This window comes from Phragmites australis, chromosome 14 (assembly GCF_958298935.1).
Source record: "Phragmites australis chromosome 14, lpPhrAust1.1, whole genome shotgun sequence".
In the NCBI taxonomy this organism is placed as follows: Eukaryota; Viridiplantae; Streptophyta; class Magnoliopsida; order Poales; family Poaceae; genus Phragmites; species Phragmites australis.
Window position 1 is genome coordinate 11,115,990 of NC_084934.1, and position 72,089 is coordinate 11,188,078.

Genomic DNA, 72,089 nt, shown 5'->3' on the forward strand with positions numbered 1-72,089 from the left:
CAAATCATCACCGACAATGGCACTCAGTTCACAAGTGCCCTGTTCGGGGACTACTGCGAAGACCTCAGCATCAAGCTCTGCTTCGCCTCCATCGCTCATCCTCGGAGCAATGGGCAGGTCGAGCGCGCCAACGCGGAGATACTGAAGGGGCTCAAAACCCGGACCTACAACATGCTCGCAAAGCACGGGAAAGGGTGGATCGACGAGCTGCCTACCGTGCTATGGGCCAATCAGACCACACCAAGTCGCGCTACCGGGGAGACTCCTTTCTTCCTTGTATACGGCGCTGAGGCGGTCCTCCCCTCCGAGCTCACTTTAGGCTCCCCTCGGGTGCATGCCTACTCTGAAGGCGAACAGGAGCAGCAAAGGTGCGACGACGTCGACTATTTGGAAGAGCGCCGGCGGCGTGGCGCCGTCCGGGCAGCCCGCTACCAACAAAGCCTGCGGCGCTACCACCAGCGTCACATCCGGGCCCGGTCTCTCGAGGTGGGGGATCTAGTTCATCGACGCATCCAATCGCGCGAAGGAAGGAATAAACTGTCCCCTATGTGGGAAGGACCCTTTACCGTGATCGGTGTCCCGCGAGAAGGCTCCTTTCGGTTGGCTGCAGAAGATAGGCAGCCGCTCCCCAACCCGTGGAACATCGAGCACCTGCGCAAGTTCTTCCTGTAGATGGCCATGTTTGTAGGCTCAGGTCAACCAGGCCGGGGGCTTCCCCCCGCCCAAATTGACTGGGGGCTACCACTAACTGGGTAAGTCACCCAACCTTGTAAAAAAAAAAATTTGTCAATACAATACATATATCAATGTGCCGTTCTTATGTCAAAATTTCATTTTTCTGGATTCCGTATGTTTAATTTGTCTGGTGAGATGCTCGATTGTGCGAGAAAAGTTTGCTCTCTCATTTCCCCGTTGATAAAAGAATCCTGATCGGTATGCACGCAGGTAGTTGCCGCTGACTTACGTCTGTCATGGTAGACTGTGGTGTTCGGTGTCGTGGCAGGATCCCGGGCACTACCGAGTCCCTGGGGTTCTCGGGTAATCCTATCGCTCGAGCCGCTCGAGTAGTCCGGAGCCTACGCCCCAGGGGCGGGCTGTCGATGCTCGGTCTGGTCTGTCATACCTGGGCGCCACCGAACCATAGGACCTCTGAGTTACACCTCTGCCTGCTTTTGTCCGCCAGTCTGGGCATTCGAGAGGTCTCGGGTCAAAAACGAGAGCAGTCTATAATGAGTACCGCACTAACAGAGCGCACCAAGCAAAGAATTTCTCTATTTTTCTCAAGTCACAGATCGACGATCAAAAGCAAAGGCAGCTCGACCGTGAGGGCCTCAGTGCCCCGGTCGCTGCTCGGCCCTAACAGTCCTCGGGTGGTCCTGCTGCTCAGGCATGAGTGGTCGGGATCGCCTGATCCCGGGCCCCCCTTGCGCCCCCAGTGCTCGAGCGCCCCAGCTATGGGAACCAAGTTCCCAGGCACCATGAGCTCGGAGCGCATGCCTCTCCTGGATCGGTTGGCCGAAAAGCTGACAGCTGTCCGGTGAGTGGTTAAATTCATACGAATTTACATTCAGTAATATATTGTTCCTGAGTTGTCCTCGGGGGCCCTCGTACTCTAACCTGTTCGGCGAGATGGTCTCCTCGTGCACAAAACCCTGCCACGTGTCCACTTTTTCCTGGAATGATAGAACGGTCAGTAGAAAGGTGTACCGTACGTACAGCAATGTCTGACCGAAATCTTTCATGGTGGTCGTGGTGTTCGGTCCGCTTAAAAGGCCTCGGGTACTACCGAGCCCCTGGGGTTCTCGGGTTATCTCACGGCTCGAGCTGCTCGAGCGGTCGGGAGCCTACACCCTGGGGGCGGGCTGTCGGTGCTCGGTCGGGTCCGTCCTAGCCCGGGCACCACCAAATCGTGGGGACTCTTGGTCGCATTCCCGCCCGCACGTGTCTCCAGTCTACTTGCTGAATGGTCGCATAGTGGGAATGTGTTCACTGGTCATGGCATGCTCCGTGCTGGATCGATCTATCTTCCGAGCAAGGAAGTTCGTGCCTTTGTCTTTTGACTTAGCCATTGCGGACTCGCGAGGGCTCGGGGGCTGAACGCGCCGAGAAGGCTTCACTGCTAGGGCGACGAGTGGTCGGAGCGACTTCGTTCTCGGGGAGGGAAAGGTCGGGCCTAGTCTGACTAAGTACTCCTCGGGGCATCAAGTGAAAAAAACAGAAACTTCATCAAGCACTCAGAAGAATACTGGAGTTGCGACCCCAAAGGAAGGCTTCCATTATATTCACAAAAAAGGACAGCTATTCTGAGGGATCACTCCCATATCTACATCAAGACAAAGAAAAAGAAAAAATTACAAAAGCCTAATCTAAGTCGGAGCCCTCGGAGGATAGCGGGGCCTCCTCGTCGCTGCTCCCCGGGTCTGGAATCGGTGGCGCCTCTCGCGTGAAGCAGGCCGCCACCTCAGCGGTAGCACCCCAAACTGTCTCCCGGGCGGCCTCCACTTCGGCTTCGACCACCCCTTCCCGAGCTGGTCCAAGCGGGAAGTTCAGGTCCCAGCTTCGGTAGCAGGCCAGGACGTGCTCGGCCACCACCTGGGCCAAGCCTCGTCCCTCCCGGGCGGCTAGCTCTTGGATGGCCTGGGGGAGCGCCTCGAGGTGCTGGCTGATATCTTTGAAGCCAAGGGCAAGGCAGCCGATCGCGTCCCCTTCGCCTCCACCTGGACTCGCCCGAGCCCGGCCACCCTTACAAACCTCCGTGCTTGCCGAAGGATGTCTTCCATCATCAGCCTCACGTTGGCCTGTTCGGTCTTGGTGGCCTCGAGCTCCTCCGTCATGCTGCGCAGCCACTCCTCGAGGCTCTGTTCCCCGGTCGCGCCTGCCGAGGCAGCGCCGGGCGCTTGGGCTTTAGCCTGCTTCACTCGCTCTGCAACGGCAGAGAGGGCCCGCTCACGGGTGGTCAGCTCTGACTCCCACTTGGCGGCCCACTCCTCCCGAGCAGCTGAGGCCTCCAACGCCTTGGCGACCTCCGTCTCCCGGCGGACCAGCAGCTCCTCCCGGGCGTCCAGGTCCACCGCCGTAATGCTGACGTCGGTCTCACGGATCGCGATGTCCTCCTCCCGGCGCCGGAGCTCCTCCTCCTGCCGTTGGAGTTCGCCGTGGCTCTGCTCAACCTCGCCCTTCTGATGGGCCAAGTCAGCCACGGAGACCTCCGCCATCCTCTCGCGGGCCAGGACCGCCTCCTCCCGCGCCTGCACCTACCTCTCCCTGGCAAGCGCCTCGGCAGCCTGCTGCTGCGATGCCTCGGCCAGGTGGGCGGCTTCTTCCTGCTCCCGCACAGCCTCCGTGCGAATGCCCTATAGGGCCTCCCGCTCCTCCTCCAGCGCGCGCTGCTCGTTCTCGTTGACAGCGCGCGCCGCGGTGACGCGGGCCTCAAAAAGGCGCCTACCCTCAGCGAGCTGCTCCCTCTCTGCGGCAAGGGCAGCGCGGCTCGCCTCAAGCTACGTCATCTCCCCCACCACGGCCGCCTCCAGCCGCCCGATTACCTCCCGGGCGCTCCTTAGCACGACTGGCACGATTGAGAAGAAGAGCAGCGGTAAGTTGCGAATTTGTATTGATTTTAGAGATTTGAATAAAGCTACTCCTAAAGATGAATATGATGAATATCCTATGTCTATAGCCAATATGTTAGTTAATGATACTTCAGGACATAGAATAATTATTTTTCTTAATGGTAATGCTGGTTATAATCAATTTTTTATGGCCAAAGAGGATATGTCTAAAATGGCTTTTCGTTGTCCTAGTTTTGTTGGTTTATTTAAGTGGGTGGTTATGACATTTGGATTGAAAAATGATGGTGCTTCTTATCAAAGGGCTATGAATTTAATCTTTCATTATTTTCTTGGAGTTATATTAGAAGTATACATTGATGACATAATCATTATATCAGATGATAGTGATTGTCATTTAGCCGATTGGAGATTAGCCTTTGAAAGAATGCATCAATATGGTTTAAAAATGAATCCACTCAAATGTGTTTTTAGTGTGTCAGCTGGAAAGTTTTTATGTTTTGTAATACATGAGAAGGGTATAGAGGTAGATCCTACTAAAATAGAGGCTATACAAAAAGTTCATGCACCTACATGTAAAAGAGATATGCAGAGATTTATAGATAAGGTAAATACTTAAGAAGGTTTATATCAAACCTATCTGGGAAGTTAATGCGTTTACACCCATACTTCAGTTGAAAAATGAGATAGAATTTACTTGGGGAGGGGGGGGGGCAGAACAGCTACTGGCATTTGATGAGATTAATAAGTATTTGTCTACTCCTCTGGTGCTTTGGACACTTAAAGTCGGATTACCTTTTCGGCTGTACATTGCTACAGGAGAGAATGTGGTCGGTGCTATTTTGACAAGTGAAATTGATGGCAAGGAATATGCACTCACCTACTTGTGCTGATGTCTTTTGGAAGCAGAGATGAGGTATATCTTTATTGAAAAATTATGCTTATTGTTGTATTATGCTTGCACAAAGTTGAGGCATTACTTGCTCTCTAGTAATTGCATTGTAGCATGTCAAGCCGATGCGGTCAAATACATGTTGCAAATGCCAATTTTAAGTGGTAGAATTGACAAATGAGCTTATGCACTTATAGAGTACAATTTGGCTTATGAGTCTTTGAAATCTACGAAAGGCCAGATTGTGGCTAATTTCATTGTTGACCATCAGATTGATGATAAGCATGATTTAGAAGTCGACTATGTATCTATTAAACCATGGAAACTTTACTTTAATGGTTTGGCTTGCGAGGTAGGACAAAGTGTTGGTCTTGTTTTTATTTGACCTAGAGGTGCTGTTATTGAAACATCTTGTTGTTTGGAGTATTTTTTTATTAATAACAAAACTGGATATGAAGCTCTCTTGTTAGGATTAGAAGTTTTGAGTTTCATGGGTGTAAAGAATATAGAAGCTTTTGGTGATTCGTTTCTAGTTGTACAACAAGTTTTCGGTAATTATCAATGTTTCGATGAATCATAAATAGTTATCTTGACAAATATCTAGACATCATTGCTATCTTACATGATTTTCTATCAGTCGTGTGTCTAAAGATGATAAATTTAGAGCTAATGACTTGGCACAACAAGCATTTGGTTATTAAGTTGATAGCAGCAAATTCTTTGTGACTGAAAGACCGATACTTGAAAATGTTAGTCATTGTATAGTTGGACATGAGTTTGGGTTTGATTATTTCTTCTTAAATGAGAGAAAAGGTTGAAGTGGTTTCATCTAAGGATTGAAGAAGGCCTTTAATGATTCCTTGAAGGATCCAAGCAAAAGTGTTGATAGAAAGATTCAGTGACAAGCCTTCAAATATGTATTGTTGAATGATGATTTATATCGCCGAGTTATAGATGGTTTGCTTCTCAAATGCTTGGATTCAGATCAAGTAAGAATTTCTATGGGAGAAGTACATGAAAGCATATGTGGCACACATTAATCAGCACATAAGATGAAGTGGTTATTGAAAAGAGCTGGATTCTATTGGCCTACTATGCTTAATGATTGCTTCATGTATTATAAGGGATACAAGACATGCCAAAAGTTTGGTGATATTCAATTAGTTTCTATTGCTATGATGGATCCTATTATTAAACCATGACCGTTTTGAGGATGGGGCTTGGATTTCATTGGTCAAATACATCCTCCATCATCTAAAGGTCATCACTTTATTTTGGTGGCTACTGGTTATTTCACCAAGTGGGTTGAAGTTGTTCCTCTTAAGAACATGACACATAAGGAGGTGATTGATTTTATTTTGGAGCATATTGTTCATAGATTCGGCATTCTGCAAACTTTAACTACGGATTAAGGTACTTCATTCATGTCACATCAGGTATGTGAATTTGCTGAGTTATTAAAAGTTAAGCTTCTCAATTTATCTCCATATTATGCTCAGGCCAATGGTTAGACTGAGTCCAGTAATAAAATTTTGATTAAGCTTATTAAGAAGAAAATAGAGGAACACTCCAAAAGATGACATGAGGTTCTATCGGAGACTTTATGGGCACACTGCATTTCTAAACATGGTGCCACTAAAGTAACACCATATGAACTTGTTTATGGATAAGATGTTGTACTACCTGTTGAAGTAAACCTTGGTTCTTTGAGGTTGGCCAAGCAAAATAATTTGTTGGCTATGGATTATTATGATCTAATGATAGACATGATTGATGAAGTGACGGATGGAAGATTACATGCTTTAAGGAAATTGAGAAGGACAAATTAAAGTAGACAAAGCCTACAACAAGAAGGTAAGAACAAAATTATTTCAAATTAGAGATTATGGATGGAAAATTATCCTGCCAGTTTGGAACTTGAGAATGAAGATTCAAAAATCAAAGATAAGGTCACCGGTTGAAGAAATTCTCCAAGTTGATGATCTAGAGGCAGGGGAGTTCAAGACCCATGAGTATACACTCATATGTGATTTATATGCCTCTAGCAACAAGAAAAATGACTTCACAAGGTGCTAGAAATTTAGCCCAAAAACCAAAACAAAAATCACAATGAAACACTAAAAACTTGTAAACATGCAAGAGAACCAATAGAGGGAGACTAGAAGGAGGAGAATTTAAGCATATGAAAAAATATAAACTTCATTACTTAAGGAAGTCAACCCTATTTTAGGCGGATTACAAAGATTTTTCACTCAAAACTTTCACCTATTACATAGACTAAATACTCATCATTCCTCTCATCTAAAACCCTAGCACTATGTTCTCAAATGAGTAGCACAATAGTCTCAAGTGGCTGGTTCAAACTCTCTTATAGCCCTACTCCTCTATTTATAGGCCTAGAAAACTTGACCCCTAAGTTTCCTAGCTTTTTCCTAAAATACCCCTTTCTTGTAGTACACTCCTACCTACCTCGAGGGTATTTTAGTCCATTTTCTTTTCCATTCATCAGACAGCCACGATGTCTTTACGACTTAGCTTCGTCTCAACGCAAGCTTCACGATGGTGCCACGTACTCCTCCAATCCTCCCACGGTTTTAAGGCCAAATCGCGAAACCCTCTACACGCTTCTAAAAGCATGACTTGCCACTTGCTTAAACCTTAAGCAAGCACTCTAATATTGACACGTGTACTCTGTCTTGCGATCCTGACCACCGGTAAGTCTCTCCCGCTCCTGATCCCTCGGACCACCTTGTCACTTACACCAGCATCCCTTTCGCTTGACTTTGTCAACACGTCATCTTCATCCCCTTTTCATGTTTTGCTTGACCTCCATGTGTACAGCTAGGATCACCTTTGACTCCGTCCAGCCTCCTTGATCATCCGGCGCCAAGCACCCACTTAGCCCCAATCACTCAGCGTCGACCGCTAAGTTGCATTCGTTATCTGCACACCATGAGACAAGCAAACACATTTCTCTAACTCTAACTCCATTTAGTTCATAATCAAAATGCTCAAATCAAGCTCAAACAATCCAAAACTCGACAAAATAAATCGACAACATTGTCAATCACTCATCACATATAAACCAAGGCGCATTTCAACTTGGTCTCTCAAACTCTTTATTATAAAAGATTAAAGTGCATCAGCAATTATACTGCAGATCCTATTATTCACTAATTCAGTTTACTTGTTACGTACTTCATATTATACTTGCTCCTTTGTTTCATGCTTTCTGAATAGTTTTGTTTTCATGTTCTGGAAATTAGATCTCGTTGTCTTAAAATACAATATTGAAGAGATGTCGCAAGATAAGACTTGGATGAGCAAAGATAAGGGTACAAAGGAGTGGCAAAATGGCATGAAGGCATTTCTAGATTTTGCATTTTGGGGTGCTCCTAGTGGAGCTACTGTCCCTTTCCCTTGCACCACATGCTACAATGTTTGTCATAAAACACGCAAGGAAGTTCACCATGACTTACTACATAAAGGGGTATTGATTGATTACACTTGCTGGACACACCATGGGGAAAAGACAGTTCCAGATAATGTTGTAGAACAATCAAACAGTGAAGGGGCCACTCCTGATGATTATGCAATTCACAATATGTTGTCTAGTCTAATTAGAGGCACTGACCTCATAGATAACACAACCAATGATGATGGTGGTGGTAGCGGCAGCAGGGATGCCCATATTCTTGATGTCGACGAAGAAGTCGGAGCTAACTAGGAGCCAATTGGGTGTGCTAAGGCATTCTTTGATTTATTAAAGGATGCTCAAAAGGAGTTGTATCCAGGTTGTAAGGAGGTGACCCAACTTTGCTTTATTGTTAGGCTCTACCAAATTAAGTGCTTGTATGGTTTGAGCAACAAAGCATGTGAAGCCATACTTGAGTTGTTCTCATTTGTGCTTCCAAAAGGTCTAATGCACCATGTGCTATGTCTAATGCACAACAAGAACGAACTCTGGCAATCCTGATAGAAGATGTTGATACTATGCCATCCCCTAATCATTGGTCATGCTTGTATTTGCCGCACTTGGCCAAAAGATGGTATCCATACCTTAACTTCACTGCCTAATTTACCTGACCAATTATGTGAGTCTTCATATTTATGCATTATGGATGCTACACTCAAGCAAGAAATTTTAGATTACACTCAATGCTGTACTTTTTCCTGGAACTTATCCAAAAACAATTGTCCTTTCAACTGAAAACAATTTTGACATATGAAAGAGAAGTTACATGCAGTAACTATTTTGTGCAGTATATCACGTCATATAAGAAAACTCAAACCTTTTTCCCCTTATGGCTGTAAAAATTCGTTCCAAACTTTGAGGTATATATTTTCAAACTGTTAAAAAGTTGTCTGGAAGGCTCTATTATCAGACAAGCAAGGGCATAATTAATCTCAAAACCAGCGTTAAAAGATACAAAACACTTAGTTATTTACATACCCTATCAGTTCATGGTCGCCACCGGAATCAAAATCATAACACTCAACTAGCAGTGGGTTATCCTGAAATATAGTGCTGAATTGCACATAGTGCTAAGCAATGCTAACACAAATATCCTTATATCAGTAACATTGTACTTGCCTTGCTTCCATACTGTTGTGACGTTACAGTAATTGACCTCCAAACTGGGTTTAAGTTATCAGTTACGATTAGTCTCTACCAGTTCTGATATTATCAAGAAGGGGTCCTGCGTAATCAATATAAAGTCAGACTTTTGAGAACTGTAACTTATTTATCTGCTAATAACATTCTACACGCTATACTAGTGAAGGAAGTTATCCATACACTTTGGAGAACACATCTTTTTGTTTTCCAAGTTCAGGCAATGTAGTGTCATCTCATCTGCCATTCTAGAGGAATATCTTTCTTCAGCATGTATTGTCATTATAATGAAGTTGTCACTGTAACGAAGTTCTAGAGGAATAGCAACTGATTTGTTTCATATGTCTCCACAATGATCAATGTCTACCATTCTGTTCTGCAATGTAGTTGTTAGAACCTCTTGCATCTCATGCAGTTTCATGTGTAAATAGGCTATCTCTGCACACTTTTGCATTAGAACATCACTTGTCTTAGATTTAATACCATGTTAATTGACTTACCATATTAGAGAAGTTTGATTCAACAAAGCTAGAGTTTCAATATGATGGTGTTTATTTTTTTATGAATAGTTGGTAAGAAGTTCAGAAGCGGAATTCTAAAAGGACTGAAAGCTGCTAGGAAGCACTATGATAATGGCTATGAGAAGCTGTGTATAGTTCTGTACTAGGTTGGGTGGTACGATCAGAGTTAATTATTGAGGATGAGGTAGGTTTGATATAGATAAAAGTATTAAGAGAGACATAGTGGTTGACACTCTTATTAGTATCACCTTTTGCGCAACTTTTATATTTGTCCATGGCTGTCCATCATGTAAATCCTTATAATTTACTTGCCAATGTATAGAAGCTTTGGGGGATTTGGTGGACACATCTAAAAGTTCAAAGAAAATTCTTGACATTTCCAATGAACGCTACAGAGGATGGCGGTCAACATTGCATTCTACTTATAAGTGTTACAATACAGATGCTTGCGTAGGTGGAACAAGCCTGACAATATTGGGGTGGAAGAATGGGACTATCTAATAGAGTATTTTGGGATTGATGCATAATTTCAGGTTATCTAACTTGCTAATGTAACTTGGTTTTATAGTGAAAGATTAGAGTTTTTATCTACTGTTCATTTTTTCTTTTGCACACTCTCTAGTCCTGATTATACATTGTTTCAAGTGACTGATTGTTTCAGGGAATAGAGATTAAGTTATTTAACTTTCCCTTTGTTTGTTAAGAGTGATTTTGTTTTCATCATACGTACATGAATATTGTGACTTCATAAATTTCCTTAATTTGCTCCTGTCTTATCTACTTTGAGTATTGATATATAGGACTAAAATAGAATTACAATGAGAGTATGAGACAAATGATAAAGAAGTACATCAGTGTGCGAATAAACTTTTTTCGGTGTTTATTAAGGCTAATGCAGGGATGCACACTTCTAATAGGCTTACTGTGCATGGTATTTACTTGTATCAATTCATGTGTATTAGTGACTGGAACTAATTTTTTGTCATCTATTTAAAAGAATCATGCCCTTGTGATCTACATATTTAATTTTTTATAAATTTATTGAGTATTTATGTCCTTCCCTTACACTAAGGTCATCTTGGATTATCACATCACCCTGCTAGGTGTTGATTCTTTTAAATTTCAATTTGCGTAAATCTGTTAACATGCATTGCAGGAACTGAGTAGGATTAACTCTAAAAATCGCAAAAAGCAAAAGACGAAACACTTTATGGGTTCCAAGTCATAACCATAGCTTAGTTACGAGAAGGTATTGTATAAGAATGCATGTTTTCGTTGCAGAACTAGATATGTATATGTTTATACTTGTTTTCTAACTTTTACTTGAAGTCCTTGTAGCAAGACTTGGAGACTGGACAAGAGCCTGATGATATTGAGCTTTGAGAGATAAGTCATCTGAAAGATGGTGTATGGTCAAACAATGAATCACAAACTGTCCATGTGGGTAAAGATTCAAAAAAAAACATAAAGAGCAATATATTTGTTTTCACACTATTGCTAAATGATATTGTTTCAATTGTATAGGCGGATACTTGCACACACGTTAGACAGAAGGAAACAGAAGAGGGAGGTCCTATTTCAAATGAAGAGAGAAATGTTATATTCTAGAATAGTTGTAGGTCCTCATTGGGATGTAAATCATCACATGCTTATGGGCGTGGTTGTATGGCTAAATCTCTTAGTGTTTCTCAAAGCCTACATACCCAGATGAATAAACATGCTCGCGTGACATCAAAAACCCAAAGATAAAATGAAGAGCTTAACTACCATGTTCAGAACTTGGAAGATAAAAATGAAGAGCTCAACCTACATATCCAGGACTTGGAAGAACAAAATAAAGGGCTCAAAGTCCAAGTGCAGAGCTTGGAAAACAAAAATGATGAGTTGAGCCTCCATGTTGAGAACTTAGAAGGTCAGTTAGCAACAGACTGTGCAGAACGAGCTAAGGAAATGGAAAATCTTAAGCAATCTATGAGAGATGAAATGTTGAAATTGATTGGGAATCAACCGGTAGCTATATAACAGGTAACTCAACTGACTATTCAATTTGCTTAGTCATTTTACGCATTTTAAAATATCAGATTGTGATAAAAAATAAGTCATGAGATATTTTGTGATTAGCCATACTCATTTCTATTCTGAGATCGAGCTTAGAAAACTCTATAATTGTCACAGCCTTCTCAACAAATGAGACCTACTAGAAGTTCAAATGGAAATAGCGTCAAATGCACTCTTTTTCAAGGCCAAAGCTTTAGCCAGATTCATGGCACCCGTATCATCAGTTCTCATCATCTTAGGTAAACAACTAAAACAAATTGTCATTATCGGCTTAATATGGTAAATAATTCCTAGCCTTACATGCTATGGTAATTAATTCAACAGTTTCTAGCCCATATCATCAGTTTCTTGCTAGATATTATTGATACATAGATTGGGGTGTGACAGTTTTTGATACATGTATTATGTTTATTGATTATAAATATTTTGTGATTCCTTTGCAGGATGAGACTAGATAACTATGTGGTGCATAGAGTGGACTAAAGCAAGGAGATTCGGATTCGCACTTGAAGATAGCTTTCAAATTAGGATGCACCAAATATTTTTTTTATATATTTGTTTCTGTTCCATTATCCAGTTATGTGTATCAAGACTTAACTCTTTCTCATTGTGTGAATCTTGTAGCACACTTGCTATGGATATTTGTCATATTTGGAATATAAAACTTCCTACTTATGTGAGGTTTTATTTATTTGTAAATGTTATTTCAAATCCAAAACTATCTATTCAAATATACAACTTTAATGCTAATAGTTATATTTTATTGCAATATAATATTGCAACAATGACGTGGTTGTGGAAAAAGTTATCACCACGGATGAGCGATTGTTGCGTTAGCGTTCTATCGCCACGGATGGGCAACCATTGCGTTAGTACTCTATCACCACGGATCATCAACCTTTGCGTTAGTATTCTATCACCACAGATCTCCAACTATTGCGTTAGTATTCTATTGCTATGGATCTACAACCGTTGCATTAAGATTCTATCACCATAAATCTATAGTTGTTGCGTTAAGATTCCATCACCACGAATCACCAATCATGGAGTTAGGATGTTGTCCCCACAAACTTCAGCCATAGCAGTAATATCATAATGCAATAGTAGATACATATTTATTACAACCGAATTAGATGTTGCAGAAGCATCATAAAATTGTTGCAATATTGTGTCATATTACCAATGTTTTTAACTTGTTGCAATTACTTATTGCCCCACCATTTAGTGCAACAATCAGCTCGAACTTCACCATGATTTATTTCATTGCAAAGGTTGCTTTTTGCAACGATTTTAGGACTATCGTAACAATTTAGACCGTTACAAAAGGTTGTTTCCCTTGTAATGAATGTCCAAACCCCACATTGCAAAAGGCTAAGATAATGGAATTTTTTGCACCACCTGAGTGGGTCGATGAATCTATCAGCCATGAAACTAATAGGTCAATAGAAACCTTGTCTAAAAACCTTTGTGACTAGAGCTCAAAAGGAAGCATAAGCTCTGCAAATCCCTCCATGGATTTAAATGAGTAATCTCTTACCCTATGATAGGGAGATGCACTACATCAAGACTCTGGTGGCTCCTCTCTGTAGAGGGTGCCATTGACTAGAGTATATGTTATAGCCATTCAGGCAATTCTTTCTGATTCGACAATATCGTCAGGTGTGACTCGATCTTGAAGGTATCCACAGATGGTATTTCTTCACACTTGAATAGTGCAATGATTCTTTGTGTTACCCCGAGTGAGATGGTAGCTCTTTGCGACATCTCAGGTGAAGTATTGACTATTTGCAATACCTCAAGTGCTATGTGATGAATAATGTTAGCCTGATCTTCCGATAGGTAGTGATAAGTCGGTGGGTGGAGAACTCGACGTTGATAATCCAAAGGCTTCGACCCGAACAGATCGTCTCCCTTGCAATCACTACACCACAGCTCCGATGGTTATCAACCGTGTCGCGCGGTTGACCTCGCCAAGAAGGCTCAATCCCTGCAAGCGTACCGAGAACACAAGCAAGAACGTAGAAGATGCAATCTAAAATATTGCGAATTGAATTCAAGCACTCGAAGTCGGGGTTCCACAAACACTTGCGGCGGCCTAGTCGGTCCGGAACAAGAGCGAAAATCTCACAACTGTGTGTAGATCAATGTCTAAGCAAAACCCAACCCTAATTAGGGCGGCGGCTACTGTATATAAAAGACTAGGGTCGGCCAAGGACCCCTGGACGTGTCCCTAATGGACTCCAACACGTTACACGGCCCAACGGCCCAAAAGATGGTGGCGCAGCACCCTGATAGATTCTGGATGTCCACTTGTTTCGACGATTCCCGTTGACTCAGAACGAATTTGGATATGGGACCAGTACCGTTGGAAAGCTTATCTCCTTAGCTTTCCAACCATGTGTAGAACGTCAAAAACGGAGTCCGTATGCGTCCTGGGCAACTATTTTAGTGCGTACTGGTCCTAGACTCCGAAACGGACTCGAACTGGATTGGGCCTCCACCTTGGCTTGGGCGCCCTTGCTGTTCTTCTCCCGTGTTCCTAAGTAATAATACATCACAATTATTCAGTAGCATCCCATCCTCATCAAAATATAAAGGAACACTAAGGAACGAGCTCACCTCATGATTTAGTTGACGTGCACGAGCTCGTGTCAATGGACCTATTGTTGGAGGAATACTTGGTGTGTGTGTATCCGAAAGAGTGATGTCCTCATCACTATGTCCTTATTAGGGACAACACTCCCTCCTCTGTCTCAACTTTTTGCGATACATATGACATCGAGAGTTTTTCCATGAAAACTCCACAAGGTACTCGAGATCATGAGGAAGCTAACCTGGCTAGCCTATTAGATAGGAAATTATCCCTTCTCGGGATGTATTGTACTTCTAATCTGATGAAGTGCCACTCAACCTTCTGGACCTCCGAAAAGTATGCGGCCATGGTCGGTCAGAATATTTACATTCCTTTTTCATGTGATTCATGACTAGCTATGAATCTCCCTTCATGAGAAGTCATCAAATTGCGAGTAAAATAGCTACTCAGACACCATTCAGTAATCCTTCATATTCTACCACGTTGTTCATGATAGGAAAAATAATTTGAAGGACATACCTCAGGGTTTCCCCTGTTAGTGATATTAGAATTGCCCCAGTCCCCGAGACTTGAAGTGTCACCAAGCCATCAAAATACATTGTCACATTTCCTAGACTTTATGCTCGTGTTCACTATTAGGCACATGGTTTAACCATTCAATAACAAAGTCAACTAGTACATAGGATTTCACAACTATTTGGGGAACAAAGCGGATGTCGAGCTCCCTAAGTTCTACGGACCACTTGGCTAGCTATTCCCCTTACTAGTTCCCAATTTTGGAGAATGTCTCCTAGTGGAAAGATATATGCAACAGTAGTCTTATACAATTGAAAATAACATCAAAGCTTACAGGAAGTCATAAGGACATCATAGAGAAGTTTCTACACCTGAGGATAACATACCTTGGGTCCGTGCAAAACTTTACTCACGTAGTATACCAGCCATTGGACGAGCTCCCGCTTCTCGATCGTACTTCATTCAACCACGAGAACTATACTAACGGATAATGGCATAGCTACGATGTATGGGAACATATCTTCCCTGCATCAGGTGAGGTTAAAATAGGAGGATGCGAAAGATACCTCTTGAAGTCTTGGAATGTTGAATCTGCTTGCTCGGTTCATATGAAACCTTCATGATTCATTAGAAACTTGAAGAAAGGTAGTCATTTTCTTTTGCCTAATCAGGAAATAAAATGATTGAGCAATGTCATGTATTCGGTTAGTCTTTGGACTTCCTTTATTGTGCTTGGAGATCACATGTTCTCGATAACTTTTATTTTCTTGGGGTTTGCCTCGATTAGACAATAAGAATACAAGTAGCTTTCCTAAAGAAACTTCGAGACACACATCTCGAGATTTTACATCATTCGATGTTTCCTAAGGTTATTGAAGGTTTCTTGTAAATCAATGAGTAGATCATCTATGATCTTGCTCTTAACAACTATGTCATCAATGTATGCCTTGAGATCTTTTCCCATTTGATCATCAAAAGTAATCTCAACAAACCGTTGGTAAATAGCACTAGAAATGTTTAAACCAAAAGGCATATTTGCATAGCAATAAACAACAAAAGGCACGATGATGGAAGTTTTCTCCTTATCTTGCGTATACATTATAAAATCATGATAACCCAGGTATACATCTAGGAAACTAAGAATTCACATCCGGAAGTTAAGTCAACTAACTGATCAATCATCGGGAGTGGAAAAGGATCATTTGGGTAGCCTTGTTTAAGTTGGTGAAATCCACGCACATTCTCCACTTGTCATTGGTATTTTCACCATCACAGGTTTGGCCAACGACTTGAGGTAAATGACTTTTTGTATAAAGCCTGCCTTCAAGAGCTTGCTTATCTTTTCGTGAATTGCTTCTTAACGATCGCTAGAGAAATGATAGAGTTTCTACTCAACATGTTTTGATTCAGGCTGAATAGCTGGCCTATGCTCAATCACTTCCCTAGTGATTCCAGGCATATCCACGTGAAACACATATGTGTTTGTGCAGAGAAAGGTGATGAGATCAAGTTCCTATTTAAGATCCAACATGGAGTCTATCTGGACACACTTGTCGGGTCCAACACAATAGTCTTGATGTCATCATGAGGATTAGGAGTTTGCTTAGGCTTGGAGTACTTGTGTTGCTTCTGTACAGAATTAACATCATACAATGACAATTGATTAACTAGCTCAAGACTTTTCTTGTCGCACTTGAGATCCATGCGCTTATCTCCGCGCAATGTAATAACTCTTTTTGGCTCTGACAACTTCAAGCACTAGTACATGTAGTGGGCACCAGCCATGAACTTAGCCAGAGTTGGCCCACTAAGAATATTATTGTATGTCATCTCAATCCACCATGTAAAATAGAATTTTCTCTATTTGAAAATTCTCGAGCGCCCCGAAAGTGACCAGTGACCACTAGAACGGTTTTGAGTATTTTACTACTCATATTTAATATATGAACGAACCTATACTGGCAACTTTATGCTTAGGCAACAATGCGATGATTCCATAGTTTCAAATCTTAATGAGCAGGCCTTTGCGGAAGCATCCTTCAAATCCCATTAGACAACATCCCAAAACCGTTCATACAATGGGAAATCCATCTGTTCCAGCGCCTCTGTTGTGCTCCATACAAAAGTCTGCTTCTTTTGTCTCTTCTATAGTAAACTCCTTGGTTGTGCTTATCTTGCTAGTTAACTAATTTTCTTTTCCTAACAATAAAAAAAATCGGATTCAAACAAAACCTGTCGATGGAATCTGAGCTGGCCAGCTTCTCCTTTGGCTATAATGATACTGTTTTCTGTCTCTAATTAATTCGGCAATTAGCCGGCCAGCAATTTTCAGCGTCTGTCCAACAAATTCTACTAGAGGATCTGTTAGACGAGCTGATCAAGGAATCATTTGCAAGATTCTAGTAACATGGGAACTAAACGCTTCTTTGATGTTGCGTTGAAACCAACAAATTAACTTCTTTTCGTATTCGATAGGAATCATTCGCATCTTTCGTGTGGTAACATTGCAATTTAACACTTCTTCAATGTTGCATCGAAACCAACAAACTTATTTTTATAGCAAGTTGTGACACAAATAGTTTTTTGCAGCCATATATATAGTGGTTATCAAGGATCCCATGAACATATATGCAGGTAAAGTAATTCACTTGGGCGGTGTGAGAATTTTCTTGCGGGTCCTGAACTTCTGATGGAGATGGAAGAGCCAAGCGGCGGCGAAAGCAGATGGTCACGGTTGGCTCCGTCCCTCCCCGTCAGGAATGTACAGGCTCTCGCAGCATGCGCTGAAGAGCTGACAGCCGCAACTCTTGAAAGGTACATCCGGCTGGACATTCACAACGACGAAGTCCTCGACGAGCAGTCTGGCGAGGTTCCCGTGATCGACCTTGCTAGGCTCTTACACCCTGACTCCGTGGAAGAGGAGGCTGCTCGCCTCAGGTTAGCTTGCGAGGATTGGGGTTTTTTTCAGGTACGGTCAATTAAACTCACAACAAGGCGATATGATGCAACCATAACTTGTATGTTTTGACTAGAAAAGGAAGTCCCTGAATGATTTTTATTATCAATGATAAATGATACTTAAGTCAAACTTGTTGTGATATGATCGTGTATTCGTGTATGTAGAAAGGTCAAATTAGTAGTTAACACTTCACCAAGTTGCTAATGTTATCGCCCTTACATATATCGTGTCACCTCTGTTTAGAGGTTGATTTCTTCAATTTTCACCGTCTATTAATATCCTAAACTCGTAAAATGTTGTAGGCTATTGACTCAGCAGTGACTAAGACAAATCACAAACGAATTTATTACTGTTCCAACTTATATGTGCCATCTTTTGCGAGGACATATCATGCTTTTGACCTTATCAATGTCATAACTTACATTCTATCACTTATAATAAGTATGATATTTGAAAATACCCAACTATTTGATCCAACATTTTTTTATTAAGCACGGATTCAAACTTTTGCAATTGACAGCTTGTAAACCATGGAATCCAAGAGGATATCATCACAAATATAAGAAGTGACATTCAGAAGTTTTTTCATCTTCCACTCGAGATGAAGAATGCCTATTCACAGCGTCCAGGAGATATTCAAGGTTATGGCCAATCGTTTGTTGTGTCAGAGAGTCAAACACTTGACTGGGCTGACATGTTTGCCATCTTAGCTCAACCACCTCAGGCTCGTGATATGAGATACTGGCCTACTCAACCTCATACTTTCAGGTCAGCGCGTCTAGATTGGACCAAATACGTGCAAAGTTGGGACACCTAGTTTACATAATAGAAGTGGAAAATGAACACAAAATTAATCTTTATGTTTTAGACAAGTTTAATGATCAACCAGATATATTTGGTCAAGATCTATTGACAACGAGTTTCTAGAAAGGTTCGTTGACACCGTCTTTATAGTTTAGCGTGCAACTATTGCATCATGTCGGTTCTTGGAATGAGGCCTTCAGACCTGCTTCTGAACCCCTAAGCTCCTACACTATTTAATTATAGCATGATGTCAGTTATTGTAATTTTACATAATGATATTGCCTGTGTGTCTCCTTTAATATATGGCACAAAAACTAAACTAGAATATTGGACATCGATCAAAATTTTCATTTAACCGGCCACTATTTTAAATACTTTTGGGTTTACCATCGGGATCTTTTATATGGAAGGTATTTTTATTCATTCTGGAAGTTGTATATCTCCTCAATTAGACAACAGTACAAAAACTATAGAAGACCATGAATGGACATTTCATTTTTTTCCCCTTAATTTAGGAGGTAGTTTACCTTATTACTCTTTTTTTGTTTGACATTGTAGAATCTGTTCCATCAAATTACTATAGTTTGTCCATTAATATGTTCAAAATTATCAAGATTGATTCTATGAAAATTATACGACTAGATATGCCTTTAAAAAAATGTTTTCACACAAGTATAAATTGTTTACTATTTCTTGATATAAAGAAATAAAAGTAGTGGTTAAATTCGCATATAGGTGACCGTGGAAAGTAAAAAAAAAAAATGTCAAACAGAAAAGAAGGAAAGGCGTATCAAGTACTTGTTTCTTATTTCTACATTATGTCCAGCACTCTATGAAAACAACTGTGAAATTTTCTTACTTCATTTTATAAACTGATATAGTGAACACTCTCAACCAAATAATTTGAAATCTTCATCATTACAACATATACATAATTCATTAATTGTGTTTCTTATTAATGAACTAGCTAGCTAGTTCAAGCGTGGCAGTTTCAGTTTGAAACACAACAACTGTACCACAAGATTCTGATAAATAAACTTACATGTTGAATAGAAACAGAATATTATATAATGCAAAGAATTATCTATCATGGAAAATAGTATGGTCACTGACTGCCCAATGGACTGGATTAAACACGACTAGAATTCTGGTTTGAGTGAATAAGTGATGAAATGTTTGAACTACTTATCGTTACTCAATAGTCGTTGTCTTAAGAGTGCAATGCACTTCAATGCATCATTACCTCTAACACTAACAGGCATTTATTATTTTGTGATACCAGGAAATATATTGAAGACTACTCTTCTGAGTTGATGAAAGTTGCTCATTTTGTTGTAACCTTCATTGCAAAAACACTAAATGTTGATCTCGAACTGATGCGAGACAAATATGTGTCTCAAGTTTTTAGGATGAATTACTACCCTCCGTGCATGTCAATGCCTGAAAAGGTATTGGGTTTCTCGCCGCATTCCGATGCATCTTTTCTGACTCTCCTTCTAGAAGTTAACTCAGTTGCAGGCCTTCAAATTAAAAGGCACAACAAGTGGATCCCCGTGAAACCAAATCCTAAAGCGTTGTTGGTGAATGTGGGTGACTTTCTTGAGGTATCAAATCTTTCTAGACAAATTATGCTTATCATAGACACTCCCAAAATTGATACTAGCTATATGAAAAATCCATGATACACATGTATGATTATCAAAAAATGATCCATCAAGATTTTTTAAAACAAATCACAACTTAAAATATTATATTCTTTTTTGTGAGAACAAAAAGTATTGTTTTCAATATACCCTCTGAGAAATTTATGCAAGTGTACTATGCATATAGGTTGATGCATCGTGCAGAAATCACCTTAATTTTTAGGCTCACATTCTGACTGTGCCTTCTGGTTACATGATAATGGTTCTTTTTTTGTTGAATTTTATCTTGAAATGTTGTGTGTACTAGCTAGTGGTGATGAGCTAGTGATAACGCTTCCATCATCTCTTCAGGAAGCATGGCACATAAATTCGCAACATCCATTGATAGAGATAATCCTAGCAATGAGGAATTAATAGAGAATTTCCATGATAATTAACATGGGGAAGGGAGTAAAGTCTTGTGCGGTTGTATTAGTTTGATGTAACGATGAGAGTTAATAAAGTTTTCTTTTAAAAAAATAACATAGGGAAGGGTTTTGCACTTTATGTGTATATTCATCCATTCTAGTACACCCTATTTCTTTTGAGGAATGTCTATTTGTTTAGGTCAAGGACCAGCTTCATGTTCTATTTTTCTTATTACAATTATTTGATGTTTGCAGATTATGTCGAATGGAAAGTATAAGAGTATTGAGCACAGGGTTACAATAAATCCCAATCAGGAACGGTTAACTATATCTGCGTTTCACATCCCATCACTTGATGGAATAATTTCACCAGTCACGGGCAGTACAGAAGAGATGATCCTGTACAAGACAGTGGCTGTAGAAGAGTATGCAAAACTTTATATGTCAAACAAATTGGATGGAAAGAGAGCATTTGGATCATGCGAAGTTGTTCTAATATAATGGAGATGAACTCTACTCTTGTACTTCTAAAAGGTCATCGGGAACACATATTATTCATGTTCGGTGTATTAATGGTGCTTGGTTATCATCAAAACCAACCTCTAAGATTATTGTTGCATGTTGTCTAATGCTTGATTACTCGGAAACTCGGAAAAAGCCATGACTCTCGAAGGAGGATAACGTGACTTTGTGCCGGGGGGGGGGGGGGGGGGGGCGGTTGACTAAGATCACCTAAGCACCCAAGAATAAGGCAAACACAACCTCAAAAAACATCATAGGAACAGAAAGCTCAAACGAAAACAAAGGAAAATAAACCGTAACACAGCAGCTCTGAGTTGTTTGTCAACTAGCCCAGCCGAATTACCCGCACAATCACACGGCTAGATTTGAAAACACTGTTCAATTCCCTTTGTAAGGGTTATGCTCATGATTAAGAATATAGGTTCGATTTTATACAATTATAACTTGTTCAAACGAAAATGATAACTATCGTAAAAAAATATGTAGACACTATGTTTTTTTACTAGTTATAATATAACTAACATTATTGGGTTATATAAAATGAATCTTTCACTAGTTTTTTTAATAACTGACATTAATGTCTTATAACTGAAACTGTCATTAAACTTCAACTTTTTATCGGACTACACATTCAAATATGTGATTAAAGCTCATACTTAGTCTTAATTAACTGTAAATAAATCAAACTGAACAATATTATAGTTGACGTGTTCCCAAGCTTGCAGTCATGCAGCTTACAATGCCTAAACTATCAGCACCACATCTAATAGCTTCGCTAGCTGATCGATAATCCTCAACGAAAATAGCTATGCCAGCACCTCTATCCAGCATGGAATGTGCAAATTGAGGATATGTATGCTATGATTCCATCCGCATACTCAATGGGCATGTGAAAGACTAAGAGCAAGGTAGGGCAGCAGCGATATCTGCTAACATGTGAAAGACAGAATAGGGCGGTAACAGCGCGCATACCGTTGGGGGGCTCTCTCGTGAGGTTCAAGCCAGGATAATCATTAGATAACTAACAACTGCACAATCATCCCCTCTGATCTTGGCCTAAATATAAATTGACCTGTGGACCTTCTTCCCTTCCTTTTTGTGACCCCATGGGCCAGCCATGGCTGCCCTCTCGCAGAGCTGTCATCGGAGTTGCCCGGAACGACAGCCGCGCTATCGTGTTCTGATCTACTCCTCAGAGTTGAACCTGAATCTTGCCGTCAACAGCACGGTCTCCTCCCCGAATTGTTTGCATGCTTTGATATTATTTGTCTGAAATCCCTAATGAGTTCCGTTTTGCATGGCTCGGCTGGTTCTCGCCATGCATGACGTGGATAACGTGGAAGCAAGCTTCAAAGAACCCGAGCAGTATAGAAAGAAGAAATGAGAGCGGCTTGTATTTTCTTGTGCAGATACATAGGAGGATAGAGGATCGGGAGGACAGGGGCGAACCGACGGCCAGTGCTAGGGGGGCTCTAGCACAGGGTCAGCCCAGAGTACCCATGTATAGCCCCCCTCCCCGACCCCCAAAGCCCAGTGCAACTACTCGTTACTCGTCAGCCTAGTGTGTCAGTGACCGTGCGTCCATGAAACAGTGAAAGCCCAGTGCTCCTGGCCTCCTGCTCCAGACCGGTGGCGGAGTGCGGATAGTCCCCTGGCGGCGGATCCTGCTCGCCTGCTTGGCGCCTCGGCCTCCCCTGCAGCGCTCAACGGTGCTACGCAAGTAGAGGATTCTCCCCCAGTACCCCACCCACTCCTGCAACCCACATGGTACTCCCGGCCACTGCCACAGCAGCAGTGCTGGTTCCCCATCCAATTGAAACAAGTGATAACAGGATCCCCTATCTCGGTACCCCTCCACTCTTTCTCCCGACCGATTAATTTCAGCAAAGCGCGTCTGATTTCATTACGTTCGCCTGGTCTACTCACAGGCTGCCAGCCATCGCGGCCAGCAAGGCCATCATCCCAGAGGACCCGGATGACGAGTTCTCCCTCGCCAAGGTGAGTCGTGAGCGGCCAGACTATTTCATGGTTCTTGAAATCATTTCCTCTGTCATTGAATCACTCGCCCTTTGCAGGTGTCCTTTGGCGACGCGAATGAAAACTTCTTCCCTTTTATGTTTGAGGTGATTAAGTGTGCTACACTACTGCTCAAACAATACGCGGTACTTCTATGTGTGGTCATCTGATGCCTACTGCTGATTCTCACAGGTGTCCTGCATTTGTTTGTGTTCTTGTCGGATTGGTGAGCATTGAGCATTGAAGAAGGACCGAGGACCAGATTGGTGAGCACTGATCAGCCCTCGCCCCTCGTCTCCCTCTCGCGCAAATCAATTCTATTATAATTTGATAGTTTGATTACTCGGATATTTGGCAATGCTGTAGAGATCTAGAGATGGAGAGATATTTTTCAAAAGATGTCCTAAAAAGTTTAGAAACTAAAGAAAGTGGCGTTGAGCAAAAGAGAGCACGTGTTGAGCTAAATTAATATGGATGATATTGTTGTTGATCTGAGACTATGAAAGCCAATTGAAGCGTTTGATTCGATATTAGGGATGAAGATAGAAGAATATATTTGTCTATGTGTCCATGTCAACCAATTAGCCATAATTTTCTAAGGAAGGATAATGGGGGACAAATAATGGCATTTGCAAAAAGATGGTTCAAAAGATTTGATTGGTTAGAGTATAGTGTGCATAAAGATGTCGTTTATTACTTTTATTGTTATCTCTTCAAACCATTACAATTAGTGGTTGTTTCAGTTGCTAAGTATTTTAGTTTAGTGCTCGATTTCTTCAACTATGTTACTTTGATTGTGAATATTGTTAGTGCTTCTTGTAAAAGGAAAGAACAACTTCTTCAAGATCAACATGAAAAATGGTTGAGCAATTGGGAGATTCTTTCAGGAAGAGGGAAAAACCAAGAAATTAGTCTTGCAAGGTCCGGTGATACACGGTGGGGCACCCATGATAAAACATTGCCTCATCTTCAGCTAATGTGGACCTCTATATGGAGGTATTGGAGAATGTTAGTGAAGATGCAGAAAATGTAGAGAAGAGAACTCAAGCATCAGGTTTCATAGAAAAAATGGAAAACTTTGAGTTTGTTCTTATATTGCATCTTATGATCAGAGTATTGGGAAAACACAAGATTTATCACAGTGCTTGCAACAAAAAATTCAGAATATTGTTCCTTCTATAGGATTGATCAGGTCAGTGATGAAGAATATGAATGACATGAGGACATATGGTTGGGATGGGCTCTTTGAAGAAGTAAAAACCTTTTGCATTAAAAGGAATATAATTATGAAAAATATGGAAGATACTGTTGGTAATATGCCCTAGAGGCGATCGAGTTTGCGGATTGGATCTGCTAATGGGCTTTAATGTTGATTAAAGGATCATTAGGGTTTAGAGTCATAATGGACTTTAATGTTGATTAAAGGCCCATTAGCGTGCTCTATATAAGAATAGGCAGGGGCCAAGGCGCATTGAGTTTTTTCAGAAAAACAAATCTTGCCACCAAAAACCCTGGCCGCCTCCTATTCCCGAACTCCCTTCGAAACCCTAGCCGGGCGCGCGGTGCTAGCACACCGGCGCACGGCGATTCCATCCTTGTACGTGTGGATACCGTAGAGGCGCTGCTACTATTGCAGTGCTGATCTGCTCGGGACGTGCTCGGGACGAGGTTGACGATCGACTACTTGACGCGCACGACGTTGGATTGGTCTGCTCCAACTCTTCTTCCGCTGCACTGCTCGTCAAGTGATAACGATTCATGATCCCCTACTCGCATGGCTTCCTGGTTGAATGCGGTAGAGAAAATTTATTTTGTGCTAGCGTAGCCTACCCGCAACCCTTCAGTGGTATCAGAGCCATCCTGCGTAGTTTTCGATCTGGATCAGTCACATATAGAAGATATGTGATAGAAATAGATTAGATCTATTGTTTTTGATCAGTTCATATGATGGATTGATCAATGCACGGTTGGTTAGGTGAATTAGAGATCGGATAAGATGCCAGTCGATGAAACCACATAGCCAAAAAGATTAGCTTGATCTCCCACCTGGTTTTGCGTGCAACTTGCCCCTACCGGCTGGAATCACCATCGGGGCTAACTGCATGCATCGCGACATGGTCGAGAGAACAGCAGATCGAGGTCGTGTGTGCTGTCATCGTTTCTAAAAAAACCTCACGCGATGATCAATGGGATTGATCTAATGGAAATTGAGGCATTATGAATGACTCGGAATTGGCTTGATACGATCGATCCGATGAGATTTTCATAGCGATTTCATAGATGCGATCTATGTATTTCCGAGAGGCATTATGCTCCCCTCGACCCCCCGCCCGCTGACCGGCCAGCGGGACCACCGTCGCGTATACGCATAGATTGTTGTAATAACATGATCCCATCACGACATTAGAATTCGATTCTACGCTTAATTAGTTTTTGCAGAGAATGTTGTGACTGGTATGACCTTGTGATATGTGATGCATGTGTGTAATTTTTTATGGCCTGCGTGTCATGGTTAATTGCAGCCCAAGGCTGTCATGTTATTGTATAACGACCTGCGTGTCGACTTGTGATGCTTCTTCTCATGTAATTTATCTAGTGCTATTAGGTGTAATAGACTAGAACAAGATCATGGAGATTTGAAGCATGATGACCCGGAGGACAGGAACCGTGGCGATGAAGATCACCATGTGAAGGGGCCATACTATGTCACAGTTAATATGATTGCCTGTGATGTTTTTATGTTCCTGTCATACTATTCTTTCATGTTTTATATGTGGTGGATATGATTTTCATGATAGAGTAGTTTCCCTCAGAAAAATCAAGAGTAATTGATGCCCTTCCAATAGCTACACCTACAAAGGTTTTGATCATTGTGTGGTAGGTCTGCCAAAGCAGGGTGCCATCATTTATCTTAACCAGTTAGAGTGGATGTCGGACATCCACACGCACAGTATTGGTTTACTTGATAAAGCTATCAAAACGGTTTTGGGCTTTGGGGCATGGTGTTGGGCGCCGGGGCATTCGATGTCACCCAACAAACAAGAGTCACATAGGGATGTGATTAGCAAGGCGTTGCTTACCTATGTCACTAAGTTTCTAGCAGTGATGCCAAAGCTCACTAGAACTTAGTTGAATATGGATCTTGATCCTCTATATGTTGTTAGAGGGAAAACACATATAGTGGAGTATCTTTTGTTAAATTGTTTAATAGAAGATTCACATAGGCATAGTGCTGAACCTCCATTTTCTGTTGTAGATTATGGCACCGGTCGCTAGTAACACTTCCAGTTTTAATTTGCGATCGATTCTTGAAAAAGAGAAGCTTTCTGGAACAAACTTTATTGATTGGTATAGAAATCTAAGAATTGTTCTCAAACAAGAGAAAAAGGAATATGTTCTAGAGGTCCCCTATCCTGATGAACCAGCTGATAATGCTCCTGCCGCGGATCGGAGGGCTTATGAGAAGCACACCAACGATTCACTGGATGTTAGCTGCCTCATGCTTGCCTGTATGTCCTCTAAGCTTCAGAAGCAATATGAGAACAGGGATGCCCATGATATGATTGTGGGACTCCGAGGCATGTTTGAGAACCAAGCTCGGGCCGAGAGGTACAACACCTCAAAGTCCTTGTTTGCGTGTAGGTTAACAGAAGGCAGTCCAGTCAGTCCTCATGTGATCAAAATGATTGGTTACATTGAGAGCTTGGAAAAACTTGGTTTTCCCCTTAGCCCTGAGTTGGCTACGGATGTAATTCTCCAGTCGCTCCCTGGGAGCTTCGAGCTGTTCATTTTGAACTTTCATATGAACAGCATGGCTGAATTGCATGGGATGCTAAAAACTGCTAAGGAAAACATTAAGAAGAGCTCTAGTCATGTGATGATGGTTCAAAAGTATAGCAAGAAGAGAAAGCACAAGGGCAAGGCTAAAACTTCGGATGAGATCTCGAGTTCTAAGCCTAAACCTGTTGGAAAGCCCAAGGCTAGCCCTGCCGCTTCTGACACTTGCCACCACTGCCATAAGACTGGTCATTGGCGGAGGAACTGCAAATTGTACTTGGAAGAACTCAAAAAGAAGAAGGGAAGTAAGACTTCCTCTTCAGGTATAAATGTTATTGAAATTAATCTTGCTACTCGTCCTGATGATTCATGGGTATTTGATACCGGATCAATGATTCATACTTGCAAATCGTTGCAGGGACTGAAAAGGACTAGGAAGTGTGCAAGAGGCGAATTGGATGCTCGCGTCGGTAATGGTGCAAAAGTTGCTGCGTTGGCCGTTGGCGTTTACTCCTTATCGCTACCCTCAGGATTAGTTTTGGAATTAAATAATTGTTATTATATTCCTGCCTTGGGCAAAAACATTATCTCTTCTTCATGTTTGGAAGAAGATGGTTATGAATTCATAATAAAGAACAAGTGTTGTTCAATATTTTTGAATGGTATGCTCTATGGTAATTGTCCATTAGTAAATGGATTATATATATTGGATCTTGAGGATATAACTATCTATAACATTGATACAAAGAAGCCTCGGCTTAATGATTTGAATCCCACTTTTGTTTGGCATTGTCGATTAGGTCATATAAATGAGAAGCGTATGCAGAAGCTCCATAAAGATGGTCTTCTACATTCATTTGATTTTGAATCATTTGATACATGCGAGTCTTGTTTACTTGGCAAGATGACTAAGACGCCTTTCACTGATCGAAGTGAGAGGACAAATGAATTATTGGCCCTAGTACATACAGATGTATGTGGATCGATGAGTTCTACAGCTAGAGGTGGTTTTCAGTATTTCATTACTTTCACCGATGACTTTAGTAGATATGGTTACATCTACCTAATGAGGCACAAGTCTGAATCCTTTGAAAAGTTCAAGGAGTTCCAGAATGAAGTACAAAATCATATAGGCGAGACAATTAAATTTCTGCGATCAGATCGTGGAGGTGAATATTTGAGCCATGAATTTGGTGATCATCTAAGGCAATGTGGAATTGTTCCACAATTGACTCCACCGGGTACGCCACAATGGAATGGGGTGTCCGAGCAGAGGAACCGAACTTTGTTAGACATGGTCCGGTCGATGATGAGCCAATCTGATCTTCCATTGTCCTTCTGGGGATACGCTCTAGAAACTGCTGCTTTCACGTTAAATAGGGTTCCATCTAAGACTGTAAAGAGGACACCATATAAGATATGGACCAGGAAGCGTCCCGGATTGTCTTTCCTTAAGATATGGGGTTGTGAGGCTTATGTAAAACGTTTGTCGTCTGATAAGCTCACTCCCAAATCTGATAAATGCTTCTTTGTGGGGTATCCTAGGGAAACCAAAGGATATTATTTCTATAACCGGGAAGAAGGCAAAGTGTTTGTCGCCCGGAATGGTGTCTTTCTTGAGAAAGAGTTTCTCACGAAGAGAGTTAGTGGGAGCACGGTGCAACTCGAAGAAATTCGGGAACCACTTGAAAGTGTTTCAGCTCCTATTGAACCACAACTCGGTATGCAAGATGCTGCAGAACCTGTTGTCGAGACACCAGCCCCATGTCGGTCGGAAAGGTTCAGTCGTGCACCCGAGCAGTTTATGTTCCTAACCATGGGGCAGCACGACATATTATTGTTGGATAATGATGAACCTAAGACTTACTCGGAAGGAATGGTGGGATCAGACTCCGAAAAATGGCTTGGAGCCATGAGATCCGAGTTAGAATCCATGCGAGAAAACCAAGTTTGGAACTTGGTCGATCCACCTGATGGTGTGAAAACTATCGAGTGTAAATGGGTTTTTAAGAAAAAGATAAACGTTGATGGAAATGTTCACATCTATAAGGCACGATTGGTGGCAAAAGGTTTCAGGCAAATTCAAGGTGTTGATTATGATGAAACGTTTTCGCCCGTCGCAATGCTAAAGTCTATTCGGATTCTCCTAGCAATTGCTGCATATTTCGACTATGAGATATGGCAAATGGATGTCAAAACGGCTTTCCTTAATGGAAACCTAAGTGAGGATGTATACATGACACAGCCTGAAGGTTTTGTCAATCCAAAAAAATGCTGGGAAGATTTGCAAGCTGCAAAAGTCCATCTATGGACTAAAGCAATCTTCTCGGAGTTGGAATCTTCGTTTTGATGAAGTGATCAAAGGGTTTGGTTTCATCAAGAATGAAGAAGAGCCTTATTTTTACAAAAGGACTAGTGGGAGCGCACTTGTGTTTCTAGTCTTATATGTGGATGACATATTATTGATCGGAAATAATATTCCAATGCTCGATGCTGTTAAATCTTCATTGCAAAAGAGTTTTTCAATGAAAGATTTAGGAGAGGCAGCATACATATTAGGCATAAAGATCTATAGAGATAGGTCGAAAAGACTAATCGGATTAAGCCAGAGCACGTACATTGACAAGGTATTGAATCGGTTCAATATGCAGGATTCCAAGAAAGGTTTCTTGCCAATGTCACATGGCATCACTCTCAGCAAGAATCAATGTCCTAAGACATCTGATGAGCTCGAGAGGATGAGTGCGATCCTGTATGCTTCTGCTATCGGGTCAATCATATATGCTATGTTTTGTACACGCCCAGATGTTTCCTATGCTCTAAGTGTTACGAGCAGATATCAATCGAACCTAGGTGAATGTCACTGGGCTATAGTAAAGAGTATCCTCAAGTACATGAGAAGAACTAAGGATATGTTCCTAGTCTATGGAGGTGAGGAGGAGCTCGTTGTAAATGGTTACACCGATGCTAGCTTCCAAACCGACAAGGACGACTCGAGATCGCAGTCTGGTTTTGTGTTTTGCCTTAATGGAGGTGCGGTGAGTTGGAAGAGTTCCAAGCAAGAAACGGTTGCTGATTCCACGACGGAGGCCGAGTATATCGCACCTCTATTGTGACAATAGTGGTGCCATTGCACAAGCCAAGGAGCCTAGGTCGCACCAGAAGTCCAAGCATATACTTCGGCGCTATCACCTCATTCGAGAGATTATTGATAGAGGTGATGTAAAAATATGCAAGGTGCACACGGATTCGAATATTACTGATCCGTTGACGAAGCCTCTCTCACAGCCCAAGCATGAGGCACACTTGAGCTCTATGGGTATTAGATACTTGCGGGATAGACTCTAGTGCATGTGAGAGAATGTGTTCTGTCTATGCTAATGTACTTTTGGATAATTGTTATCTGGTTCCATGAATAATTATCATTTATATTGATCACCAAGTATGTGACTTGTTTGTGAAACTCTTTGTTTTTATGATGTTATTCTAAATAGTCCCTAATCTCATATCATTGTGTGGGACAATAATGATTTATAGATTAGCACATTTGACTGAATGATGATCATGTTTCACAGATCATAGATATGGAGATATCAAATCAGTAATGTGGACACATGTTAGAGAACATGATGTTGGATAGACCCACCCTGAGATACTGCTGGGATTGTTATTTTTAATGTGCCATCAGTTGTTATCTCAAATGGTGTACCTACAGAATCCTTTGACCTGAGATCATCATTGATTCCAGAATGTGTAGTAACACACTTAGGGGCTTCCAAACGCTATTCCGTAACTGGGTAGTTATAAAGGTTGCTTTCGGGTATGTTATGAAACATGTCGTGGGATGTGAGTGATCAAGATGGAATTTACCCCTCCTAAATAACGGGAGAGATATGTCTGGACCCCTCGAGGTAGTTGGATTGGAAAGTGCATGGCCATGCCAATGTGATTAAAGAGTTAATCATGGTGAATCCACTACTTGATCGAGTGAATGGTCGAGCTATCACAAGGGTGGCACGAATCTCGCCTTGAGCTTGACTGGTGTCGTGTGGTAAAGGGATTGGTGCATGAGTATATCAAGGTTCAGCCGATATGATCTTTGTGTGCATTCGGGAGTCAATATGTCCTGCTAGGTACCGCTATTGACTTGCAATTCGGAAAAGGGTTTCCGGATAGCGGCCGTTTACACATGAACCTAACGGGTCACACACTTAAGGGGATGGAATATAAAACTTGTGCTGACTCTAGTGCAAGTGGGAGATTGTTGGTAATATGCCCTAGAGGCGATCGAGTTTGCAGATTGGATCTGCTAATGGGCTTTAATGTTGATTAAAGGACCATTAGGGTTTAGAGTCATAATGGGCTTTAATGTTGATTAAAGGCCCATCAGCGTGCTCTATATAAGAATAGGCAGGGGCCAAGGCGCATTGAGTTTTTTTTCAGAAAAACAGATCTTGCCACCAAAAACCCTGGCCGCCTCCTATTCCCGAACTCCCTTCGAAACCCTAGCCGGGCGCGCGGTGCTAGCACACCGGCGCACGGCGATTCCATCCTTGTACGTGTGGATACCGTAGAGGCGCTGCTACTATTGCGGTGTTGATCTGCTCGGGACGTGCTCGGGACGAGGTTGATGATCGACTACTTGACGCGCACGACGTTGGATTGGTCTGTTCCAACTCTTCTTCCGCTGCACTGCTCATCAAGTGGTAACGATTCATGATCCCCTACTCACATGGCTTCCTGGTTGAATGCGGTAGAGAAAATTTATTTTGTGCTAGCGTAGCCTACCCGCAACCCTTCAGATACAATACAAATTTGTGGTCGTTCAAGGAGTCGTTGTGCAAAATTAGTAAGTTACTACCATCATTTCCATCATGGTATTTTCATTGTTGTGCTTGACCAAATTCTAGTTGAGTTAAACAATCGTTTTTCTGAGAGGTCAACTCAGTTATTGAGGTGTCTTGCTTGTCTTGATCCTAAGAATTCTTTTGCCAACTTTGATCAAGACAAATTAATAGAACTTGCTTAGATTTATGTTGCTAACTTTATTGAGTATGATAGAGTAGTCCTAAGGGACCAACTTGCCACATTCATTGTTGATGTGAGAGATGATGAGGATTTCTCTAGTTACAATGGTCTTGACAATCTTGCAGTGAAATTAGTTCAAAGTGATAGGCATACATGTTACCTATTAGTATATCGTCTCATTGAACTAGCCTTGATTTTGCTCATGGCAATAGCAATGGAAAGAGACTTCTCAGCTATGAATATTATCAAAACTGAGTTGAGAAATAAAATGAATGATGAGTGCATGAATGACAACATGCTATGATATATAAGCGAGACATATTTGCAGAAATTCAAGATGATGCCATATTTAAGCGTTTTCAAGCTTACAAGAATCACATGACCCAATTACCCAAACCCATTATTATAACATAGTGGTATGTTTTGTATTTTTGAATTTACCATTTATATTTTTATCAATTGTCATGCAATTATTATTTATACATGGTATTTTGCATATGCATGCATGATATTGCTGCTGATCCGGGCTACGAAGGCTAATTGAGTGAAAGAGCACATGGTATGTTTTGTATTTTTGAATTTATCATTTATATTTTTATCAATTGTCCAAGTACTTTACCTAGGTACGATACAATTTTTTATGTATTTTATCTATTTTTATTGGTGACATTGTACATTTTGTAGTATATCTTTAAATTGAGAACTGGTAAAAAAAATTGTGCTTAAGAATTAGCCCCTTGATTTGAATCCTGGGTTCACCACTAAGGAGGACGATCGGTCATGACATGCATCGTGTAAAAGTGGTAGAGGTGGGTAATTTGAAAGCAATTGTGAGGGCGAAACATCAAACGTTGAGGATTACAACTCATGTTGTCAACCATGATTAGGATCTGACAAATCGATTGTCCAGATTTTTTTTTTGTGAGAATTTCTTGATTTTTGCTTTTTTTTTTATCAAATTCTTGATTTTACGATTTTTTGTGGTGCACGCCTTGGTATAGGGTCCAACAATTCAGTGGTCCTCTGTTTTGCATTTTTGTGAAAAATTCTTGATTTTTTCTTTTTCTTAGATTTTCTTAATTTAGGGTTTTTGTGGTGCACGCCTTGAATATAGGGTCCAACAAATCGATGGTGCTTTTTTAGGAATTTCTTTATTTTTGCTTTATTTTTCTCGTATTTTTTTGATTTTTAGGATTTGTGTGGTGCACGCCTTGAATACCACTATGTTGTTTTTATATATTAGGAACAAAGAGTTTAGAGCGGCATGTTTTTTCTTCATGCCGTAGGAGGAGAGGATTGGGAGGAAGATCCGTCATGAGTTGTGCAGGTCTGTGGAAGCATAATGGCAGAAGTAGGTAATTTCGAAGTAATTATAAAGGCGAAACATCCAAGCGTTAGGATTATAACGGATGTTGTTAACGATGATTAGGGTCAACAAATTGATGGTCAGATATTTTGCTTTTTTTATGAGAATTTTTTGAAGTTTGTTTTTTTTTTCCATAGATTTTTTTGATTTATGATTCTTTGTGGTACACACCTTAATACAGGATCTAACGAATCGATGGTTGAATATTTTATTTTTTATATATAAAAACAACATAGTGGTATTCAATGCGCGCACCACAAAAATCATAAAATCAAGAAAATCTAAGAAAAAACACAAAATCCAAGAAATAGCTAGAAATTTTCAGAAAAAAAAGCAAAATATGTGACCATTGATTCGTTGACGCACGTCCTTAATCATTGTAAATAACATCAAATAAAATCCTCCCCGTCACATGCTCCACCTCGAAATTGCTGCCAAATTACTGACCTCTGCCATTAAGACCGAAAACTTGACCAATTAATCCCCTCAATGGATCGCCAAGAAAAAGGACAAATCCTGTCAGCTCGCTGTATCACGTGGAACCCTAGCATGTATGAGATAAAGCAGAAGGCCAAAGGAACATAGGGAGTGGGAGAATATGATCAAGCATACGTGCATACGGCCATTCAAACGATATGATGGAGCAGCGACGACAAAGCGGCGCATTCGGGAACAAACAGCTCGTGAAAGAGGGTACGTAACTCAGCGACATGTGTGCGCCAAACGAAGACGCACACGATCGATCATGAAAGCTCACAGTTAATTAGACATGCAAGCATGGATGAACTGCAACATGAGGGAGGCCATGGGCACCGGCCTGGGGTGACTAGGGTGTGACCAGGGGAGGGGTATGAGGACAGCACGGTCTAAGACTGTGTCTAACGGTTTTCTTTCAGGGGCTAAAATCCCTTCACGACGGGATTTTCGTTCCCTTCAGCGCTCCAACGGATTCCCTTTACGGTTCCTGTCGCGAAGGGATTCCCAGAGTCATTCCCTCCAGCTTGGGATTATCTCTCCTTTCCCTCCGCGATTCCCCTCGAAAGGAAGCTGTTGGAGATGAGAGGAAATAAAACGAATGAAAATGGGAAAGGAAATCAGAAAGGGAGCGAAATGAAGAGAATATTGTTGAGGACAGTCTAACGGGCCGGCGGAATGAACAAACAACAGGCCACCAGGCCGCACGCAAAATCCAGGTTCGAGCAGAGAATGTAAGCAATCCTAACATATATATTTGCCTCAGTCTCAGTTTTCCTCTTAGATGCTTAGTCAATTTTGCTCCGATTCTTCAAATTGCTGTTCTTGCTCAGCCAACAGTAACATCGGAGCAGCTTAATGATGGCAGTCTGATTTAATACTAATCACTAGAATGATTTGTAGTAGCAATTACTCGTGGATTTTACTATAATCCATCCCATGTTGACCATGTTCTCGGGTGAGCCATCACTGCATTAGGGGCGACGCAGGGCATACACTGCGACATCGCATGGCTGGTGATATGATTTTCCAATACTTACTGTATTGAAAAAATTCCTTATTTGTTATTGAAAGATAAACTAATTTTCTATTTGTCATTCTACAAAATAAACTTCATTATTTATCATTGCTTTTAATTTCCATTCATTTCTCGCTAGTACCGTCCATTTAACCTATAGAAAAGATATATTTATCTTTTGAGAGGAGGACGATAGCCTCAAGTGTGTCTATTAGTAGCTAATCAAAGTTCAGTGCTTTTTAGAGGTTGAATGTGATGTACTAGAAAGTTGTAAATAATTTCTTTATGCTTCAGCAGAGTTTTTTAATACTGAATTTGGATGAATAAATCAAGATATATGAATTTTTGAAGTTGTGTTGTTTGCAGACCATTATGAGAGCGGTATAGTAACATTGTGACTATGATTAGACATAGCAAAAATCAGAATTAATTTTTGGTGAATACTAAAGTTGTAGAAAATTTTGTATGCATAATTTTTGTATGCGCATTTATTGTGTTTACTATTGTAGATAAATAGATATGAAGATAACAAGGTGACTAGGCTACATTGGATGTATTAGTGCCGTGGTTATTTTTAAATATGATTTAGTTTAATATTCATAATACTTTTCAACTAGAAAGTGTGATATATTAAATATGGTTTATGTATATAAGTTATCACCTATGAATTACTTCTTGGTTGCTAGTTTTATATTTTTATACCATGTAGATAACAAGTCATTTAAGGTGTATGACTGGGAAATAATGTATTTAACATATGTGCCCGAGGTCGCTGTCCTCCTCCTCAGATATAAATGTATCTTTTCTATAGATCAAATAGACAGTAGTGATGAGGAAGGAATAAAAATTAAAAATAAATAGAGAATTATCTTATCTTCTAGTGAAAAATAAGGAACTTTCTCTACTGTATCCTACAACACAGCAGTCACCAATGCGAGGAAGCGGTGGTAAGGTGACAAAGTGCGCCGTCAGCAACCTAGGTTCATCTCAGGTGTGGAAAAAGGGTGAGCACCCATATGAAAAAAAAAATTACAACACAGCGAAGCCTTGAAACAGAAGACGACAATTTTTCTGATCACTAAGATTAATGATACATGGCACTGTTGAAGTCCAACATAGACATGCATGTTTAATTTATGCGCCATTATATATAACACAGACCATGTTCATGAATGACATGACAATGCAATTCAAAGGAATACTGGTGCGAGAAGAAGCCATGCTAAATCCATGTCAAGCTATATTACTTTCTTTTTTCTCAAGCGAAAAAATGCTTGAGATTCTTGACATGTTCTGAGACAAAAGGATATAATTTGAAACAGAAACAATACCCTTGAATCAGATATATATTGGACCGGAATAATTAGAGCAAGGGGATTACTTTATGCTGATATTTAAAGAAATTCAATAAGATTTAATAAGATTAAAAAACTAGCAGCGCAAATTGCGCAGGCCATTTTGCTAGTTAAATCCACACGGCAAAGTCCGACCACACAACTCGTGTGAACTAACCGCCAATTGATGCTCCCACACGCAACGGAAGACAGGTCGAAGCTTGTGCACTATAACTTCAGATTCATAAAGACAGACAGACCCACTGTCTACGAAGAACCATCAGTCGAGAAAACAAAATAGCAAAACACATAGAACAATGAGCTCCACGGTTATGAAGTCCTTGCCGGTGGTAATCAGACCAGCGGAGCTGGAGATGACTACCAGCAATATAGATCTCCATTCTTTCGACAAGGGTCTTGGTGACATGCCAGCTACATGCTTCCTCGTGTTCGACCATCCAATCGATGAGCCCGTCGAGACCATAAAGAAGGGGCTGTCCCGAGCACTGGTCTACTACTCCCCTATCGCCGGCCGCCTTGCCGCAGGAGCTGGCAATGGCGAGCTCCGTGTCGAGTGCAACGGTGAGGGCGTGGTCTTCGTGGCAGCGTCCACCGACCGCGCCTTGAACGAAGCTAAATTCTTCGACCGTTCGCCTGGTGCAATGACGCTACCAGACGATCTCGCCGTCTACTACCCAGATGACAAATGTGGCCGCACCGACCCACTGCTTCTGATGCAGGTGACCGTGTTCTCCTGCGGTGGGTTCGTTGTCGGGGTAACATGGAACCACGCCATTGCCGATGGTGCTGGGATGGCCCAATTCTTGCAGGCGGTCGGCGAGCTTGCCCGTGGGCTGCCGGCACCGTCCGTCATCCCGATCAGGTGGGACGACTCGCTACCGGGCATCCCTCCAACGATTGCTATCGCACAACAGTCCATGACCGGCCTCGCGTCACAGGACTTCGCCTTCTTTGATTATACCATCCCTTCGAGCTTGATCAGCCGCATCAAAGCCGAGTTCCGTGATCATGCTAATGGCCAGCCATGCACTGTGTTCGAAGCGGTGACCGCTGTGCTATGGCAGTGCCGCACTCGTGTGGCCATCTCCGATCCAGAAGCCCCAGCCCTGCTATTCATTGTGGCCAATGTTCGCAAGCACGTAGGGGCCAAGGATGGCTACTATGGCAACTGCGTCAGTGGGCAGCTCGTCATGGCAACGAGTGGCTCAGTTGCGAACGGAGACATCATGGGCATAGTGAAGATGATAAAAGGTGCCAAGGAGCAGATACCTAAACGATTGAAGCACAACAATATTGATAGTGGTGGTCGGGAGCGGCACGGTGACATGCTCCGGTACAACTACAACCTTCTTAGTGTGTCGAGCATGCGGAACATCGGCCTCGACGAGGCCAGTTTCGGCGGAGGGAGACCGGTGAGGGTGATGTGCCGTGCCCGTGCGCCACACATGACTGTGCCATCCTGCGTGGCCTGCCTGCCATGGAAAGGAAAGGATGGGGCCAATGTGCTGACCCGCTGTGTCAGGGAGGAACACGTCAACGCCTTCCTTGGAGAACTGGCAAGGTTCACATGATTAGCAATTTATGTTGTGTGATTTACGATTCAGTGTTGCTTGTGTTGTTAAGAAGTTATATGCTTGTTATTTCTAGTGTTTTGTACTTTTGTTTGCTATATGCTTGTACGTTGTGTGCCCCTTAAGATGTTATGATGCCCTTGTGGAGAACAAATTGTGGAAGCTTGTAATGTTATACATGGTAAATTGAGGAGATATATGCCTGAACTGTTCCTCTCTGTGAGGTGGCACACTTGACGAGCTCACACAGAAAAAGAAAACAGATTATTCTGTATGTGATTCATTTCGAACCAATGTGCGTGTCTTATAGCTAGTAAGCTAGATATATGAAAAATACCTATATTTCCCTAAAAAATACCTATATTTGCATACGTTTTTTCAGTTTCATGTTAATAAAATAAAAGTATCTATATAATAACTAAAAATCGTCAGTAAACAAGAAAAAAGGCTCGTGGGCTTTGTTTGTTGTACAGCTCGAAAGTAGTGTTCCAAGTAGATGAAACAGATTCTTTCGCGCTATTTAGCCATGTCGTAGTCGCCCTCTGCGTCTGGCAACAGGAAGAAGAAAGAAGGAAGATGTATGGGTCTGTGAGGCCGTGAGGGAGAACAACGTCAAGATGGCCCAACTAGCCAACTTCCGACCCGTCCAAGGCCCCAGCCCAGTATAATTTAGAGCGTGGTCTGCGGTCTGCCACTAGAGTTCTAGTGGCACACATGCATCGCGTAAGCAAGAGGAGCTGCAACCTTCCATTCTCATTGTCTCGGTGCCCCTGGACGGTCCCCTACTCCCCTGCAATGCACCACAGCTGCTTTCCGCGAGGCACGCTACATGGACGCCCACGACGCTAACTTCCCTCAATCATGTCAAAGAATAAGTGTTTCGGGTTTTCCAGATATACCAAGGAAAATTTGGATGTAGCCCCTTGATTTCAAAGTTTACACAGTAACACAAAGCAAGCAAGTCAAGTGCAGCCAATTTATGGAACAAGATGAAAGGCAAGGGATTCAAATTATCATCTCAACAGATAACTTAGTCATCTTGGAATCCTATAGTAGAGCTTAACCACTACCTTGAGTAAGATCTTTACACCCATGATCCAATGTTTGCAAACAACAACACTATCAACCGTCTTGCGTGGTGGAAAGATAAAGAGCAATTCTTTCCTGTGTTGCCACACTTTGCACGAGATGTTCTCCTAGTTCCAGTGTCAACCGTCTCATTAGAAGCACCATTTAGCATGGTCGGAAGTTATTGAAGAGTGGAGATCATCGCTCACTCCTAAAATGGTAGAGGCAATCACCTGCTTTAAAGACTAGGAAAAGGTGAACGCTGACACACAACATCAGCTTAAGGATCTGGATATCGTGGGGGCATTAGCTGACCTCGAGAATCTTGATCTAGATGATAATGAGTAAATCATGTGTGTAATTGTGTGATGTGCTCTTTTCCTTACTAGGGGAATCCCATACTAGGGAGTAAGATTTTTAACGAGACAGTTACATTGTTACACATTATTTGATGAATCTATTTTATGTAATATATTCTTTTTTTTACTCTTTTACTGTGCTCACGGGCTAATGCAGTGATGTATTATATTCCATCATGTTGTCATCAGTTCATCACTGATCAACATCTTTTGTCTCTGTCTATCTTTATTTTGGCCTCTACAAGTCTACATCTCTCGGAGAGCACGTATGCATACACTACACCAAAACACCTCATTAGTATCGATTTTGGAACCTGTACTCTATAAGTGGCATTGATGGTCGGAGACTATCAGTGCCAATTTTAGAACCGGCACTGATGTGGTTTTCCAAAAAAAAAGAAAGAGAAAATGGGCGGCAGCGGGAGTGGCAACTGATCCGGCTCAGAATCAAGTCAGCTCGGATGCTGCTCCCGCCGCCGCTCCCCCGCTGCCACTGCCACTGTCGAGCTCCCCTTCTTCCTCATTGCCCCCCTCCACACCTCCTTGTGCCCCCTTCTTCCCTGTCGAGCTCAAACCCACCACACCGAGCTTCACATACATAAACAAGAGATATTGCGACCCAAAAATCAAAACAAAATCCCAACCTGATGTAAATCCGACGACCTCGCCACGGATCCCACCGCCCTGACGCACTTGCAGAAGCCACGGCCCTCTGGCGCTCCTCGTGGCCACCCTCCAGTGCTCCCCTTCAGCGCTCCCCGCCCTCTAGCGCTCCTCGCGGCCGCCCTCCGGCACTCCCCTCCGGCGCTCCCCTCCGGTGTGAAGAGAGAGGAAGAAATAGGGAGAGAGGAATAGAGAGGCCTGGATGAGTGGAGTCGAGTGAGGTCTCTGGAGGATTTGGACGGGAAGAGAGAAGAAGAGAGAGGGAGAGAGGTCTAGAGTGGACGAGTGGAGTTCTGGATGAGTGGAGTCAAGTGAGGTCCGGATGGGTGAGGTTGAGGATAATGAAGACGGAAGTAGAGTTCGAGCCAGACGTAAGGGAACGAGCCAGAACAGGAGTTAATTAAAATTTCAGGTCCAGAGCAAGTATCAGTGCCGGTTTTTAGCGCCTTTCTCATTTTTCGCGTACGAGAGATTAAGAACTGGCACTGACACACTTTCTGTTACGGTTACTATTGAACCGACACTAATGTGACACTACTTTTGACCTATTTTATAATAGTGCTACGCGAAATGGGCCGGCTCACTCAAGCTCGGGCTACAAAGAGGGAAAAGAGAGGTAGGCATGGGCCGGCCTTAGCTCATTTGGTCAAGAGTGGGCTGGCTCCGTATTACAGGCCCAATGAGAAAAGAGCAGGCCCAGATCTTCTCTTTCTTTATTCTTATTTCAACATTCGCTTATATATGTATGTGGTCAAGAGTTACCACCTTCAGACTTCATTGATCTACTAGTAGTCTATATCATGTTCGTGCCACCACAATGGAAAACAGGAAACAACAAAGACCGGGAGATCTCAAAGACATTAGTGCCAAAGCGCACCGCCCCCAAGGCCCCAAAGAATCCAAGAAATCAGATGAGCACTATCCTTCATTCCTCCTCGGCAGCTCCACGCCTCCATCTACTCCTTGCAAGTTGCAACCAAGTCCCAACTAAAAATCCTGGAGCTTAAAATCTTCTATCGGTTTGACATGGACGGCGACGGCAGCCTGATGCAGCTGGAGCTGGCGGCGCTATTGCACTCCCTGGGGCTGCGTTCCACAGGCAACAAGGTACATGCGTTGCTGGCCGGCATGGCAACGGACAGCAACGTCAAGGTGGAGTTCGACGAGCTGGTGGCTGCCATCGCGCCTGTGCTCACCAATCACCATGCAGACGCACTTTGCTGACCAGGCGCAGTTACTGGAGGTGTTCCGCGCCTTCGACCGCGACGACAATGGGTACGCCTCCGCCGCTGAGCTGGCCCGGTCCATGGCGCGCCTGGGCCAGCCGCTCACCTTCGAGGAGCTCACACGGATGATGCGCGACGCCGACGCGGAGGGTGACGGGGTCATCAGCTTCCCGGAGTTCACCGCCTTCACGGCCAAGTCCGCCCTTGACTTCCTCGGTGTCACCTGAACTGCATGTCGTGTGCGTGTCGCTCGCCTGCCCGCTGTTGATTAGTCCATTTTTTTACTTTTTAGGATGGTCAGGTCAACCTACCTAGGATGATGGTTTCGAGTGATTTGTTAATATCACTGAACAGATTTGTAATGCACGGATCGTGACGACACAGATCATTGCAGGTCCAGATTGCCGCGGCCGTGACGTCTTGCGTGCGCGACGAGGAGCTGGGGCTAGAGTGGTCAGTGGTGGACGCTGGTGCCGGCGAGCACGTGGCACAACATGAGCGACAAGGAGCTGCTGTGGGCGGCGTTGGCAGCCGAGGGTCCGGAGGTACCCGTACCAACGTTCATGTTCCTGACGCGGGGCCGTTGCCATTGGCGACCCTCTGGGAGAGGTTCTTCGCCCAGGCCGACAGGGAGCTCTACTCCGTCTACGTGCGCGCAATGCCGATTACCTCCCAAACTTCTCGCAGACGCCCGTCTTCTACCGCCGGCAGGTGCCCAACCAAGTACGCCTCGCCAAGAACGGTACTAGGCCCATGCTAGCCCAGCATGATGCGGCCTGTCATGCCTTAAGTGCCATGCATGGGCCTTCTTGGAGGCTCTTGTGCAAGCCCGGCATGGCCCGAGCAACTCCTCGTGTCGTCCTGGCACGGCCTAAAGCCTGAAAGGGGCGAGTCGGCCTGGCACGACCCGACAAGTCCCAGCTCTAATGGTAACCTGGCTGTACTACCACATGATCAACGATTTTTTTTAATTAAATAAGTTCAAATTACTCTTCTGAACTATGCATGATAACCCCTCGAGCTTTAAAACTATTTATTTACATCCGAATATTAAATACCGAATTACATAACCCCTGGAGTGGTTTGCAACAACAGTTTTAATGACGTGGCTGCCACGCCATCCGGTTTTTATCACCTGGTTGCCATGTCATATCTCTCTCTCTGACGATAGGGTCCGGGCCCAATGGCCAGGCCAAAAGGCTTCACCAGTCGGTCTCCTGCCGGCGTGCGCTCATGCCATGGCGACACACATCGCCACTGGTGAACGGCCGTGCAGCACGGCCGGCTGAGGGCGCCATCACCTACAGCAACAGTGTGGGTCGTGTCCAGCGAGCCCAACCAGAGCCCGGTCGACATCGAGTGACTCGGCGCGTGGAGCTTGACCCACGCGGACGGTCGCACTGGCGTCGGGTCTAAAGGGAACCAGCGCACGCGAAACGCTTATGGGGTCACGGCGAAGCTCATCGTGGCTTGAATTGTAAATGAGAGTAGCAGTGAGGCGGCACAACAGGTCTGACGGGAACTTGCGCGGAATCGATCGGAAATGCATCGCGTGACCCCCTCCCCCCCCCCTCTTGCCCTCTCGGAACTCAAGCTAGGTGAATCCATGCTCGGGTTCGACAGATTCATCGGGGACATGGTGGATCTGCTTGGCGGTACTCAGTTGCTATGAAGGAGAGCTCGGCTCATGGTGCTGGTGAGGAAAAGTGAGTGAGGAAGAGAGAGCGGAGCAGAGGGGAAGCCAGGGTAAAAGAGCTCGGTTGCTCCCACTCGAGCATGCTGCTGTGCTGGGTCACTCGACGTCGGTTGGGCTCCAGTTGGGCTTGTCAGACACGACCCACACCATTGGGTTTCCTATCTTGTGCTGCAGGTGATGGTGCCCTTGGCCAGCTGTGCCGCACGACAATTCGTCAGTGCCGATGTGCGCCGTCATGGATTGTGCGCACGCCGGCAAGAGGCCGACCAGTGAAGCCTTTTGACATGGCCACTGGGCCATAGCCCCACCATAAGAGAGAGATGACATAGCAGCCAAGTCATCAAAACCGGTGTTGTAAACCACTTCAGGGATTATGTGATCCGGTATTTAAAATTTAGAGGCTAAATAAACGGTTTTAAAGTTCAGGGTTATTCAGATACCATGAATAGTTTAGAGGAGTAATTTAGACTTTTTATATATTTTAAAAATAAAAAATAGCAAAACTAGACGGCAATTTGAAAAAATTGCAAAAATAGTTTATTGTCGTCCATTGAAAGGGCGACAAGTTAAAAATAAAAAATGTTGCATTCCCTTGCTCTCAAAATTCAAAACACTATTTAAATAGTTATAAAAATTATGAGCAAAAATTACGTTAGAAAGGATACTATGATCTAGCTTAAAAAATTCAGACAAAGATATGTTCTGTACAATAAAATTTGTCTTTTTTGTTTCTCGTTGTAAACGCTATTGTTTGAGTTGAATTTTTTTGGAGATATGGATTATAACATCCTCTATAATTTATATTTTTTAAGAATTTTTTATGACTATTTTGATAGTGTTTAGAATTTTGAGAATACTGAAACACATTGTTTTTTTTAACCTACGAAAGGGTGGCATCTTTATTATTTTATACGATGAGCACCTGTCACCCTTCTAACGGGCAACAACAGCCTATTTTTATAATTTTTTTTAGACGAACGTATAGTTCTATGATATTTTGATTTTTGAAATATAAAAATAAAAAAAGCTCCATGATCAGCAAGGTGACGCCCAGCAGGTGTAGGGACAGTACATTCAAGCCCATGGCCTGAATCAAGCCCAGTTAGCATGGGGTGATTTCCTTGAACTCATAGTATCCTTCGTTCAGCTAACGAGGAAATGAAAGAGTGGGGTGATCTTACTTGTGCCTCTAGACAAGCAACACCTACAGAGAGTTCATTCGGTGGGTCTTTTCAAGTACTTTTTGCTCAATCCCGGTTAGCACAGGGCCCTCAGCAACCTCAAAATCATCAAGCACGTGGCCCTAATTCGGGATTTTTTAACGAGTGGTCGACTTCCAGATCAATATCTTGTGAACACTTCTTTTGGCTCCATCTCCTCTCAGACTGGCCAGTTTTCTTTTTTGGTTCCACTTCCTCCCACGTGGTATGGATGCGTCTTACCAACGAGCCAAACGCTCGTCTGCATGTCCCATACCCACCAGTATTAGACGCTCCCTTGCATCTTGCCAACGAGCCAAGCACTCGTCTGCATGTCCCATACCCACTAGGTATTAGGTAACACTGATGGGTATGGGTGTACTGGGCAGCTAGTTTGTATGTAACTTTTTCATTCAACCCTCCTCCCTGAGTATATCGGATTCTACGCTTATAGGTCTTCACATCAATAGGAAAAGCACACATACTGAAACAAAGATTTAATTTTTTCATGCAAACCCCCAATAATTACACATTTTGAGCTTAGGGCTCTTCACATCAATAGGAAACGTACAGAACAGGGATTAATTTTTCATTTAACCTCCCAAATTGTAAAACTTCACACTCAGAGCTCTCCACATCAATAGAAATCGCACACATACATAGCTCTCCACATCAATACATCTTCTCAGTGCTACTAATATTGCTTCTTTTCCAACTTTCTTAATACCATACACAACAAAAAAGGGTAATGTATTAGCTTCAATGAAACTTAAAAGGAAAAAGTGGGCATTGTCCACATCTGTGCATATCCCTCCATTACAACGACTTGTACCTGCAACAACAGGATGAGAAGATTAGTTGCAAAGCTTTAGCAAGTTCACATCGTGAGAATTGCTTTGTCCATTTTATGGTGAAAATGACTCGCAGAACAAGTCCAGTCTCACAAATTGGTGTCAAGACCATGGTTCAGTAAAGCAAAACATCAAATTTTAGCAGGCTTCAGTTCATGAAGCTAGCTGCACTAGTTGATCCTGTTCTACAGTCGTGTCCATTTCTGAATTTGGTATCTCAAGATCTGGACAACTGAACTCAAGCTACAAATGCTCTACTGCTACCTCTTCCTGCCATGCATGATCATAGAAAAGAAGTCTCAAATTTAATGGCATCTATCTAGATAGCTATGTTCAGTACATCCGTAAAAGCGATCATGTACGGCAAATAGTAACTGATCAGTCGCAGCAAGTAAAACAATAGAAAAAAGCAGCTCTATGCAACAAGTAACAAGTTCAAGAAGATAGCCAATGCGTAAAACAGTATAGGTTTTCCTAAAATAACAACAAAGTGCTAGTAAAACTAATGCATAATGCTACATGTCTCAATTATAAGAAATGAGAAACCAGTCTTCACAATCACAACACCCAAGAAAACACAATACTACATAATCAAGAATAAGCCGAAGCCATGCACTTTAATGCAAAACTTTGCCAATAATCCAGTTCTATCAAGCTTATGAAATAATACTTGAACAAGAGATCTTCTCCTATATTTATAGTTGGAGCCAATAAGGTTATCTCCTGCAATATTTCAAGTCCTCAACAGATCAATCTTCTTCATGACTTGTAGTTGGTAAAGATTCTTGATAAGAAGTTTGATCTCAATCTTTTGATGAGAGGGATTCTTTTGATTTAGTGGAAGTGACATTGACGATCCAACTACACTGTACGACGATGATGCGCCTTAGCAATTGCTAAACCAAGTCCAGATGATTGTTGACCTTGCTATGAGCAAGATCAACCTAAACACAAGGTTCAATTCCTGCGAGCAACCGAAGAACAAGCAAAACTCAAGTAAAAATAATATGAAATTGCATAGATATTAAAAAACGAATAAAGTGAGATTCTATTGATGATCTTGAAAAGATGGTTGTCCAACACAACTCGAAGACTCAAAGTTTACACATAGCTAAACCGATGTAACAAAATCCGCTCTGTTTATGATGGCTACAAGAAGTATTTAAAGGGGTAGAGGACAACCAAGAGGGTATTGGGGTTAGCCTCAAACCCTAGGACGTGTCCCTAATGTACTCGACTTGATACAAGGCCTCACGGCCCAAGTTGAGGTGGCGCATCACTGTTTCTAAAAATAGATGCAGACTATTTTGGTAGTTGTGGCTGGCTCGAATAAAATTTGGAAGTGAGGTCAGATACGTTGGAAAGTAGACTTAATAAGCTATCCAAAAATCTAAGAACATCTAAAATGGACTCTGCATGAATAAATTACGTCCGTTTGAATCCAACATTGTTTCTGCAGTCCGAATCCAAAACGTGTTCAACTCAAACTCTTGCTTCCCTTGGGCCTAAAAAGGCATGGGAATGTGTCCCTTGCTCCCTCTTCACCATAGTTCCTGATCACATGTAAATCACAAGAATTAGGTAGAATTCCATTCTCTAAACTAGAAGCATAAAATCCTAGGAATGAGTGAACCTGATAGTTTAATTGATGTGCTCTAGCTCGAGTAATTTGTCCTTGTATCACATCTGGTTTGGACTCATCTTGAGAAAAATTGGTGTGTGTATCTAAGGTGGTGATATCCTCATCATCCTCTCCTTGAATTGGAGTCGTCCTCGACTCAAGCTCATTCGCTTCTCCCAAGTATGATTTTAATTCTACAATGTTAAAGGTGGGACTAACCCCAAAATTTGCAGGCAACTCAAGTTTATATGCATTATCATATTCTTGTTGACAACTTTGAAAGGACCATCAGCTCTAGGCATCAACTTTGACTTTATGAACTCAGGAAATCGATCTTTTCTCAAATGCAACAAAACCAAATCTCCAGGTTCAAAAGTTAAATGTTTCCTCCCATTACTACCAGCAAGTTTATATTTCACATTCATGCACTCTATGCTTTATTTAGTTGTCTCATGCATTTTTAGCATCAAATCAGCATGTTGTTTAACAGCAAAAGTCAATTTCTCTGAATATGGAAAGGGTAACAAATCAATAGGAGCATGAGGTACAAAACCATAGACAATCTCAAAAGGGCACAATTTAGTAGTAGAATGTGTTGAACAATTATAAGCAAACTTAATATGAGGTAAGCATTCTTCCCACATTTTTATCTTCTTTTTCAAAACAGTCCTAAGCATGGTAGATAAAGTTCTATTGAAAACTTCAATTTATCCGTCAGTTTAGGGATGACAAGTAGTAGAAAATAAAAGCTTTGTCCCTAATTTAGCCCATATAGTCCTCCAAAAGTGGCTAAATAATTTAGTGTCATGATCTAAAACTATTGTGTTTGGCGCACCATGCAAGCGAACAATTTTACGAAAGAATAAGTTAGCAATGTTAGTAGCATCATCACTTTTATGACGGGGTATAAAGTGTGCCATCTTAGAAAATCTATCCACAACAACAAAAATGCTATCCCTCCGCTTCTTGGTTCTAGGAAGCCCTAAAACAAAGTTCATAGAAATATCTTCCCAAGGTAAGCTAGGAACAAGAAGAGGCATATACAAACCATGAGGATTAAGTCGTGACTTAGCCTTTTGACATGTAATGCAGCGAGCAATGTAGCGTTCCATGTCCCTTCTCATCTTTGAACAAAAGAAATGACTAGCGAGTATGTCCTTCATCTTCTTCACTCCAAAATGTCCCGTTAGTCCACCTCCATGCACTTCCTACAACAATAACAAACGAACGGAGCTAGCAGGAATGCATAGCTTGTTAGCTTTAAACACAAAGCCATCATTGAGGACAAATTTGTTTCATGTTCTTCCCTCTTTATAATTCAGCAACACATCTTTAAAATCAGTATCATGTGCATATTGCTCTTTGATCATCTATAATCCAAAGATTTTGAAATCAAGTTGTGTCAACATGGTATATCGCCTAGACAAAAGCATCAATAATAACATTCTCCTCTCCCTTCTTGTGTTTGATAATATAAGGAAAAGACTCAATGAATTCGACCCATTTTGCATGTCTACGATTCAGTTTATCTTGACTTCAAATGTGCTTTAATGATTCATGATCAGAATGTATGACAAATTCTTTGAACCACAAATAATGCTACCATGTTTCTAAAGTTAGAACTTAAGAATATAATTCCTTATCATAGGTAGAATAGTTCAAACTAGGCCCACTCAACTTCTCACTAAAATATGCAATAAGCTCTCCTTCTTGTAACAACACGCCACCCAAACCAATTCCACTAGCATCACATTCTAGCTCAAATGTCTTAGAAAATTCTGAAAGTTGAAGCAGGGGTGGATGTGTTAACTTATCTTTCAATGTGTTGAAGGCATTCTCCTGTACATCTCTCCACACAAACGGTACACCCTTTTTGGTAAGATCATTCAATGGTGCAGGGATAGTGCTGAAATCCTTCACGAATCGATGATAGAATCTAGCAAATCCTAGAAAACTTTGTACCTGGGTAACCATGGTAGGGGTCAACCAACTCGGGATTGCCTCAACCTTGGCCTAATCAACTTGGAGTGAAGAAGAATACCTTGCAGAGTAACAACATAGCCAAGAAAAAGAGGCTTGATCCATACAAAAGGTGCACTTGTCAAGGTTACCAAATAAGCATGCATCACGTAAAGCATAAAAAATACCACGTAGATGGTTAACGTGTTCCTGTAAATATTTGCTATATATCAAAATGTCATCAAAATATACCACCACAAATCTATCAATAAAAGCATACAAAACTTCATTCATTAATCCTATGAAGGTGCTAGGTGCATTAGTTAAACCAAAAGGTATTACTAACCACTCATATAAACCAAACTTAGTTTTGAATGTCGTTTTCCATTCATCCCCTAACTTCATGAGAATCTGGTGGTACCCACTACGCAAATCAACTTTAGAAAACATCATAGAACCACTTAATTCATCAAACATATCATCTAATCTAGGAATAGGATGACTATATCTAATGCTGATATTATTGATTGCTTGACAATCCACACACATGCGTCATAATCCATCTTTCTTAGGCACTAAAGTGACCAGAAAAACACAACGACTAAGAGACTCATGTACATACCTTTTATCAAGTAATTCTTGAACTTGACGTTGTATCTCCTTAGTTTCTTCCAGATTGGTTTTGTATGGCGCACGATTAGGCAAAGAGACCCCTAGAATGAGTTCAATTTGGTGCTCAATACCTCAAATTGGTGGCAAACCTAGTGGTACATCCTTTGGAAAGACATCAATGTACTCCTGCAAAAGGTTAGCAATAGCCAGAGGCAAAGAAGATGGAATATCCTCGAATGAAAACAATGCTTCTTTGCATATCAAACCGTAGCAAATGGAATTTCTAACATCTAAAGTTGAGATGTCAGATTTAGTTGCAAGAAAACTGGAACTTTTTAATTTTATTTCCTTAAAAAGACTCGGTTCAGTTTTATTCTGGTTATGAGATTTCGCCAACTCACTTGCTACAATATGATTTTCAGATTTTGGGGTCTCATGATTTCTACTAGCTCTAGCAAGATCATCTTTCAAATTTTGTTCAAGAGTCATAGGGTGTAACACAATCTTCTTACCTTGTTCATGAGAGAGTATTGATTTGCTCTGCCATGATGAAAACAATCTTTATCATATTGCCATGGTTTACCTAACAACATAGAGCATGCTTGCATAGGTACACCATCATAATCAACATAATCATAATAAGAACCTAAAGCAAAATGTAAGGTCTAGTGGAGAGTGCTAGCTTCTCCACCATCTCCATGCTAGCTAGATTGTTACAACGACCACCATAAATGATTATACGAACTGATCGCTCCTTGACAATGCCTTTAATTTGAAACAAGTTGTGGCGCTGATTTTGCTTAGCATGAGCAATATGAACACTAAGCACGCGTTGTGCAATAATACTCAAATATTGTTCCAAATCACCGATGCCCACATGCTCTTCTTCATGTTCTAAATTTGGTTTGCCATCTTCATGTTCACAAGCAAAGCATAGGTTTCTTCCTCAAGATCGCTTGCTGAATCGTACTCGCCATCCTCATGAATTATTAGCACACGCTTGCTTAGACACTCCCTCATCATGTGACCAAAACCCTTGCAACGATGGCATTGAGTGTCCTTTGTGCATCCCATTGATGCAACCGATGACGATGAACTTTTGGTCAAAGCTTGTGTGGCACTTTTCGTCAATGCGGGTGTTTGGGGTGCTGAAATTGAAGTAGAGGATGCAGGTTTGTTGATAGAGGAACTTGCTGTGGTGGTACAGGTGGATGGAACAGTAGAGGTGTGAGGCGTCCATGAAGTAGTGCGACCTGCAGAAAAGTTGGTTTTCGTTCTCGATTGTCATCCTTGCACCTCACGTTCAGCTTTACAAGCAAGATGGAGTAAACAAGTCATCGAATTATAATCCTTATAATCTAGAATATCCTGGATTTCTCGATTTAAACCACCTAAGGAACGAGCCATAGAAGCCTCCTCATCCTCAACTAAGGCCCCGTTTGGCATAGATCCAAATCCAAGATTTCTTAGAGCTGGTCAAACCTTAGCTCTAAGAAATATTTGATCTAGAGCTGTGGGTGGATTAAAGGTATTTAGTTGAGCCATCTGATTTTTATTTTGGACTAAAAATAAAAGTTTAAACCATTTTATTTTATCATACAAACTCCAGATCTAGCATGGATCTCGGAGCTGAAGTTGTGCCAAAGCAGGCCCTAAACCACAATGCAACATGCAACCTTGCAATTCTCGATAATATTCCTCTACTGAACTAGTACCTTGGTGTAAGCACTGTAATTTGTTTAATAAATCTCTAGCATAGTATGAGAGAACAAATCGATGTTTCATGATTAGCTTTAATGCTTCCCAAGGGGTGGGTATATTGTTTGGATGAAGGCGGCAATGCTCTCTCCACCAAATAGAAGCAAAATCAGTGAATTCACTAATGGCAGCCCTAACTCTTCTATCCTCAGGGAAATCATGGCATGCAAATTTTTATCAACAAGTAATTCCCAACCGAGGTAACCATCGGGATCATATTTACCTTCGAACGATGACATGTTGAATTTTACCTCAGAGGAAACGTCATCACAATCATGTACCTCGCGTCATGGTGGATCACAACAAATACCTTGCCGATAAAAGCATAGCTGACGATGGTCACGGTCATTGTTGTAATTGATGACATTGTCATCCGACGAATCAGCAGCGTAGTTTTTGGAGTTTTCACCATTGGAAGGTCCCGAGGCAGCAGCTACAAGCATATCACGTCTAGACAAAATGGTGGCAAGGGTAGTGTTAGCAACTCCCTGCGTGGTCTTGATGGACCAGAGGTGGTCTTCTTGCAGCGTCATATGCTCATTAGTGAGTCGTACATCCTCGCCAAAGCCCTGGTGGTGATCCTCGTCATCCTTTCAAAGTGAGAAATAATACCCTTCGTGTGTGGAGAGTGTTGTTGCGAACTCTTGTTACCTGACATTGTTAGTAGAAGACAAGAAACACAAAGATGATGTTCCTATCACTATGTAGGATGTTGTGAAAAGTCGCTTGACTCCGAAGCTTTAACCAAAGCTCTTACAAGTTCTTACCATGCAGAAAGTGTTGTCGGCCATTAGCAGTATCAAAAGTTCTTTGAAGCTTGGATAAAGCGATTACCAAGGGACCGAACAAACAGACATAGTAGAATGTGGAGCTTAGATACAGTTTTCTCATGCTCATAAAGTGGCACAATATATCTGTTGGGGGAAAAATAAGCCAGCCTGAGGATAATGGTTGAATATTACTATCCGGGTCCCCCCGGAGTCTTGATCTCCGGATCCTCAGGTAAAGGCTCAACCTCCAAAGTCATTAGGTCCCTTCACGGTACCTCTTCGTACCTACGAAGCCTTCTCTTGGCTTAATGGGCTCGGCCTCCCGAAGGCTCGGCCTCCCGAAGCCTCGGTCCCCCGAAGGCTTAGCCTCCCGAAGCCTCGGTCTCCCGAAGCCTCAGCCTCCTGAAGCTCCAGTCTTCCGGAGTCCTGCTTCCCAAAGCGTTCACCTGCCGGATCCATGCCTCCCGAGGCCCCCGCCTTGGGATGATCGGGCTACCTTCCCAAAGGTAGCAGGGTGAGTCAGTAGTCCCTGGGAAGATCTACCGAAAGGGGAGCGCCGGTCATGCTTTGCCTGCCAAGAAGTGACCGGCATTAAAGGCCTAGGCTGATGGGCGCCCCTCTGACACCCTGGCATAATGGAGGCTATCCTGACACCCCTGACAGTGCGGCGCCAGGCCGCAATTGGCGACCGGCTCGCTGCACTCTAGGGGGCAGGCATCACGATAGTTACCACGGTGGATATTTATCTCCCGGATAGGATAGAAAGTAGTTATCCGGGATAAGGCCCAGTAATTCGGTCGGATCCTAGATATTCGTACATTATTATAACTTGTATGCCAAGGTACACGTGACCCTATAAATAGGGGGCCATGGTTATCTGGGAAAGAAGAAGCGAAAAAAAGAAAGGGAGAGACAGGCGAACAAAAACGGTGGCGACGGACACAGAACACGCATCACAGCAAACCTATGATTCTCCCCCAGATCGATTCATTTTTCCTACCATCAATATACTCGTGGTGTTCCTTCCTCTCAAACTTCATCTCCAAGCTTGAGTCTCTTCCTTAGAAGAAACTCTCACCGTATTTGCTGGGGCAAGATGAACTCTTGCTCCAACAATATCGAATAGTAATGCATGCTGAAAAGATGCTCAACCACTAGCCTAGTTGCTGATCAAGCGATAAAAGTGAAGAGTAGACGACAACACGCACACAAAAATATAATGGAACCATTGCAATCAAAGGAAGAGCTATATAAAAAAAATTGAGAGTGTCATCAAAGCTTGTATTGCAATAGTTCAAAGAGAGACGCTAGCTATTGCTCAAATTCGAAATAAGAGGGCACAAGATTGCTCAAAGACTAGCACACCAAACAAAACTTGATGAACTGCAGCCCCAAACAAAATATATGTGATAAAAAATAACTTTTGGCCTCTTTTTTTTATATATATTTTTTCAGTTCTGTTTGCATTCTTTTTTTCCTTTTTTTTCCAACACAAACTTGCATAATAGCAGGGATCTTGAGCACGTGATGATGATCATGACTTCATGAAATAAAACTTACGGCGCACAAACTACCAATGAGCAGTCCCTCAAGCAAATTCAACATGCTAGTCTCAATTAGGATCAAAGTGGTCACAAAGAACTGATGGATTCACAAAGAAAAATATGCAACTCAATAGATATAAGTGATGTTTTGTTGCACAAGCAGCAGGAACCAGCTACTCGCACCAAACATCAAGATAATTGCTATAAATTCAGGGTGCACAAAACAACAACTAATTAGAGGATGAAAATTTTTGTGGCACTATTTTTGGTATTTTCTGGTTGTTTTGCGGATTCGAAATGTGCCGTTGTGTTCAAATTGCTGTATTGTAACGCACAATGTATTTAGTAGCGGGCGTGCCAATATACAAATGTATATGAGAGATATAGGAGACAAAATATAATTGAAACACGTAACCATATTCATTCATTATCGAAATCATAAAATACATTTTCATAGATTACAATTTTCTCACACACACATACGCACACGCTATCTGATTGAGTCTTCCAACGATCGTGTCTTCCTGGTTCCGTGGCCTCGCAAGGCCTCCGGTTAATTACATCCATTTTCCTAGACAATCTCCAATTAAGCTGCTGGCGGTCGTCATATACAGGTCGTCTCTGAGTCTGCAAGGCTGTAGTCACACGCATCAAAACAGAGCAAAGTTATTGCGCCAGAAATCGAAGCAGTAAAGAAAACGGGACAAATAGTCTAGCGTGAGCTTTATGGACTGTTTATTTGTCCCAGGTCATCATCGGCTAAATAGCCTCAGAATCTATAGTCCCTCATCATCGGCCTTGGCCTTAGGTACTACAAGGAAATAGAGGGAGAGAGAGTCTAGTTACATGTCAGTTTACCAGCTACAATCTGATGGGAATCCGACAAACTACGCATGTCTCTAGACTCCTATCTACGATCTCTGATCTCAACCCATAGGCAACAGAGCCACAAAGGTAGGGGTAATATAACCAAGCCACAGAGTAGTCAAGCCACGAAGGCAACACACTATCGGACCTCAATGTACGTCATCAGCCACGACACAATACCAAACTCCTGAACAATGAGCTTATTAATCATCATTGGTCATAATCTTCAAACTATCAATATGATTAATAGCAAAAGACCTCATATTAACACATGATCAGATCACATAATCTACAGCAGTAGGGCCACAACAGCAGCAAATGAAAGGCCATAACAGGCAGGGTCAATAGCAGAGTCCCTACAACAGCAACATACGGTCGACAACAACACAGAGCCCACATCAAGATAGCAACAAAGATATGGGTAACAGAGCCAGCATTAGGATGATAACAACACACCAGATAATGACCAAGAATCAGGATATTAACAGAGCCATCATCAACATGAAATAGCCTACTACACCATCCTGATCCAAATATAACTAGCAAAAGAAACTCATGACTCATATAAGCTACCACAAGGGGTTCCAGCACCAGGCACCCATCACACATGCTATAGCCCCAAAACAAAGGAGCCCAGACATACAGGAAGGCATCACCAGCTATCAAGCAAAACCCAGCCCCAACCAAATTGCAAAATGCCCAAGGCCATCAAGTAATAGCCGCCCTGTAAACCACTTGACATAGAGAGAGGTAACAATCTCAACCAACACTAAAACTGTCACACCCAGTTTTAACGGTCAAAACCAGATGCGGCTTATGTGTGCCCAGAATGTTCAACACACATAAGGACATCACAGGTAAAGTAACAAAAGTAATACTTTTATAGAATAAACGTTAAACTTTTACAGCAATTGACATATATTATCTTCTATGTAGATATCTGCAATGGAAAAGAAGCACTGGTGACCAACAACACCGCAGAAAACCGACCGAGAGACACACGCCTAGAACGTCACAACCTCGTCTTGATAGTCTTCAACATCTTCACTCACTGAGTAGCACCACACATGTCGTATGTCATAGGGAAAATATCAAGTGTGAGCACATGACGTGCTTAGCAAGTGTGGGAAAGATAATGATATATAGGCTTTCAACAATAATAGGCTAACACATGATATATTTGCGTAAATGCGAGTAATGAAAAGATATTTGAACTCAAAAAGCATTAAACAATTATTAAGCGAATGTAACACATATAGTCCAACGCCCAGCATACAAGGCTTCCCACCTTGCATACCATAACCGTCTAGTACTCCATGTACTATAACCAAAACCATAACCACAACCCACTAAACATGTGAGGATCCAAGTCTCCCACAACCGCAGACATGGCTGTTATAACAGTTTTTACACTCTACAGAGGTTGTCCACTTTCCCCACGAGTCAGTGAATTCTATGTTGCCGTGTTAACAAAACGCTTAACACACGCCAGTTGTATGCCTCCAAGAAATCACTGGATGACATTTTCCACTAACAAGAGCCTAATCCAGTATGCATCTGCCCACTAGGTTTCACCGCCAGGGTTTACGCGAGTCTAACTCCTACCCAAAAACCTCCTTTTGTGCTAACACAACACACGCTGGATAGGTTCTAACTAGCATGTCACGCCTTATCCATATCAGCCTCGTGGTTGGTACGTTACTTCTTGGGTTATTGCTCCATGAACCAGTCCTTACTTAGGTTACTTGAGCAAATACTAAACCAACAACATAACCATGACAACCACCAAAACCACTTTGCTCAAGGCCTAAGGTTCTATGTTGCTAGACCATTAATACCTTTACGACCATTGTTGCATAAGTTCATTAATCGAGATTACGACACTTCCCAGTATCCCAAAAGCATGGCTAAGAAATCTACCCACCAAAGATACCTAACCATAAACCATCTAGATTCCAAGGGATGATAAGGGAAAATCTAAGCACCCTAACATAGGTGACTACCCATCATATTGACAGACACTGCATGCAATTTTGTAAAAAAATAATAGTTTAAATCATATGTTTAAGATGATCAAGGACACTTGCCTTTTACCCAATGCTACTCAGTGTTGTCGAAATTTTCGTCTTGAAGTCCCTCAAATTGCTCCAGAACGTTATCGACTAATCGCGAGAACTACCGACAAATATCACAAAGGAAAACACTAAGAACAACATACCAAACATAATTAAAACACTTTAAAAACACTATAGTTGGATAGGTATGATTTTAGAAACATTTAGACGCAAGAATCACCTAAATCGGAGTTAAGATAAAAAGAGAACAGCTTTCGAGAGATGGATTTGACTAAAAAGGAAATGTTGATTTACCGGAACTATTTTCCTATGGGAAAAAGCTTTATTGCACAATCACTGCATCAGGCTTGACAACATCATTGCGCAAGATTCAAGAAGTGTAGGGCAGACTAGACTTCGCTGACTAGGCTAAGGAGAGTAATATGGTGCTGACTTGGCATGCTATGCAAGTACCATTTTGGATTAAAGAAGGGATACACTAAGATCTAGTATCGACCACCCATGATGGATCAAATGGCTAGAGGTTGCACTTTTAGGTTAAGGATACTACCGGTGACTCTGTGTAGTGGTGGTGGTTTGGGTTTCATCGGAGATGGCAATTAGGCGTGTAGCCACTAACAACGATGTCGGGCTTCGATGATGTTTCAGTGAAACAATGGAAGCATAGCATAGAATGCAGAAAGGCTAACTCAGCGGTATGGTTGGTTTTGGAAGGGGTCATCCAAGGTAGCGGCAAAATAGCGAGGACTGCTGCTAGGTTTAGTGGTGACTGCGAACATATGCAGCAAAGAAGATGCTCGCGTTCCAGTAGATTGGCTATGAAATTTGTGAAACCGTTTGAATAGAGACGTTCATATTTCCTGGGACCACAATGCTATGGTATGAGTTTTGGTAGATCATCCCCATAGAGGAAGAACAATCAGCGAAGATGAGACAGGTGACGGTTGCGACGTGTTGTGGTTGGCATCGATGTTCTGGTCGTGTCGCTGCACAAACGGTGAGGGGCTCCCAGGGTCACGTAGAACACTTTATGGGACACACTGTGATGTGGTTGGTGCATCGATGCAACTTTTGGATCGACGGGGAATGCGAATGCAAATCTGGTGCGAGCGTAGAACACATAGAAACCAGACAGTGGGCATGCCGACCTTGATTCCGATGGTTTGGCTACTCTACTAGCCGACCTATTTGGTGAGGGTGTGGGGAACATCATGGGTCATGCACTGGTGAAAGGGCATGAATATTTGACTTCTGGTCAGCTAGGAACGTAGATACCAATCGGCGATGGCGTGGTTGTCCGCGACGGCGATGACCGTGGCTGCGTAGATCGGGCTTTGGTCGGAGCTAAGGCTTGGCTAGGGACTTAGTATGATGGTAAAAAGGTAGTAAGAGAGGAGAATAATGGATCCTCACCATGCTTCGATGGTTGATGAAGGAGGATTCGCGGAGAAGACGACGTAGCGCATCACGGGCGACGGCGGCTCCGGCGAACAGCGGCGCACGGACAGGGCAGCAGCGGCATCTAGGGCTTGGGGGTGTGGAATAGGGATAGGAGAGGGCATGCAACTCTTATTTATAGGGCTAGGGGCAGCTGGTTGAGGTGGAGTCCAAGCCGAACATGAATCGGATTCGAGTTCGAGTCGGTTAGGGTTTCCTTTTTCGTAGCTCTCTATTCTGAGGAAAATATATCCACCGTCCAGACTCCACATTGGACATTTTTGGACTCTAAATCATAGTACTCGAAAAGGTCTACAACTTTGGTATTCGTCAGAACTTCTGAAAATGCCATCTTAATTTTTAAAAATGCACCACAAGCTAAACTGTTTGAACTCAGACTTATCTACGCAACACTGATTTCGGGGGCTATAACTCCAAGATCCATTATCCAAAAGGGGACTTCCATAGGTTCAAATCAAAGCTCTCGATGATAAATACAACTTTGTTATTGTCAAGATTTGCATTTGAGTTCGTTTTGAACTCTGAAACTTCATGGGAAGATGAGGCTGTCCAGAACTCCACAAAAATGTGCAGATTTCGTGGATCTTTTTGTTAGGCCATCTAGAAGACTTGGCTAAGAGTTTGGACTTGAGAAAGATTGAGCCCAAAGACACTTTAGGTATATCTAGGGTTTAGAAAAGAGACTTTTGCAGAGAAATTTGAATAGGGTTTGAATTTGAATTGAGCTCAGAGTGAATTTAAGAGAAACAAAAAATGAGGTTGAACAAGAATAGGAGTAGATAAGGAATTTGGATTTGGATTTAGGTAGAATTTGAGAAATATGAGATATTGGCTTTAAAAAGGGATTTGGATAAGATTTGAATTGAACTAGAGAAGGATCAGGTATGATCAAGGATTGAATAGATGATGAATTCAAATTTTGAATTCCAACCATTAAGATCCTTAACTAGTTTACTACAGAGTTTTGTAAAAACCTTTTCAAAATCTTTTTCACTCAAAACACCAAAGAGAAAGAAAAAGAAAAAGAACTCTAATGCATTTACGTGGCTCCTAACAAAACTCAGAATGCAATGCACACAAAATAATAACCTTTTTTGATTGATTGTTTATGAAAATAGGTTTTAAACCTATGCTACTCGTGAAGCTATTCAATAATCTTAGAAAATTTTAAAAAGTTGTAAATTCTGAAAATCAGGGTGTTACAAAAATGGTGCAAGCACCAGGCCCCAAACCAACTAGAACTAGGGTCCTAGTATCACCAAACAACCCAAACCTCATGCATTTAACCATAAGCAAACCGGCCACCGCATCAACATCTATCTATGGTAACTAGAGGTTGAGCTCATCACCAGAAACAATCAGCCACGGATGCCATGACAGAGGATGGCGATCACACATATGATGGCCGAGCTACAGAAGCTCGCATATGTCAGCCAAACGGATCAGTGCTTCAATGGCAACACCATGCAAGAGAAAAATTAGAAAGAGGGCAGGGCATGCAATAGAAAAACTGAGCCACAACCACCAAGCCCCATCAACAGAACAGGGCGATCACCAGTGAGCCTCAAAAGCATCAAGCTTCTACAGATAGAAATAACTAAGGCCATCATATAAGCATACAACAAAGATATATGCCTAAAGAACCTCAATTAACCTCAGCCCATCAAAGGCAGCTGCACTTATCAGTCATCATGGCGGAAAACATCACAGCGGCCAAGCAAACAGCAATTCAGCCCAATTGAAAACCACACCTGCGTGACGGCGCTTAAACACCCAGCCGGCAAACCGACGGCACTTTGACTCCCAGCTGGCATGTGACGGGCCATCTTGACTAATGCATCTCCGCAGCAAAAGCATACCGCTAAAACATATGGCGGAACAACAAACACCAGAAACAACACATGCCAGCCAAACTCAAAGCGGCCTCCCTGACATGGGCATATACGAATGAAACACCTCGCCCGCAAGTGCCATCACGCGAGCGCTGGCCAGAGCACCTACACACGTGCACGACTGCGACTCAGATCAACAGCGATCACAACAAAAGCCGGCTGGGGATAGCACCCATGTAGCCAAAAGCAACCTGCAACTCACACGACCACGGCGCAAACGCCAGTTGGAGAACATCACAAATAAAAAGCACTGAAGATGACCACCACCTCAACGACAATGACACAGGGAGAACTAAAGATGATCAACATCTCAATGACAACGGCCTATGGCCGACCGAAGCACACAGAGACCAACAAAACCAAAACACCTCAATGACAATGGCAACGAGGCTGGCTAGGGCATAATTGAAAGCACCATGGCACGAAGGACGGGCTATCTCAACTCAACGCCGATGCGGCACACTTGTATCTCATGCGGTCACGGCGCAAGCGTTGGCAGGAACAATACCTGCATCTTACATGGCCATGGTGCAAGCGTTGGCCGGCATATACCTGCGCACCTCACGGTCGCGGCACGAAGGCTGACTAGACCACCTGTATCCACACGGCTACGACGCAAGCATCGGTCAGAGGTTATAAAAAATTGAAGCACCAATCAGCGACCACTTGTAGTAGATAAGAATGAGGGGAGAGAATACGGCACCGGAGCACCTCTCGACAGTCAAAGTCGAAATCCATCAACCTACTCGACCAAAAGGTCTGGCTCAATGGCCACCTGTTTATCTACTCAGCACAGGGTTTCATTGGAGAGGACGAAGGGGTAAAGGGAGCTCAGATCAAGAAGCCACCACATCATCCATCAACCGGCGATGGCCATTGGTGGCAACGGCATAGCTTATGCGGTGGTGGGGCTCTGACTCAACTCTCTCTCTCTCTCTATGGATCTCCTCTCCCCTCTATATCTTCTCTCTCTCTCTCTCTCTCTCTCTCTCTCTCTCGCCCTATTGCCTCCCTTTCTCTCTTTCTCTCTAGTTCTCGGATCTGGCCTCCTCCCTACCCTGGGCACCTATCCGGGCTGTATAGTGGCTGCTAGGGTTCGCTCACATGGTGAAATCGCATCGAGTCTGTTGGGGAAGGGATAAGGAGGGAGATGATAAGGATGGGGAGGAGCGAGCTAGGAGAGGGGATGGCGTGGCTCGGGCAGAGGCAGAGTGCGGCCTAGGCACGAGCTCAGGCGCGAGGCCCAGAGAGCATAGAGAGGAAAGGGGAGAGCAGAAGGAGAGAGCTAGTCGGATTGGCCAGGAGCACGTGGAGACGGTGGCGTGGCTTGAGTGTAGGCGGTGCGTGTGAGGCGCAGGAGGCGACGGCACAAGCGAGAGGGAGAAGAAGAACAGGCACCTGGACACCCTAAGGCAGCAGCCGGGTGATGGGATAAGGAGAGGGGCAATGGGTCAGGCCAGCCGAGAGAGGAGAGAAGGCCGCTGGGCCGGCCCGGAAGGCACAGGCCAGCTTGCCCCTTTTTTCTTCTTTATTCTTTTTTCTTTTTTTTTCTTTTTCATGTATATGTACACGTATACTGGTGCAAATATATGCCAAAATGGCATCGTACAAATGCTCCCCACCAAGTTGAGCTCGCATGAGATCAAGGAGCGAGGGCTCAACTTGGTGCTCCTAAACTTGAAGAAAAAATAGCTGTCGAGTATCACCTCGAAGCTTTTCGTTGCATCTGCTTTGCGGAGCCAGCCAGCGATGATCATTTTTTGACTTGTGGTGGATAGACACACCACTCCTCAAAGGAAACATATAAACTCTACTGCAGCCTTGGGTGGCACCTGCATAGTATTGTTGTGAAGGGTTTGACTCTGCTACGACCTTGGGAGGTGCCAGTCAACGTTGTCATAAAAAGATGGAGGACTCCACTGCGACCTTGGGAGGTTCCAGACAGCGTTGTCATAAAAATATGGAGGACTCCACTGTGACCTTGGGAGGTGCCAGCCAGTGAAGACCTCTTAAGAGAGATTTTATCAACTCTATTACGACCATGTAGTAGCCATGGTTCCAGCCAATAGGGTTGAAGGGTTTCACAGTTCCACGTGAACCGCACTAGCACGCTTCACTGCTCCCAATAATCCTTAGTTGTGATGAAACTCTGCACCACTTCCGAGGTGATCTTTGATTTCAGTGTGACCTTGGGAGGTGCCAGCCAGTGTTGTCGAAGAATGATTAACTTCACTACGACCTTGGGAGGTGCCAGCCAGTGAAGGCGCGAAATAAATAATGACTCCACTGCGACCTTAGGAGGTGCCAGCCAGTGAAGAAGCAAAATAAATAAAGACTCCACTGCGACCTTGGGAGGTGCCATCCAGTGAAATCAAAGACTTCACAGATCTGTAAACGCAAAAATGGCGTACTTCTCTATTCCATCAAGCTGCAATAGCTATGAGAAAATGGTTAAATGATAATAAATGGGAAATGCATACTAGCAGCCCTGTTTGATAAATTTGATGTTTTAAAATATGGGCTTTTCTTGTGTCACCGAGCTATGAAGTACGTGTGAAGAGACTCTTTCCACCGGAGATGACGAGGAGTCATGACAGTTGCATTTAATTGTACTTCACTTGAGTGTACGTGTGAAGATCACATGTCTAAAAGTGCTTCTGAAAATGATGGGGTTCCCCAAATTGCCTCCTTGGCTAGAGCATGCCAACAATCCTGTACTCCCTGGAAGCTATATTTGCGAGCAGCATGGATCACAGATGGGTAGGAAGGAAGATGTGGCATCGTTGCCTCCATTTTCTGCTAGGGTGGTGAATGATGGTCACTCTCTGGCATTCACAGTCTTTGTGCCACATATTGATGGTGGCTTCTTGCACTTTGTTGATTCTTCCCCCTTAATGTCAGGAGGGATTTGACTTGATGACACCTTCGATTGTGTGTTTTGAACTTTGATTGACCTTCGTTGGGCTTTGAATTTACTTATACTTGAGCTTGATCTTGGGATTGCGAATGCCTTTGAGATCCCATTATCCACGCTCTGTGGTTCTAAACCTCGCGGGCAACTTTTGGTGTAACAAGGGCCTTGTTCCTATCACGCTAGGGTGGCAAGAAGCTTCACACATACCCACGACTTGTGTCGGGAAGGTAGCCCTCTCTTTCTCTTTTCTTATAGTCATCCCTGGGATAACTGATGATGGGGTGGAAGAGTACAGGATTAACAATGACTGGCCACTTCATAGGCAGGATAAGTCAGCCTCGATGCCCAAGCGTAGACAGAGGAACATATGCCTTCTGTGCAGTGTGTGTTTATTATCACAGCTTAAAACTGCCACATCACTTCATGCATCTCCATAGGTGAATCCTGCAAGTAGCCATACCATAAGATTGCAACTTGGCGACGGGTAGAAAATCCATGATCATTGTTGGGTGGATTGACACCCATTATTTATGAAAAACATGCAATGAGCCTTGGAGTTCTCCCTTTTCAGTGTTAATCCAAGGGGAGCTAAGGATGGCTTTAAACGAAATACTTTTTGAGAAAACGAACATTAATAGGGGGCATTGCATGAACGCCCTCCTTATTGATGAGTTGATAGGCACCTCCATCATAGACTTGTTCTACAACGTAGGGCCCCTCCCACTTTAGCTCAAATTTACCTTTGCTTTTGCCGGTGAGTACGATCGGGCACCTCAAAACAAGTACTAGCTCGCCCTTCTTGAATACACAAGGTTTGACAAGCTTGTCATACGCTCGGATCATGTTCTGTTGATATAACTATAAATTTTGGAGCGCGTTGAGTGTTCTTCTTCAAAGGCATCTAGTTCTTGGAGTCAAAGGTAAACTCTTTCATCTTGTGTAATTTTATTGTGTACGACAATTCAGAGCGCTAGAAGCTCCAGCTCAAGGGGTAACATGGCTTCTGTGCTGAAGACGAGTGAGTAGGGTGTTGACTGTGTGGGGGTACGAACAGTAACCAGATACGCCCATAATGCTTCAAAGAGATAGTCATGCCAGTCCCTCTTGTGTTTTGTGACTCTCTTTTTCAGAATGCCCACAAGGATTTTGTTAAAAGCTTCAGCCGGTCCGTTAGCTTGAGAGTAGTACCTTGTGGAGTAGTCCCACTGAATTTTGTACTTTTCAGTGAACTTGTAGATCTTACTTGATTTGAAAGACAGTCCATTGTTGGAGGTGATATAGTGAAGAACTCTGAAATGGTAGATGATGTTACGCTCGAGGAAGTTAATGACGCTGTCGGATTTCACCTCCCTCAAAGGAATTTCTTCCGCCCACCTGGAGAAATAATCAGTAGCGGTGAGAATGAACTACTGCCCTTTAGAAGAGGGCGGCTTGATTTTGCCAATTATGTCGATACCCCAGGCGTCGAAAGGCCACAAGGGTACAGTCGGGTGTAACAGAACTGAGGGACGGTGCTTGAAGTCCCCATGTATTTGGCAGTCATAACAAGACTTTGCCACTTGAATACAATCGATCATCATACCGGGCCAATAGCCTCTTGAAAGCTTAAGGCTATGGTAGATTTTTGGCCCGCTCTGATGACCACCGCAAACACCCACGTGTACTTCTTTAGGGCTTTATCAGCCTTGCTTTGAGACAAGCATCGAAGCAGCATATCATGCCCATAAGGTCACCGATATAGGACTCCCGCTTTGTATTAGTATGAGGGGAGCCGCTTTTGCAACTGGTGTCTTGTGATGAGGTCACTTGGCAAACACCGTGCTTGTAATAATCTAAGAATGGATTACGCCAATCTTGTCTATCAACTTCAATAGTCACCATGGTGTTCACCTCGTGGTCTTCAGGGATGAGCTCGAGTACGGCCGGTAGAAGCCATCTTTCTACATTTTTCACTTTTGCTTGCCCATCATGTAACATGAGGACTGTGGCTAGCTTTGCAAGAGCGTCTGCTTAAGTGTTCTTGCTCTGATGGAGGTGTCTGATCTGTATGAGTTCAAATTTCTCCATGAGTTTGTGAGTGGCTTCCCAATATGGGACCAACTCTGGCTTGCGCACCTAGTAAACTCCATTAACCTGTCTCATGATGAGCTGAGAGTCTCCATATGCCTGAAGGCTGTGTATCTCCATGGAGAGGGCAAGAAGCAGCCCAAAGATGAGGGCCTTGTACTCGGCTTCATTGTTGGAGCATTCCTCCTTAAGCAAGGAAAAGGAATGATATAATGTTTTTCCTTTGGGGCTCTTGAACACTATCCTTGCACCGGCTCTCCAACAAGGAGTCCCATTGGGGTCACACTCTGTGCGTGAAGCATTATCAAAGTAGAGTTCCCATGGAGCCTCCATGTCGATTGTGAACACTTCTTCATCGGGCAATTCTGTGACTAAGGGCGAATCATCCGGGATGGGATGCACCACTAAGAAGTCCGCTAATGCTTGCCCTTTGATGGCTTTCTAAGGAATGTACGTGATGTCATACTCCATCATCAATAATGCCCATTTTCTAACCCTACCTATAAGGGTAGGTTGGCTAAGGATGTACTTCACAGGGTCCGCTCGTGCAATGAGATGGACCTCATGTGCTATCAAGTAGTGTCGTAGCTTCTTGAGTGCAAAGATTAGCGCTAGACAAATCTCTTCAATGGGGGATTAATTGCATTCATCTCCCACCATGGTTCTACTTAGATAGTAGCATGCAACTTCTTTTCCTTCATCATTGATCTACCCAAGAAGGGCACCGACGAAAGCGTGATGTGCTGCGATGTATAAGATGAGAGGCCGCCCTTTGATGGGGGTCATCAGCATAGGTGGATGAAGCTAATATTGCTTAATACTATCAAAGGAATTTTGGCACTGCTCGTCCCAAATGAACGGTGCGCCCTTTTTCATGAGCATGGAGAAGGGCAGAATTCACCCAGACAAATTGGAAATGAAGCATCTGATGTACACTAGCTTTCCTTGCAGATACTTGAGCTCCTTCAAATTCCCTGGAGGAGGCATCTTGAAGATCGCCTTTATCTTCTTAGGCTCGATCTCAATGCCTCAGGCGCGCACGATGAAGCCTAGGAAAACACCGGATTGCACGGAGAAGGCACACTTGAGCGGGTTCGTCTTGAGTTGGTACTTGCGCAATCTCTCGAAGATGACGCGCAAATCCTCTTGATGACGCTCGCACTCTAGGGTCTTGACCACCAAGTTGTCGATGTAGCATTCCACGGACTGGTGGATGAGGTCATCAAAGATGACCATCATGGCACGCTGGTATGTAGCACCTGCATTTTTCAAACCAAAGGGCATTACTGTATAGTAAAAATTCCTGAATGCCATGGCAATGGCATCACGTGGATCCATCCTGATCTGGTTATAGTTGGAGAACCCGTTCATGAAAGAGAGGGCTCCAAAACATGTAGTAGCATCAATCACCAACTCGGTGATCAGAATAGGGAAGTCATCCTTCGGGCAAGTGCGATTTAGATCACGAAAGTCTACAAAGACCTGTACTTGCCCGTTCTTCTTCATTACCGGTACAATATTAGCGAGCCATCAAGGATATTGCACCTCTTTGATGAACCCCGCTTTAATCAACTTAGCAACCTCAATAATGATGTCATCTTGTAACTCCAGATGGAAATGTCGTGGATGTTGTTTAATGGGATGAAACTGCGGGTCAATCGCTAACTTATGAGTGGTGACACGTGGATCATGTCCTAGCAATTCTTTGTATGACCATGCAAAACAATCTTGATAATTTATTAAAAATTGTTTATAATCTTCACGCTCTTCGAGTGAGAGCATAGCACTTACAAAAGTGGGGTGAGGATCATCCTCACTCCCAAGATTAATCTCTACAATCTTGTCTACAGTCTGCTGCCCGCCATCCTCCAACTGATAAGGAGATGGGGCAGCATTGAGGATTTCTCCATGATGAACTGGTGTTGCTTCATGTATCTTGGCCAAGAGGTATTGCTCGTCTCTCAAGCAATGTTGGGCGTTAGCCGTAGCGCAAAACGATCGAGGCTGATGAGGGACTTCATTTATCTCGATCAAGTCCTTTTCATCGAATGACATCTCCACATCATCCTCATGCCTCCATTCTTCACCTGCACAAATAGCATTACATGTGACAAATTTGGGATCATCATCATCCTCTTCATCGCTCTCACACGAGGCGAAGGGACAATAGCCGAGTCCATACCAAGTAGGAGGGAGATGACCCTTCTTTACGAGTTGTTCTGATTGGCTCCATCATTCCTCACACACGTTGGGCGGAGATGGCAATCGCTAGTTCCTTTGCAACTTGATTCTAGACTTATTGAGTAAGGGGACAATGCTTGGTGCAACCCTCAAAGTCCCATAACTTCCTCTTTATCTGCTTCAGGCTCTAGGAAATTCAACACGAGGTTACAACACTGAGTATGTGGAACCTTATAGAAAAGAGTCGGGCTTGTGTATCCCTGAGGATCGGGAATAGCCTAGACCTCTAATGGTATAGCAACTGAAGTGTAAAAGTTATGGAAGCGGAAGAAGAGGGGAGCTCGAGGCCATCTTCTCAATCTTGGCATAGAGACACGTAACAATCTCAACCAGCGCCAAAACAGTGCAAGCACCAGGCCCTAAACCAACTAGAACTAGGGTTCTAGTATCACCAAACAACCCAAACCTCGTGCATTTAACCATAAGCAGCACAGCCATAAGGAAACCGGCCACCTCATCAATATCTATCTAAGGTAACTAGAGGTTGAGCTTATCACCAGAAGCAATCGGCCACAAATGCCATGACAGAGGATGGCGATCACACATATGCTGGTCAAGCTCCAGAAGCTCGCATATGTCAGCCAAACAGATCAGTGCTTCAATGGCAACACCATGCAAGACAAAAATTAGCAAGAGGGCAAGGCAAGCAATAGAAAAACCGAGCCACAACCACCAAGCCCCATCAACAGAATAGGGAGATTACTAGTGAGCCTCAAAAGCAACAAGCTTCTAAAGACATAAATACCTAAGGCCATCATATAAGCATACAAAAAAGATATATGCCTAAAGAACCTCAATTAACTTCAGCCCATCAAAGGTAGCTGCACTTATCCGTCATCACGGTGGAAAACATCACATTGGCCAAGCAAACAACAATTCAACCCAGTTGAAAAGCACACCTGCGCGGCAGCACTCAAACACTCAGCCAACAAACTGATGGCACTTTGGCTTCCAGCCAACATGTGACAAGCCATCTTTAATAATGCATCTCCATGGCAAAAGCATACAACTGAAACATACGGTGGAACAACACTCGCTGAAAACAACACATGTCAGCCAAACTCAAAGTGGCCTCCCTAACATGGGCACGTACGGTGGAAACACCTCGCTCGCAAGAGCCAAGCCCACACGCTTCCACGGCCATGGCGCGAGCGCTGACCGGAGCACCTACGCACATGAACGGCGGCAACTCAGATCAATAGCAATCACAACAAAAGCCGACCAGGGATAGCACCCATGTAGCCAAAAGCAACCTGCAACTCACACGACCACGGTGCGAATGCCAGTTGGAGAACATCACAAATCAAAAGCACTGAAGATGACAACCACCTCGACACCAACAGCACACGGATCACTGAAGATGATCAACATCTTGACGACAACAGCCCACAGCCGGTCGAAGCACACAGAGACCAACAAAACCAAAACACCTCGTCGGCAATGGCAATGAGGCCAGCCAAGGCATAATCAAAAGCACGATGGCACGAAGGCCAGGCTATCTCAACTCAACACCGATGCAGCACACCTGTATCTCACGTCGTCACGATGCAAGCGTCGACCAGAACAACACCTGCCTCTCGCACAGCCACGGCGCAAGCGCCGGCCGGCATACACCTACGCACCTCACGGCCACGACACAAAGGCCACCCAAAGGACCTGTATCCACATGGCCACAACACAAGCGCCGGCCGGAGCCCATCACAAATCAAAGCACCAATCAACGACCACCTACAGCAGATAAGAAGGAGGGGAGAGCACACGGCATCGGAGCACCTCTCGACGGCCAAAGCCGAAACTCATCAACCTGCTCGGCCAAAAGGCCTGGCTCAACGGCCACCTGTTTATCTACTCGGCACAGGGCTTCACTAGAGAGGACGAACGGGTAAAGGGAGCTCAGATCAAGAAGCCACCACATTGTGCATCAACAGCGACGGCCATTGGCAGCGGTGGCAGAACTTATGTGGCGGTGGGTCTCTGACTCAACTCTCTCTCTCTCTCTCTCTCTCTCTCTCTCTCTCTCTCTCTCTCTCTCTCTCTCTCTCTCTCTCTCGATGGATCTCCTCTCCTCTCTATCTCTTTTCTCTCTCTCTGTCTCTACATGTTGCTTTGTCGCCTCCCTTTATCTCTTTCTCTCTAGCTCTCGGACCCGGCCTCCTCCCCCACCGTGGGCACCCGTCTGGGCTATATAGCGGTGGCTAGGGTTCCCCCACATGGTGAAATTAGATCAAGTCCATTGGGGAAGGGATAAGGAGGGAGAGGATACACATGGGGAGGACCAAGCCGGGAGAGGGGGCGGCGAGGCTCGGGCGCAGGGCGAGTGAGGCCTAGGGAGCAGAGAGAGGAATGGGGGGGGGGAGCGAGGAAGGAGAGAGTGAGCCAGCTTGGCCAGGCACGCGCGGAGATGGTGGCGCAACTTGAGTGCAGGTGGCGCGTGCGAGGCGCGGGAGGCGGCGGCGCAAGCAAGAGGGAGGAGAAGAACAGGCGCCCTAGCACCCTAAGGCAGCAGCTGTGTGAGGGGATAAGGAGAGGGGCAGTGGGCCGGGCTAGCCGAGAGAGAAGAGAAGGCCGTTGGGCCGGCCCAGAAAGCAAATGCCAGCTGACCCCTTTTTTTCTTCTTTTTTCTTTTCTCTTTTTTTTTTCTTTTTCATGTATATGTACACATATACTGGTGCAAATATACGCCAAAATGGCATAGAACACTGGTATTGGAGGGCACAACTAGACAGAAAATGACACAAGCTTTCCAACAGATCAAGAAACACTAGGTTATGGTAACAAAACACAAATGACAACAAAACAGATTGGAGCAAAAAGCAACGGCTTAAGTGATGCAAAAAGAACATGACCAGTAGCTTCTAGATGGATGCAATACAAATTCAACAATGCAAATACGAGATGATAAAATTGCTAATGGATAAAAACAATGGTTCATATGTTATGATCTAACCTAATTTTTTGTTGGCTTTTTCTAGACCTTAGGGATGAAACAATCTACTAGTAATAAAAACAGGAAACCTCTCACCGAGCAACAGAAAATCTGATACCACTTGATAAGAAGTTTGGTCCCAATCTTTCGATGAGAGGGATTATTTCAATTTGGTGGAAATGATTTTGACAATCCGACTACATCGTACGACGATGATACATCTTAGCAATCGCTAAACCAACTCAAGGGGTTGTTGACCTTGCTATGAGCACGATCAACCTAAATACGAGGTTCAATTCTTGTGAGTAACCGAAGAACAAGCAAGAAATCAAGTAAAAGCAATCTAAAATTGCAAAGATATTGAAAATGAACAAAGTGGGGTTCTATTGATGATATTGACAAGGTGGTTGTCCAGCACAACTTGAAGACTCAAAGTTTGCACGTAGCTAAATCAATCTAGCAAAACCCGATCTGTTCATAATGGCTACGAGAAGTATTTAAAGAGGTAGAGGATGACTAGTAGGGTGTTAGGGTCATCCTCAAACCCTAGGACGCATACCTAATGGACTTGACTTGATACAAGGCCTCACGACCCAAGTTGAGGTGCCGCAGCATCGTTTCTAAAAATAGACACAAACTATTTTGGAAGTTACGGCTGGCTCGAATAAAATTTGGAAGTAAGGTTGGATCCATTGGTAAGTAGACATAATAAGCTTTCTAGAAAGTCTAAGAACGTCCGAAATGAACTCCGTATGAATAAATTACGGCAGTTTAAATCCAGTGCTATTTCTGTAGTTCGAATCCAAATATAGAACATGTTCAACTCAAACTCTTGCTGCCCTTGGGCCTAAAAAGGCGTGGGATCTTGGGTAAACGTGTATCTTGATCCCTCTTCTCTATAGTTCCTGATCACATGTAAATCACAAGAATTAGGTAGAATTTCATTCTCTAAACCAGAAACATAAAATCCTATGAACGAGTGAACCTGGTAGTTTAATTGACGTGCTCTAGCTTGAGTAATTGGTCCTTGTATCACATCTATTTTGGACTCGTCTTGAGAAGAATTGGTGTGTATCCGAGGTGGTGATGTCCTCATCAATTCTTCAGTGAGAATTACATTCTCTTGTGTCGTTCTAGACTCATCTATTTCAAATAAAAAAAGTTAGCAAGCTTACAAAAACAGTAAACATATAATTTCAGCATAGATATATACCTGGTATGTTGCCCCTAAACCAATCATGTGTACACATTATAGCTTCGATTGTTTCTGGGAGTAGGTTACAGCGATAGTCATCAAATATTCACTTAGCTGAGCTGAAGGCAGATTCAGAGGCAACTGTTGAAATACTAACACTTAGTATATCATGAGCCATCTGAGAAATTATTGGATATTTTGGACCATTAATCCTCCACCACACTAAAATATCGAAAGAAGAATCACCAGTTCCTGGATAGGACGGGTCTTCAAGGTAAACCTCCAACTCCGATTTTATATGTCGACCTGAATCGCTCTCATATATAAACTTTTCTAGGCCCAACTAGCTACTTCCACCTCAAAATTCCTTGATGTGCTAGCAGCAGACGAAGTAGGTGAGGGCTGATTTGCATATTCACCAAACAACTCACCAAAAGAATTCCTTACAGATTCAACTTTGAGTTTAGCTACAAATGGTTCATAAAGCAACCCATAATAGTACTCAACAGGCTTCATTTTGTAGCGAGGATCAAGAATGGTTGCAATTTTTAATAATTTATTCACTACTACAAAAACTATTTTTCGAGATACCTAAATTTCATTTTTACAGGCGGTTTATAGGACCAACCGCCTGAGAAAGTGGCTGCATCCCCGTGCGGCTCAAGACCACCTGTGAAAATTAATTTCCACAGACGGTTCCTTATGTGAAGCGCCTATAAAAATAGCTCCATTTTCCTAGACGGTTCACAAAAGGAACCAACTGCGGAAATGCTCCATTTCCACATTATATATTTCCATATGAGAGATATATGGGCGTTCTTAAGTCATACGTAAGGAATCAAGCATTTCCTGAGGGATGCATTGTGCAGGCTTACACGACGGAGGAGGCATTGGAGTGGTTTGTTGATTACATTGACCGAAATAACTCAATTGGTGTGCCTAAGTCTCGTTATGAGGGGAGGCTCATAGGTGTAGGGGTTCTGGGGAAGATGACAATAACTTCTGATCCAAAGGCATATGGCCAAACTTATTTTCTCATGCTGCAACAAATGAGCGAAATGTGTCCATAAGTTGATGAGCACAAGTATATGCTACTTGAAGAGAATCCAGGGCAACACATAGAAAGGTTCATGACTTGCTTCCGAGATCGAATTAGGCAATCAAGTACTCCTACAAGTGCTTTGATAAAAACTAGCATCGGGCCCTATATACATAGTTATGACATATCAATGGTACGATATAAATGGATACACATTTTACACGGTTGCCCAAGATGTGAAGAGCATATAAACAATAGTGTCCGTATAGATGCTTATGATAACGATTTGCAGAGGGGCACATACTATGATCAAATAGAGGAGATCTGAGAGCTAAACTACTTGGGATTTATGGTATCCCTGCTTCAGTGCCATTGGGTACATGGGACA

At 43.0% G+C, this 72,089-nt stretch overlaps 2 protein-coding genes, 1 long non-coding RNA gene and 1 pseudogene across 3 annotated transcripts; all 4 read left to right on the forward strand.

Moving 5' to 3' along the window:
- Nucleotides 1-17,450: 17,450 nt before the first annotated feature.
- Nucleotides 17,451-21,075, forward strand: LOC133890231 (2-oxoglutarate-dependent dioxygenase 11-like). Its single transcript, XM_062330674.1, has 4 exons — nucleotides 17,451-17,729; nucleotides 18,241-18,488; nucleotides 19,807-20,128; nucleotides 20,830-21,075. Exons 1-4 carry the CDS (start codon nucleotides 17,451-17,453, stop codon nucleotides 21,073-21,075), a joined length of 1,095 nt encoding a protein of 364 aa, XP_062186658.1.
- Nucleotides 21,076-22,728: 1,653 nt separating this feature from the next.
- Nucleotides 22,729-23,551, forward strand: LOC133891691 (uncharacterized). The gene is made up of 3 exons (XR_009904252.1): nucleotides 22,729-23,094; nucleotides 23,172-23,219; nucleotides 23,305-23,551. It is a non-coding gene; the product is annotated as an uncharacterized LOC133891691 (long non-coding RNA).
- Nucleotides 23,552-36,426: 12,875 nt separating this feature from the next.
- LOC133890232 (acyl transferase 15-like) lies at nucleotides 36,427-37,701 on the forward strand. The gene has a single exon (XM_062330675.1). It carries the CDS (start codon nucleotides 36,427-36,429, stop codon nucleotides 37,699-37,701), a length of 1,275 nt encoding a protein of 424 aa, XP_062186659.1.
- Nucleotides 37,702-40,132: 2,431 nt separating this feature from the next.
- LOC133890233 (probable calcium-binding protein CML14) lies at nucleotides 40,133-41,244 on the forward strand (annotated as a pseudogene).
- The last annotated feature ends 30,845 nt before the right edge of the window (nucleotides 41,245-72,089 follow it).

What these genes read in the sequence shown, in the direction of transcription:
- LOC133890231 (XM_062330674.1), top strand. Translation starts at nt 17,451, where the DNA reads ATGGAGATGGAAGAGCCAAGCGGCGGCGAAAGCAGATGGTCACGGTTG. An exon ending in ACTCAACCTCATACTTTCAG is followed by an intron (nt 18,489 to 19,806) that starts GTCAGCGCGTCT and finishes TTGTGATACCAG; the next exon opens with GAAATATATTGAAGACTACT. An exon ending in ATGTGGGTGACTTTCTTGAG is followed by an intron (nt 20,129 to 20,829) that starts GTATCAAATCTT and finishes TGATGTTTGCAG; the next exon opens with ATTATGTCGAATGGAAAGTA.
- LOC133890232 (XM_062330675.1), top strand. Translation starts at nt 36,427, where the DNA reads ATGAGCTCCACGGTTATGAAGTCCTTGCCGGTGGTAATCAGACCAGCG.